This window comes from Schistocerca piceifrons, chromosome 7, assembly GCF_021461385.2.
Source record: "Schistocerca piceifrons isolate TAMUIC-IGC-003096 chromosome 7, iqSchPice1.1, whole genome shotgun sequence".
NCBI lineage: Eukaryota > Metazoa > Arthropoda > Insecta > Orthoptera > Acrididae > Schistocerca > Schistocerca piceifrons.
The window spans coordinates 469956712-470028800 of NC_060144.1; positions in this window are offsets into that span (position 1 = coordinate 469956712).

Consider the following 72089-nt stretch of genomic DNA (forward strand, 5'->3'; position numbering starts at 1 on the left):
TCTCTCCCTTTTCCCACTACCGAATTCCAGTCACCCATGACTATTAAATTTTCGTCTTCCTTCACTATCTGAATAATTCCTTTTATTTCATGATACATTTCTTCAATTTCTTCGTCATCTGCAGAGCTAGTTGGCATATAAACTTGTACTACCGTAGTACACGTGGGCTTCATGTCTATCTTGGCCACAATAATGCTTTCACTATGATGTGTTTGTTAGTAGCGTACCCGCACTCCTATTTTTTTATTCATAATAAACCCGACTCCTGCATTACCCCTATTTGATTTTGTATTCATAACCCTGTATTCGCCTGACCAAAAGTCTTGGTCCTCCTGCCAGCGAACTGCAATAATTCCTACTACATCTAACTTTAACCTATCCATTTCCCTATTTAAATTTGTTAACCTTCCTGCTCGATTAAGGGATCTGACATTCCACGCTCCTATCCGTAGAAGGCCAGTTTTCTTTCTCCTGATAACGACGTGCTCTTGAGTAGTCCCCGTCCGGAGATCCGAATGGGTGACTATTTTACCCCGGAATATTTTACCCAAGAGGACGCCGTCATCATTAAACCATATAGTAAAGCTGCATGCTCTCGGGAAAAATTACGGCTGTAGTTTCCCCTTGCTTTCAGCCGTTCGCAGTACCAGCACAGCAAGGCCGTTTTGGTTAGTGTTTCAAGGCCAGATCAGTCAATTATCCAGACTGTTGCCCCTGCAACTACTGAAAAGGCTGCTGCCACTCTTCAGGAACCACACGTTTGTCTGGCCTCTCACCAGATACCCCTCCGTTGTGGTTGCACCTACGGTACAGCTATCTGTATCGCTGAGGCGCGCAAGGCTCCGCACCAAGGGCAAGGTCCATGATTCTTCGGGGGGAAAAATAACACGGTATGTTAATTAATTAAGAGGAACACCTCATGAATAATACCTGTTAATATCATCATTTTAAATAACATATTACATAAAAAATTAACTTCGCTTCCAGTATCTTCCCTGGCTGTTTTGGAAAAGATCTCTCACATTATGTTTCTAGGTGCACTTTTTACAAACAATGTAATCTCCACCTGGGTCTGGGCAGCAGATGTACACTCCCTTCAGAATCATCACCATTTAATCTTATAGTTTCCATTACATTGCCCAAATAATTCACCAACTTGCACTTACGTATCACTGTCCCTCAATTATTTTCAGCTGGAGACATTGGAACATCGTCGAGAACTTCTGATTTTCCTCTTCTCTGTTGTATTCCACTTTTTTCCCTTACTGTACCAAAATTCATTGTTACTAGCGGGACCCCGATTTCTCATACATAGATTATTACCCTTTTGTTTACCACCACTATTGTCAATAGCATCTGTGTGGTTGTTATAAAACGCGTTTGACGCTATTAGGGCGCTCATTCATCCGAAACTGGTCCAGTGAATATCCGCTACCAAATGGTTTCCCTCCATAATTTTCGCTAGCTGACCCATTTCATTCCAACCCATCCAACTGATTTAAATAGTCTATAAATGCTCGTACGTCACTAAGATCTCTACCAATAACCTTTTCTCCTACTGAACAGCTTTATCTGTTTATGGACTAGATGTTTAGAGCTTAGATGATCATCCATGTTCTTACCCAAATTCATTTTGAGTTTCATTTCAGAATAAGGTCTGAGCCCTTCATATTTAGTAGTATAATCTCCCGAATCAACAATTTCTATGCTTAATTTACACTGAGAATTCTTTGCCCAAAATCGGTTTTTAGCCCTTATTGAAATTCCTCAGATATCTTATAGCTGCCTTGAAACGTATCTCCTCTTTGATACCAACGACAAATCTGATTTTCTGCATATCTATCCTGCCTTTGTGGAATAATCACTGAAATAATAAAAAAAAAACAAAAAAAAAACTATAGCAGGATATAGCTCCCCAGCTGGAATGCAAAGAGCAATGTTGTGTATTTTAATTCCTCTCAATATTGTGTAATTTTAATTCCTCAGCTACTCTGAACTTTCTCATCTCCCAAATCACAGCAGCTCATCCTGGGCTCCTTATCATTATTTTCCGCTAATGCCTTGTCACCTTCAGCTTCATCACCTTCATTATCTCAAAAACGAATCACACTAATTTATTTCGTTAGCTTCCTCACCTTCCACGGTATCTCAAGTTACAATTTTCACTGCCCCGCCAGAGACCTGCAAGATGTAGTTGGTGAAGCTGTTCCACCACCAGTTATGAAACAGGTCGGCGAGAGATTCGATGACCTCAAGCACATGTGAGAGCAATTCCACTGATAGCACTGCTGTTCTCTATGATGTGTTGTCTGCACCTCGGACTGATGATTGCTAGAGACACTATAGCACTCCCTCCTGTTAGGTTATAGGCCTACCAGAGACAACATGAAACCTTTCATGATGCCATTGTGTAGTGCATGAGCCAATGTCCACACAGCCCACCTCAAATTAAGCATAGTCTAACACTGGTCCTCTTCCTCGTGGGTCCACTGGAACCATCAGGCACCACAGCAGGTGTTGTGATAGATGAGCTGCTATCCCATGTCTTACGTACACCTCTTTAATCAGGCCAAAAGGTATATTACAATTTCACCTAATCCCATACAGTCTGGAAAATTTGTGATTTTTAGATTTAAAATTGAAAACATGGGTTGCATGTGATAAATAATAGTAAGGAGGGGAACTATTCATGCAAGAAGTTGTGCAATGTTAAGAAGGCAAACCAATAATGTATCAGTTATGTGTTGCATGTGTCCCACGCTTTTGTTTTAAATCTTATGAGCTCTTTCATAGATGATAAAAATTCAGAATCACAAATTTTCAGGAGTATCTGTATGGTGTTATGAATCCGTATGGGGCTGGCAGAAACTCTTTCCTACTGTTTAGTCTGATTTAAAAATATGATTTATTAGAAAAATTCATTTCTATTCAAATAATTATTCTCTATTTTCATTCTTGAGTGAGTTTGAAATTTTTCAGTGGGTTTCATTCTGATGAGATTGCATCATAAGCATACGAAAAATTTCAGGTTTATTTCAGTTTCTCTTCACCTGAATCAATCAGTATAATTATTTTTCCTACCTGTGTCTAGCAACAAGACGGTGAACGTAAAAATATGAGAGATTCGAGATCATAAACGGGCTTACCTGCTGTAATCGTTATTCCCGCAAACAGGAAAGGTAGGAAATTTCAGTGGTACATAAACTTCCCTGTACCATACTATAGACAAGAAAGCGAGTTAATATTGCAACTCGCAGAAATCAAAACAGAAGAGAGGAAAATCATTAGGAATATTTTAGGAACAAGACCTGCCCAAGGCGGTTACAGGCTACAGTCAATCAAAACAACAGAAAAATTTTCAAACACTGGCAAAGGCAAATGAAACACTTTGGTCGTCTCAACAGACTACCAGAAAGGTGACTGACAAAGGTAATAGTACACATCACTTAAGAGCTCAATGCCCTGGCTGAACGAAACACTAAGGAACCTCAGCAACGCAAACACAAGACCAGCCGACATTTTAGAAAGCCGCACCTTCAGATCCATTGTACACAAATGGGAAGTTACATCACAGCAAGCAAAACAAAAGCAGTGCAGACCAAAGTTGTCGGAAGAACATAAACAAGCCTTCTCGGAAAGAATGAAACCCTATTGCAACAACAAGAAAAACTTATATGAATGTTGACTGAGTTATTTGCTTACCGTCTTCCACTTATTGGGAAAATTCGCTAATAATAAAGTAATAATAATAATAACGATAATAATAATGATTAAGTAATGGTAAAAAGGAACTCTATCCATATTTACAAATTTTTTATTGATCAGTAAAAATAATAGGTGAGAGCTTATATGGACATGTATTGACTAAAAGGGGACAAAATTAAAATTTGGAAATAATGATGAATACTAGCAGAGAATATTTGATGTTAGAACTCATTTTACACTGAGAGAAACAGAGTTAATTCTATCATCTCACGAAGATATGAGTGCATTTGTATATACAAGAGGTATCCAGAAAACTAAGGTTAGAAGTTCCGTAGTTCTACTAAGGAAATGAGTTTCTCACAGTTGGTACCATTGCTGTACGCTCTGGAACTGCGTCAGAACGCGTTTGCGTTCTACTTCTACCAACTGTGTTGCTTGTTTACGTTTGAAAGCAGTATCGGAAAAGCACTGGAACGGTTTACGACCTTGTATTACACTTCTTGTGCTATGCACCTCTCCCCGACTGGCATATCTTCATCAGCATCGCTGATGTGGAATAGGGGCTGACGTGAGGCTGAAGTGGTCATACGATTTCTGCCACGTATAGTGCTGTGATCTTGGATGCACACGCATATTCTGTACCGCAACATCCACATCCACTCCTTTCACAACACTGTATATTTTGTCAAACACATTTACACTCACACAGTGACGGTGTGTTGGATGGGAGGGATTTTGTAACTGCTGTATCCTTGCAAATTTCTCTTCTTCATTCCGAAAAATGCTGATAACAAACATTGTCCATTAATGTCCATCATACGGAAAGTGTTAAAAGTTCGTACAGTGACAGGCTAGTTTTATTGGTCCCCTAGTTTCATTATAGCTGTCACAGTTAAGCATAATGTGGTCGAGACTTTCCTTATGACCACACTGTCAGATGTCATTGTTTTTCTTGTTGAATTTGTTCAGGAAAACTAGATATGGTCCGCATCCTGTCAGCTACCATACCACGCTCTGACTGGGGATAGTTAATGATGCACTTCCATTGCAATGTAGTTTATGGAGAAAGGATGGCAAAATCGCTGAACAGGAGGCAAGAATCTGTGTCTTTAAAGCTGAATTATAAAACGTGAATTGGGAATTATGTTGGCTACAAGAGAAAAAGAGACGGGGTACTGGGAAGAGGTAACAAGCAAAAGGCAAAATAAGGGAAACTATTGAAAAAACTTTAGAAATTCTGTTAGTAAATCAATTTGGCTTGCTATCTGAAACAGTGGAGGAAGGGTCTCATCAAGATGTAGTTGAATGTATGTTGAAGCTGAATATTAGCTTAAAGAAGAAAGACAGGTCGCGATGAAATCATAATAAGAAAAGAAGAATTCTGCTTCTAGGCAGCAGTCAAGGGAGCGGTGTAGACCAGCAGCTTCAGGAGAGATTAGGTGCGGGGCGCTAGGTCACAAGTTTTGTGAAACCAAGTGCTAGCTTTAGCCAGGTGACAGAAAGCTTAGGTCAGCTACGCAGGGACTTTGAGAAGGACGATCAGGTAATTATAGTTGGAGAAGCAGGAAGCAGCGTGGCTTTGAATCCAACATATAGTATTAGGAATGACAGGGACAAAATAGAAGTAGAAACTGTGTACACCAATGTTCAAATGTGTGTAAATTCCTATGGGACCAAACTGTTGAGGTCATCGGTCCCTAGACTTACACACTACTTACACTAACTTAAACTAACTTATACAAAGAACAAAACACACCCATGCGCGAGGAAGAACTCGAACCTCCGGCAGGAGGCAAACCACGCAGGCACTCTGCCCGGTAGGCATACAAATGTGGGATTTGGGGAGGTCCTTCAGCATCATCATCGGCCCTGGGTAAACACTGCTGTAAGGCCTGTTAACACCGAGCTGGACAGGATGTTCCAGACACCGGCAAAATCTCACATAAGTGTTGTTCCCATTGATACTATTGGTAGGTGAGGATACACTACACATGGCCTGCACCTAAATAGGAAGAGGAAACACAAGTTAGATTCTCTACTAGCAGATACTGTAAGGGGGATGATCCCTGTGGTTAATGGGACCAGGAAAAATATTTTTTCGGTTAAGATAGACAGACAACAATCAAGAAAAATAGAATAAATGAGCTTCATGTACACTAAATATTTATAAAGTTAAGGGTAATATCAATTCACTTCATAAAAATATCAGGGGAATAAAATAAAATAAAGTAGATGAGCTATTAGTGTGTTTAGATGATCTCAAAAATAAGAATGAGGTTGATATACTTTGTCCTTCTGAACATGATGAAACTGTGGGGACGAGAAATGTCAGTATGTTGTTGTTGTGGTCTTCAGTCCTCAGACTGGTTTGATGCAGCTCTCCATGCTACCCTATCCTGTACAAGTTTCTTCATCTCCCAGTACTAACTGCAACCTACATCGTTCTGAATCTGCTTAGTGTATTCATCTCTTGGTCTCCCTCTACGATTTTTACCCTCCACGCTGCCCTCCAATGCCAAATTTGTGATCCCTTGATGCCACAGAATACGCCCTACCAACCGATCCCTTCTTCTAGTCAACTTGTGCCACAAATTTCTCTTCTCTCCAGTTCCATTCAATACCTCCTCATTAGTTATGTCATTTACCCATCTAATCATCAGAATTCTTCTGTAGCACCACATTTCGAAAGCTTCTATTCTCTTCTTGTCTAAACTATTTATCGTCCACATTTCACTTCCATACATGGCTACACTCCATACAAATACTTTCAGAAACGACTTCCTGACACTTAAATCTATACTCAATGTTAACAAATTTCTCTTCTTCAGAAACGCTTTCCTTGCCATTGCCAGTCTACAATTTATATCCTCTCTACTTCGACCATCATCAGTTATTTTGCTCCCCAAACAGCAAAACTGATTTACTACTTTAAGCATCTCACTTCCTAATCTAATTCCCGCAGCATTACCTGATGCAGATATCGTATGACCACTTCAGCCTCATGTCAGCCCCTATTCCACATCAACCATAATAATGCGCTCACTATGCTGTTTGTAGTAGCTTACCCACATTCCTATTTTCCTATTCATTATTAAACATACTCCTGCATTACCCCTATTTGATTTTGTATTTATAACCTGTATTCACCGGACCAGAAGTCTTGTTCCTCCTGCCACCTAATGTCAGTATAAATGGGTATGAACTGGCATCTTACACTTGCAGATCTAGCATGGATAAAGAAGGATCTGCCATTTACACAAATCAAGGGTATAAGTACAAAACTGTAGAAGTAAGTAAATTTTGTGTTGATCAGCACTTTGAAGTTTCTGCATGTGAACTACAGCTAGATAATGTATTGTTGATACTAGCAACAGTGTACAGATCCCCATTAGGAGATTAGGAGTTATTCATAAAAAATTTGACTCACTGTTATGCTGTCTGTCAGACAAAAAAGGAGAAGTTATTTACCTGTGATGATTTCAAATTAAACTTTCTATGCAGTTCTGCTAGGAAAAGTAAACTAGAAGTGTGACATACAACCTAGAACTAGTGATCAACTTCCCTGCACATATAGTTCAGGACAGTAGATTCCAATAGATAATGTATTTGTACAACAAGAGGATGTAAAACCTACACATGCTTTTCCTGTGATAAGTGTATTGTCAGACCACGATGCACAATTGATTAACGTACCAAACCTAGCAGGGTGTACCATTCAGGAACCACACTCCTTGGAGTATGGGACCTCATTATCATATAATGAGCCAAATGCTAACGATAAATGATATATATTTCTTGATAATGTTTTATCCCTTTTTGAATCTTGTTGCCCCAAAAGAATTACTAAATGTAACACCAAAGAGCTTTCAAAGAAACCTTGGGTTGCTACAGGTATTAAAGTGTCTTCAGAAAGAAAAAGAAAACTGTATGTGACAGCAAAAATTAGTAAAGACCCAGTAGTAATTTTACACTAAAAGTTTATTGCAACATACTGAAAAAAGTTGTCAGAAAATCAAAAAAATATGTATATTAAAAACGAAATTAACAACTCAGTCAATAAAATCAAATCAGTATGGAATGTTGTTAGAAGAGAGACACGAAAAGTAACTGCTGGGGTAGGTAGTATTACTATTAAAGATAATAATAACATTATACATTAGCTAATGTATTTAATAACAATTTCTTACGTGTAATTATAACAAAATCAGTGAGAATAGCTCAAAAGAAAAAGCCAAGCAGTACACGGAAAAGTCAGTTTTGAGAAATACTTTTCAGATTAATTATCATCTGACAACCTCTTGTGAAATAAGTAAAATCATTAATTCGTGGAAAAATAAATGTTCTGTTGGGGTGTATGACATCTGTAACAAGATATTAAAACAATGTGGAGCAGTTACAGCTGATGTTCTGAATCACATCTTTAATGCATCACTAACGTAAGGTGTATTACCAGACAAGCTAAATATGGCATTGTCAAGTCTCTTTACAAAAAGTAAACACCACAGACGTCAATAATTACTGGCCAGTATTCTTGCTTACAGCATTTTGAAAAGTCGGCGAGAAAGTAATTTACTCAAGAGTGGTTAGCCATCTCAACTGTTATGGGATACTTAGTAAATCACAGTTTGTACTTCAAAAGTGCTGTACTACTGAAACAGCAATATACCATTTCCCTGCCCACATAATAGAGCCTTTAAATAGTGAAATGTCACCAATATGTTCTGATACTTATCCAAAGCATTTGATTGTGTGAACCACGACATTGTGTAACAGAAATTGCAATTCTATGGTGTAAATGGAACAGCATATGAGTTGTTTAAGCCATGTCTACAGAACAGGTAACTAAAAGTTCCTTTATATGGAATATGTGGTCTAAGGAAGTTTCCCACTTCATCTAACTAGGGTGAAATTACATTGGGTATTCCACAGGTTTAAATCATGTGTTTCCTTCTGTTCTTGATGTGTGTGAGTGACATCTCTTCCATCTGAAACAAGAAACTAAACTGGCACTATTTGCTAATGATACAAGCATCATTATTAATCCGGTAAAAGAAACTCCAATAGAAAATGATACAAATAAAGTCTTTAGGAAAAGTTATTGATTAGTTTTCTGCGAATGACCTTGCTCTGAACTTCGAAAAAACACAGTACATCCAATTTTCTACTGCAAGGAGTACGGTTCCTTCAATAAATATAACACATCAATAGACGTCAGTAGCCAGGGTAGAGCATATTAAGTTTTTTGGGTGCACAGCAGATGAGAATCTTAATTGGAAATTCATATTTTTGATCTCCTAAAGTGACTACGTTTGGCAACTTTAATTGCTAATTTTGAGGAGGTATAAATTAGCAAGCTAACATATGTTGCATACTTTCTCAATCTGATGTCATACGGAAATAATATTTTGGGGTATCTCAACATATTGGAAAAAAGTATTCACTTCTCAAAAGAAAGTGATTAGAATAATGTGTGGGGTTTATAGTCACATATCTTGTAGGCATCTGTTAAAAAGGTTAGGAATTCTTACAACATCCTCATGGTACTTTAACTCTGTAATGAAATTTGTTCTCACCAACATGGACCAGTTTAAAAACAACAGTGAGATTCATGATTATGATACCAGAAGAAAGAAAGAGTTACACTATCCACTACTTAACCTATCTTTGGCACAGAAAGGGGTAAAATATGTTGGTGTAAAACTTTTCGATAAATTACCATATGAAATAAAATGCCTGACAGGTAGCAGTAATAGTTTCAATAATAAACTGAAATCATATATCCTTGACAACTCCTTCTATACCATAGGTGAATTTTTGAATAGGAACAAATAAACCTATGGATATAATTTATTCATTTGTGCCATTTAAGTGAATGGGATAGGCAATAAAAGTTTTCAATTTTTATTTAAAAAAGCCTTGACTCATGCACTTAACGCATTCCACATCATAACAGTTTCCGTAAGATTGATCAATGGAACATGTAACTAACTAGCTAAAGGAGTTGGCCGGCTTAGAAACTGATGAGGCTCCTATGAAGGTAGGCGGAGAGAAGGGATTCTTAGCCTTGTATCATACAGAGGAAACAGCTTTCCAAAATTTCTGTCTTATCTGTGATACAATATTTGGTCAGTGACCACAGCAAAGATAATTCACGACAAAGCTGGTACATAAATACACACGTTTATTAACACAAAACACAAAGCAAAACTTCCGTATACAGGGTGAGTTACCTAACATTACCGCTGGATATATTTCGTAAACCACATCAAATACTGACGAATCGATTCCACAGACCGAACGTGAGGAGAGGGGCTAGTGTAATTGGTTAATACAAACCATAAAAAAATGCACGGAAGTATGTTTTTTAACACAAACCTACGTTTTTTTTAAATGGAACCCCGTTAGTTTTGTTAGCACATCTGAACATATAAACAAATACATAATCAGTGCCGTTTGTTGCATTGTAAAATGTTAATTACATCCAGAGATATTGTAACCTTATGTACAGAAGAGACTGGAACAGCACATTACGTCCACATGCTAACACCTTTTTATTGGTCTTTTTCACTGGCGCACATGTACATCACCATGAGGGGTGAGGTACACGTACACACGTGGTTTCCGTTTTCAATTACGGAGTGGAATAGAGTGTGTCCCGACATTTCAGGCCAATAGATGTTCAATGTGGTGGCCATCATTTGCTGCACACAGTTGCAATCTCTGGCGTAATGAATGTCATACACGCCGCAGTACATCTGGTGTAATGTCACCGCAGGCTGCCACAATACGTTGTTTCATATCCTCTGGGGTTGTAGGCACATTACGGTACACATTCTCCTTTCACGTACCCCACAGAAGGAAGTCCAGAGGTGTAAGATCAGGAGAACGGGCTGGCCAATTTATGCGTCCTCCACGTCCTATGAAACGCCCGTCCAACATCCTGTCAGGGTCAGCCTAGTGTTAATTGCGGAATGTGAAGGTGCACCATCATGCTGATACCACATACGTCGACTCGTTTCCAGTGGGACATTTTCGAGCAACGTTGGCAGATCATTCCGTAGAAACGCGATGTATGTTGCAGCTGTTTGGGCCCCTGCAATGAAGTGAGGACCAATGATGTCGTCGCCAATGATTCGGCACCATACATTTACAGTCCACGGTCGCTGTCGCTCTACCTGTCTGAGCCAGCGAGGATTGTCCACGGACCAGTAATGCATGTTCGGTAGATTCACTGCCTCGTTGTTTGTGAAACCCGCTTCATCGGTAAACAGGTAGAACTGCAACGCATTCTCTGTTAATGTCCATTGACAGAATTGCACTCGATGATTAAAGTCATCACCATGTAATTGCTGATGTAGCGACACATGAAACGAGTGAAAGCGGTGACGATGCAGTATGCGCATGACACTACTTTGACTCAGTCCACCGGCTCTCGCAATGTCCCGTGTACTCATGTGTGGGTTCATGGCAACAGCAACTAACACACCAACTGCACCCGCTTCTCCTGTGACTGGCCTGTTACGGACCCGTTTGCGTGCTACGACCATACCTGTTGCATAAAGTTGGCGGTAGATGTTTTGCAATATGCGGCACATTGGATGCTCTCTGTCCGGGTACCGTTCTGCTTACACCCTGCAGGCTTCAGCTGCATTTTGTCGACACTCGCCATAGATGAGTATCATCTCCGCCTTCTCAGAGCTCGAATACACCATGGTCACAGTTCCTACAACACTACACTATCACAGACGTCTGGTAACACGGTGTACAACAGTTGGTCTGCGTGCAGAGACGAATGCAGAATAACAATAGCAGCGAGCGCTACATGCGGACACAGCGACAGCTAGACCAAACCACAACAGTGCACTACAGCCACACTCGTAAACAAGGTCGTTATCGTAAACATTCCCTGCAGATGCTGCTCGCCGACTGTGGCCCGTGTTTGTTACAACACGCAACTGAACGTCGGAGGTTTCAAGCGTCAACTTTAGGTTACAATATCTCCGGATGTAATTAACATTTTACAATGCAACAAACGGCACTGTTTACGTATTTGTTTATATGTTCAGATGTGCTAACAAAACTAACGTGGTTCCATTTAAAAAAACGTAGGTTTGTGTTAAAAACATACTTCTGTGCGTTTTCGTATGGTTTGTATTAAACAATTACACTAGCGCCTCTCCTCACGTTCGGTCTGTGGAATCGGTTCGTCAGTATTTGATGTGATTTACGAAATACACTCCTGGAAATGGAAAAAAGAACACATTGACACCTGTGTGTCAGACCCACCATACTTGCTCCGGACACTGCGAGAGGGCTGTACAAGCAATGATCACACGCACGGCACAGCGGACACACCAGGAACCGCGATGTTGGCCATCGAATGGCGCTAGCTGCGCAGAATTTGTGCACCGCCGCCGTCAGTGTCAGCCAGTTTGCCGTGGCATACGGAGCTCCATCGCAGTCTTTAACACTGGTAGCATGCCGCGACAGCGTGGACGTGAACCGTATGTGCAGTTGACGGACTTTGAGCGAGGGCGTATAGTGGGCATGCGGGAGGCCGGATGGACGTACCGCCGAATTGCTCAACACGTGGGGCGTGAGGTCTCCACAGTACATCGATGTTGTCGCCAGTGGTCGGCGGAACGTGCACGTGCCCGTCGACCTGGGACCGGACCGCAGCGACGCACGGATGCACGCCAAGACCGTAGGATCCTACGCAGTGCCGTAGGGGACCGCACCGCCACTTCCCAGCAAATTAGGGACACTGTTGCTCCTGGGGTATCGGCGAGGACCATTCGCAACCGTCTCCATGAAGCTGGGCTACGGTCCCGCACACCGTTAGGCCGTCTTCCGCTCACGCCCCAACATCGTGCAGCCCGCCTCCAGTGGTGTCGCGACAGGCGTGTATGGAGGGACGAATGGAGACGTGTCGTCTTCAGCGATGAGAGTCGCTTCTGCCTTGGTGCCAATGATGGTCGTATGCGTGTTTGGCGCCGTGCAGGTGAGCGCCACAATCAGGACTGCATACGACCGAGGCACACAGGGCCAACACCCGACATCATGGTGTGGGGAGCGATCTTCTACACTGGCCGTACACCACTGGTGATCGTCGAGGGGACACTGAATAGTGCACGGTACATCCAAACCGTCATCGAACCCATCGTTCTACCATTCCTAGACCGGCAAGGGAACTTGCTGTTCCAACAGGACAATGCACGTCCGCATGTATCCCGTGCCACCCAACGTGCTCTAGAAGGTGTAAGTCAACTACTCTGGCCAGCAAGATCTCCGGATCTGTCCCCCATTGAGCATGTTTGGGACTGGATGAAGCGTCGTCTCACGCGGTCTGCACGTCCAGCACGAACGCTGGTCCAACTGAGGCGCCAGGTGGAAATGGCATGGCAAGCCGTTCCACAGGACTACATCCAGCATCTCTACGATCGTCTCCATGGGAGAATAGCAGCCTGCATTGCTGCGAAAGGTGGATATACACTGTACTAGTGCCGACATTGTGCATGCTCTGTTGCCTGTGTCTATGTGCCTGTGGTTCTGTCAGTGTGATCATGTGATGTATCTGACCCCAGGAATGTGTCAATAAAGTTTCCCCTTCCTGGGACAATGAATTCACGGTGTTCTTATTTCAGTTTCCAGGAGTGTATATCCAGCGGTAACGTTAGGTGACACCCTGTAGTGTAGCGAACCAAATTCCTAAGAATCATTGTTTATCTTCCTAAGTTCAGTAGATGTCCCCTCAATCTGTGTATATGCTAGTTCAGTTCCTGAAGTAGCTGGAGATCTATTCTCATCCTTTTCTACCGCTGCTTCAGGAGACAGTGATCCAGTTTAACCCTGTTCTACTGATAATTCAAGAGGCACTATTTTTCAATATTGCGTATTTGGTGAGTTGGTTTTGATGCCTTTTGACAATTCCATAATGCAGTATTACGATGTGCAGTACATTTTACAAACTGTTTGGTAACAGGGCCAATGATCCATGTTGATCGACTTGACAAATTATTTGATTCATTTTCGGCATACTCTCTGTCACCAACCAGAAACTTTAATCCATCCGACGAATTTACCTCCTCTTTTGATGGAACGACCAGTGACAATGTGATCCTTGACTGTCATTCATGCAGTAATTCAGCAGATGATTTTTCAGTCATTGGATTCAGAGTGGTGAGGTAAGTAATCAACATTTCCTGCAGAGTGTCTTACTTTTTCTCTCCTCCCCAGACAGCTTTTCTCGTCGCTTCCATAAAACCGTCGACCATAAAACCGTCGACAAAACGTCCTGCTTCGCCATCTGAAGAAGGGTGAAATAGAGCTTTAGCCACATGTTGTAAGCCGTTCCTGCCACAGAAATCTGGAAATTATTTCGGTACAAGTTGTGTACCATTGTCAGAAATTACAGTCTTGGGGAATCCGTCGATGGCAAAGATTTGTTTTAGCAACTTTATTGCAGCTTCTGCAGTTGAGCGTTCTGGCCCAAGCTGCCAGAGTCAGTGGTGACTTGTGGATGAAGTGTGTTTCTTGTGTGAATGAGTGGTGCGTGTTTCTCCTTTTCCAACGAAGGCTGTTTAGTTGTCTCTTAATTGTTCCTGTCTAAAACTTAGCATCGTATCTGTATGACAAATAGAAATCTTATGCATCCACATATAAAGAACCAGGATGCATTTCAAAATAGTCCACATAAACAGGGTGAATTCTTTCCTGTGGTTCTGTTGCTTAGAGTCAGTTTTGAAAATTCTTCTTGAGATCTAGCTTTGCCATTTGACAAGGTTCACAATGTGGAACCATTTCTTCAACTACCTTGTTCACTTTTGGACGTCTACAATATCCTGTTGCTATTTGTTTCATTCTGACGATGCCCAGTGTCCATCATGACGTGTCTTCAGAACTTTATTTTGGCTTACTTCAGGTATAATAACACTTGTGAAATCTGTTTGAAGAAGGAACAAGCTCTAAAAATATTTGGCATTTTATTCTTAAAGAAAGATACTAATTTTGTCCAGTTTGGTCTCAAAGTGAAAGAAATGTTCGTCATACACATCTGCCTGAGGTTCTTAAAAAGGAAATACAAAAACAGACTGATGAAGGAACACTTGGATAACTGCTAAAATGGCAGTCACTATCTACTCTCCCAGCGTTAAGAACTTGATGATGACAAAAAGACTGCCATCCTTCTCACTAAAGATAATTAGTCTGATAAAAAAATCTCTTATACTCGCAATTTATTACTAACTACACTTCAGTTTCTTTCTTATGTACTCTTAAATTTCACTTACTTTTTCGTGTATATACACTTCAATAACCTTTCATTTTATGTATATTGGAAATGTACGCTTGTAGACAGTAAGTTCTTGTCTCTGTCCTACTTTCTTTTGATAGGACTTAAAAACTGTGCAGTACTTTAGAAGCTTCAAAGTTTGGTTACCACTACTTAAGAATTTGTTGTCCTGTTGTCAGATCTCCTGTATGTAATCAGAAGGAGGCTGTACGACATCTTCCTTTAATGTCTGTTTGATAGATTCCGAGCATCACCTGTAAAGCATTCGTTGGAGCAGTGCCAAAGGCCCATGTAAGCCTGAGGAGCACAACCCTATTTGCACCTCGCATGCTTTGCTAGTTCCATGCACACCGTGCACTTGACACTTGCTGAAGACCTTTGTTGCTGTTGTTGATGTCATTTTCTTCAATCCAAAGCCTAGTTTCAAGACGCTCTCAATCCTACTCTATCCTGTACACGCCTCTACTGCAGCATACATCCTTCTGAATCTGCATACCGTACTGATCTCTAGATCTCACTCTACAATCCCCCCTCCCCTCCCCCATCCAGTACTAAACTGATGATTCCTTGATTTCTCAGAATGTGCCCTATCAATAATCCCTTCTTGTAGTCAGTTTGTGCCACAGATTTCTTTTTCCTCCAATTCTACAAATTTTTCTTCCTCAGAAACGCTTTTCTTGCCACTGCCGAAGTACATTTTATATCCTCTCTACTTTGACCATAATCGGTTATTTCGCTGCCCAAATAACAAAAGGTGTCTACTACTTGAGTAACCTGGAATCAAATCGCACTCTGTCCAAAAACATGATTTTTCAGTAGAGATAAAAAACTGATTCCTGCCGAACTCGGAAACAGTACAAAGAATTGATACACGCACATTAAAGTGCGAACCTGTAGATTACATTGTCAATCAATAAAAACAGATCTAGTTGATATACTTAAGAATTTAAGGAGAATAAACCTTGGAGAAGGTTCATTTTGACCCTTGGTCATAGATGAAGTGCAGTTTGAACCTATCTCATGTACTAGCAACAACACTATTTGTCAATAAAACATTTAATTTCAATCATAAATTATACTTTTAGGTTAAAATACGGCATCCACGTCAATCTGGCTTACTGTAAAACACGGAACATTATAGAAGTGATACGATTTTCGTTTGTAAATAATTGAATTACAGAAGGCAAAAAGTTCTTAAGAAGCAGTGTACTCATTCACCGATCACTGAACAAATTATTTATATAAAGCCATTTTCTTCTTCCTCCCGTAGCTGAAAGCACTGCATATCAACAGACTGCCGCATGGTAAAGAGCGTCTTGTCACGGTACGCGCGGCTCCCCCCGTCGGAGGTTCGAGTCCTCCCTCGGGCATGGGTGTGTGTGTCGTCCTTAGCGTAAGTTAGTTTAAGTTAGATTCAGTAGTGTGTAAGCTTAGGGACCGATGACCTCAGCAGTTTGGTCCCATAGTCCTTACCACAGATTTCCAAATAATCGAAAGATCCTTCTTCTTGCTCACTTTCATCATTAACATTTCCGTAGAATTTTAGTTACTCGATGTTTCTCGGTTCGTCTCCATGATGTTTCTTTTGCAAGTTCTCCATATTCTTCTTCTTTTCTTGCGTTGTTTAATTTTCTTTTGGAATTTTTATGGGTTGAATGTCTGTTCAGAAAGTTGTGAACAGATTCTTCTAATTACCTATATTTATTTTGAAATGAGGCTCCCCGCATACAAGAATATTACTGGTTTTGGATTTCTTGAAGAGAATTCTTTTCACCTTTGAAATCTGGAAGCGCCACGATGCGTTTCACAGAATCTTTAAAATCATACATGTTGATGTCTCTACCAACTTTCATGACAGTTGAGTACCGTGACATCATTTCTTTCAGTTCTTCAAAATTTGTATGAATTCACGTTTCCTGATTTCTTTCTCACTGAATCGAAATACTTAGTCTGGTGGAATGTAACTATGCCCTGTAAACGGAAAGACAATTTCCACGCTTTGAATGTTACATGGTGCATTCCCAAACTCTTTCATTAACATATAAATCATAATAGAATTTTGATTCTGTCTACCACACCCTTCCGATACTAGGCGAAGTGCGGTGTATTCCACCATATTACTGGAATTCAAATAATCAAACACACGTGACGCCACTGTGTTAGCATCTTTCAGGAACTCATTTTTTGCCCTTGTATAGAGGTCACATTTTACTCTTCCCTCAAACGGATGTGAAGCTGAACATATAGAACTGCGTCGAAAAACAGACACATTAATCTGGTAGTCGGGGCACAGGTATCTTTTCTACGCAGTCAAATGACGCTATTAATTTTGATAGATATTCCATCTTGTAGAAGTTCAAAACATGCTTTAGCATGAGTTTTATGTATACGCAGACCTTCCACTAAAGCTGCCTGTTCAGTGACATTTATGGCTGAAGAGATTCTTCCTCGAAGTTGTAGGCACAAGTAGCACATGTCTGATCAAGGAGATCCAAAACCCAAGTTACTGAAAATCGTTCGGAAATAGCTTTCATTTACTGTCAGATTCACCGCACTCTCTGAATACATCTTCGACAGTGTTGTGGTGTTTAATTCCGAAGTTAAATATTTTCGGGTTCTCTTAACACTGCTGTACTGTGATTCCATAAACTTGATGAACTGAATCACACTTTGTTTCTTATCTTCAAATTCAACCTTCCTTCTAAAACCAGCCCTCTTTTCACTGACATTTCCACTGTGGTAATATTTCTGTAGCACAGTATTTACTCGCCTGGCAGTTTCACCAAAAACGCAGGGAAATGTCGCTCTGCACATTCGAACGTCACTTTGTGTTTTGGTTTTAACAAAGTACTTGGCTCTTACATCCTTTTCCGAATAAGTTCCTTTTACTACTCTTGTTCGTTTTCCTTTGATCATATCAGTATGTTTTACTATTTAGTGGTATTGAACACGTTTTAGAGGCTCTTAATACGACATTCCAAGGAAGTGTATATCATCGAGCATTTTTAGTGTTTTACGTTTGTACTGTTTATGGTTTTCATGTGTACATTGTGGATAAACAGGCATACTCTTTGCTTGATACTAAAAAACTGTAAGAGAGAAAAAATGCCCATATGAATGTTTTCTAACACAACCATGCAGATCTACTTACTCTCCTCAAGCTTTATACACAATAATATTCTCGCTAAGAAACTTTGTAGGCCTAACGTCATTTGGATGCACATTAATTTTTTGAGTTAGTATAATTTTCCCTGACAGTTTAATATATTTTTGTCTATCAACACCACATTTTAAAAATTTTTAGTTGAGTTTCAGTAATACGATTAAAACACTCAATAACCTCTTAGCTTTCAGAACATTATCTTCTAAGTTCCACGTCGTGGAATAACTTTCTTGCACTTATTACCCGCTGAAGTAATACGAAGGTCCGTTTCGTTATAGAAACATTTTAAGTGTAATAATAAAATCGCTTAATAATTGCAACTTACCACTATCAGTATTAAAAATAACTTTCTCTGCAAACAGTTGATACCAAACAGTCAAGCAACATGGCCGCTATTGAGAGGTTTCCATTGGCTGACGATGTCTTTGAGTCATTCTGCACTTTAACCGGGGGAGAAAGCGCTCTGTGCCCCAAAACTGTGATTTTTTCGTCTCTTTCTATAGGGGTGAAGTGCAACAAGATACCAACCCATCAGTGCACCATGTTCTATGGAAAAAAAACGCATTGAAACACCAAGCAATACCATCATGTTAATTTTGGAGAAAGTGCTATTTGATTCCAGGTTTCTGACTTTATATGTCTTATTTCCTAATCCAATTCGCTCAGCCTCACCACATTCCATTATCCTTGTTTTTCTTTTCTTGATGTTCATCATATAGTCTTCTTTCAAGATATTGTCCATATCGTTCAACTGCTCTTCTAAGTCCTCTGCTGTCTCAGATACAATTACAATGTCGTGGGTAAACTCCACAGTTTTTATTTCTTCTCCCTCACTTTAATTATAAACTTTTCTTTGATTTGCTTTACTGCTTGCTCAATGTACAAATTGATACGGTATAACCCTGTCTCTTTCCCTTCTCAACCACTGCTTGCTTTTCACGCCACTCGACTCTTATATCAGCTGTCTGGTTTCTGCGAACATTATAAATAGCTTTTCGTTCCTGTATTGTACCCTTGATTCCTTCACAATGCCAGTAACCTTACAAGCAGTTCAGTTAAAGAGGAACGGACACCTCTTGAAGGGGCAGTCACAGAAGCTGGAAACAAAAGTATATGCCCAAAGAACGCAACTGCGAAAAAATTGTTGATAATACATATATCAAAAAAGTTTTGCATCACCTCAGTTCCTAGAGTTCCGGAAACTCTACAGTTAATTGGAATACGAATCACCATAAACATCATATCCGCCCTTTTTATTGCTCATGAAAACATATAACGTTGTACCACCATACAGCGAGACCTTCGGAGGTGGTTGTACAGATTGCTGTACACAGATACCTCTGATACCCAGTAGTCCGTCCTATTGCATTGATGCATATTATCCACAAGTTCATCAAGGCTCTGTTGGTCCAGATTGTCCCACTCATCAACGGCGATTCGGCATAGATCCCTCAGAGTGGTTGGTGGGTCACGTCGTCCATAAACAGAACTTTTCAATCTATCCTAGGCTTGTCGACAGGGTTAATGTCTGGGGAACATTCTGGCCACTCTAATTGAGCGATATCGGTATCCTGAAGGAAGTCATTCACAAGATGTGCACAATGGGAGCGTCATTGTCGTCCATGAAGACAAATGCCTCCCCATTAGCCTACCAATATGGTAGTACTATAGTTCGGAGGATGGCATTCACGTATCCTACAGCCATTACGGCGCCTTCCATGACCACCAGCGGCGTACGTCAGCCCCACATAATGCCACCGCAAAACAGCAGGGAATCTCCACCTTACTGCACTCACTGTACAGTGTGTCTAAGGCTTTCAGCATGACCGGCTTGCCTCCAAACATATCTCTGACGATTGTCTGGTTGAAGGCATATGCGACACTCACCGGGTGAAGAGAACGTGATGCCAACACTGAGCGGTCCATTCGGCATGATGTTGGGCCCATCTGTACCGCGCGGCATGGTGTCGTGGTTGGAAAGATGGACCACGCCATGAACGTCGGTAGTAAAGCTACACATCACTCAGCCCGTTGCACACAAATTGTGTCGTAACACGACGTCCTGTGGCTGAACGAAAAGCATTATTCAACATGGTGGCGTTGCTGTCAGGGTTCCTCCGAGCCATATACCGTAGGTAGCGGTCATCCACTGCAGCAGTAGCCCTTGGGCGGCCTTAGCGAGGCATGTCATCGACAGTTGCTGTCTCTCTGTATCTCCTACATGTCCTAACAACATCGCTTTGGTTCACTCTGAGACGCATGAAAATTTTCCTTGTTGAGAGTCCTTCCTGGCACAAAGTAACAATGCGGACGTGATCGAACTGCGGTATTGAGAGTCTAGGCATGGTTGAACTACAGACAGAACGAGCCGTGTACCTCCTTCCTGGTGGAATGACTGTAACTGATCGGCTGTTGGACTCCCTCCGTCTAATAGGCGCTGCTCATGCTTAGTTGTTTTCGTCTTTGGGCGAGTTTAGTGACATCTCTGAACAGTTAAAGGGACCGTGTGTGTGATGCAATATCCACAGTCACCGTCTGTCTTCAGGATTTCTGGGAACCGGGGCAATGAAAAGCTTTTTTTGATGTGTGTAAAAGAGATACTTCAGCTAGTCAACGAAAGAAGGAAGTACGAAAATCTTTCGCGGAATTCAGGAATATAGAAATACAAGTAACTCAGGAATTAAATAAACAGGCAGTGCAGGGAAGCTAAGGCGAAAAGGCGGCAGACAGAATGTGAAGATATCGAAAAAGAAATTATTGTCAGAATAATGGAATCAGAATATCGAAAATCGAAACAACCTTCGGTGAAATTAAATACAGGGGTGCAATGGGAATTTCGCTGCTAAATGCAGAGGAGAGAGCGGATAGGTGGGAAGAGTACATCATAGGTCTCTATGAGGGAGAGAACTTGTCTGATGACGTGATAGAAGAAGAAACAGGAGTCGACATACAAGAGATAGGGGATTCTGTATTACAAACAGAATTTAAAAGAGTAAGATCAAAGAATGTGCAAAGGATAGATAATATTCAATCAGAATTTCAAAAACCATTGCGGGAAGTGGCAACAAATGACTGTTCACGTTGGTTGTAGAATGTATGAGTCTGGCGATATACAATCTGACTGTCGGGAAAACATCACTCACACAATTCTCACGATTTCAAGGACGGACAAATGCAACAGTTGTCGCACAATCACCTTAACAGCTAATGCATCCAAGTTGCTGACAACAATAATATACAGAAGAATGGGAAGGAAAATTGAGGGTCTGTTAGATGATCATGAGTTTGGCTGTAGGGAAGATTAAGGCAACAGAGAAGCACGTCTAACGTTGCGGTTGGTAATGGAAGTAAAATTAAAGAAAAATGAAGACAATGTTCAAATTATTTGACGGACAGGAAAAAGCGTTCGGAACTATGGAATGGTGCAAGATGTTAGAAATTCTGGGAAAAATATGGGTAAGCTATAGGGAAAGACGGGTAATATACAACATGTACAAGAGCCAAGAGGGAACAATAAACGTGGAAGACCAAGAACGAAGTTGTCAGATTAAAGAGGGAGTAAAACAGGATGCCGTCTTTCGACCCCATTGTTCAATCTACACATCAGAGAAGCAATGACGGAAATATAAGAAAAGTGCAAGAATGAAATTAAAATTGAAGTTGAAAGGACATCAGTGATAGATTCGCTGATAACGCTGCTGTCCTCAGTGAATGCGAAGGAGAATTATAAGATATGGTGATTGGTCTGTAAAATATAACGGGTACAAAATACGGAGTGAGAGTAAATCGAAGAAAGACGGAAGAAATGAGAAGAAGCATAAATGAAAACAGCAAGGTACTTAACATTCGGGTTGGTGATCACGACACAGATGAAGTTAAGGAATTCTTCTGTCTAGGCAGCAAAACAAGCCATGACGCAGGAACCAAGGAGGACACCAAAACGAGGTTAGCACTGGGAAAAACAGCATTCCTGGCCAAGAGAAGTCTATTGATATCAAACATAGGACTGAGTATTGTGAAGAAATTCCTGAGGCTATACGTTTCGAGCATAGCAGTGTATCGTAGTGAAACATGGACTGTGGGTAAGCTGGAAATAGGAGAATGGAAGGATTTGAACTGTTGTGCTACGGAAGAACGTTGAATGATAGGCGGGCTAATAAGGTAAAGAATGAAGAGGTTCTCCGCAGAAACGGAGAGAAGAGGGATATGTGGAAAACACTGACAAGAAGAAGGGGCAGGATGATAGGGCTTCTATTAAGACATCAGGGACTTTCTTCTATGATAACCAGAGGAAGACATAGACTAAGACACGTCCAGCAAATAATTGAGGATGTAAGTTGCAAGTGCTACTCTGAGATGAAAATTTGGAACAGAAAAGAATTCATGGTGAGTCACATCAAACTATCAGAGGACTTACTACTGCTACTAAAAAAGAATCTGTTTAATGTACAATACAGACTGTGAGTAGAGCATCTAACGAATAAACAAAATAATTTATTAAACATTTTTCCTTGTTTTATTTATAAGGAAAGAAACCATTCTCTGAATTCCAAACGCTGACACAATAACTTACAGACTTAAATAAACATCAATGATGTAGGGATGTAATAGTTCCACCACATACATTTACAATGTATGCCTGCAGTTCATATGCTGCACCTTGACACTAGAAGTGGCGGTGGTGGCAGAGGTGAAAGGGGATGTACAAGGCGAAAATAAATGAAAGTAAACTTCAGGATTTCAGAGACAATACTCCAGGTAAGATGGACGTGAAAATGGCATAATGGGATCGTTATAGGTTCTCCACACATGCATCGGTAGCCTGGAGTTAGCTGTTGAGCTAGAGCAGTTTTGTTTACAATGCTGCTTGCTTTGAGTACGATTGTCTGAATGTGTTGAAAATCTTCTTCCAAATTGTACAGGAGTCTTTCAATTGCCATATCTAAAAATGCTGACCCGGAAATAGACTCCTATGTTCCCTTCAGTAGTTCTTTTTATTACGCTGTGTGTGGCTGCTGATCATTCCACAACTACAGCTACAGTAATCGATGAGCATGTAGTGTACACATTGGGATAGCTGCACTGTATTGCAATTGCGTATTTTTTGTTATATGTGTCTAGAGATTTGACAGCTTTCTTAAACGCATCTTTATAAAGCCAAACTGTTACTGATTAAACCCGTAAAGCTCGCTATGTGCGTGTAACCGGTCACGGACTATCATTTCTGAACCTTTGCAAATGTGTTCATCAAACAGATTGGTCTATAGCTCCTAAGATTAGTTGGATCTTCGTCTTAGGGTAGACGCGTTAGGAATGGAAGAATCTTTGCTTTATTTTCGTCAGAGCTTGGGCGTGGATTTATCTGGTCCTGGAGCCTTCCGGGTTTTTAATTTCTATACGGCTAGAGCTACTTCTTCTTCACCGATTGGTGTCGCTATTAAGTTGCCCGTGGAGTTGATTATCATCTTGATCGTCGTCCTGGAGCAGTCGCCAGGCAGATATTCTGCTGACTGTCTCCATCTACGCGCAACCGGTCCATCTCCAGTTTGTATTCTGGGTAGAACGATTGGCGCTTTGACTTTTTCTGTCAGTGTTTTTCACGGTTCAACCCATACATCGGCCATTGGTTAGTTGCTCAGGTAGCCGTCCCAGCGCATTGTCTGTGTTGATAGAGAAATTCTCGGTATTGGCACTCTAGATTTCTGTATTTGCCTGCTCGGGCTACTTTGATGTTTGCAGTGGATGACTTCTGATTTTTGGAAAACATTCGAATAGCGCATTTGTATGGTTGAACCTTAGCTCTATACTGCCTGATATTTTGTTGATTTGGATACTATTTTGTACAGTCTCTTCCAATATGCTTTCTTAAATTTAAATCTTTCTGCTGTATTTATGTTTTTGTCGGTTTTTCTTTCCACTGTTAATCATGAATGTAATTATGTTGTGATCACAGCTGTTAATTCCAGAATGGACTGTCCACTCGGATGCTTTGTGTACAGCCCTTCTGTTTGTTAGTGTGATGTCTGTTTTGGTAGCTGCGCATTCTTTGCTGTGTATATCTTTGCCTATCGGTTCGCCGCTGACAGATCAAATACTTGAATGATGTCTAAAACATTGTAGCCTCTTTCATCTTTGTGTCTGCTGAATCAGAGAGAGTTTCTCGGATTTCTGTTGCTGAGTTTCAACATATGGCTAAATGTGGTCATAGTACTGTGCGTATATGGCCTATTTGTGAGAAGCTGTTCACTGTTTTGTGTCGAAATGCAGTAGAAACCGAATGTTCGTTACACATTTACGAGATTTTTTCAGTTCCATTCCTTAGCTTATAACCTTATTTACTGCTTTCGCGTTTTGCTGGTCGATGGACGTAACTGCAATCTGGGGACCGAAGAGGGGGAGGGGTGGCGAGGGGTTAAATAAGTGGGATTCCAGTTTTTTCAGGTGTGACTCCTGGATACATAACAGATCAACTCCCATGCATTCTAGCTTTTGTCTAAGCGCAGCCATTACTTCTTAGTGCACAAATCTTTATAAAGGCCACTATGGGAAGCGTGTTCGAATAAAAACTGAAAGGGTGGGGGCGATGTGTCGGGAACAGAATTAATTTTGCCCTTAGACTCTTAAACGGTTTCTGTTAACGTTTTGTGGATTCAGATGAAGACGTAGGAGGTCAAACAGATCATTTCTTTAAAATCTGTGCTCAGATTGTTTGTCTTCTCTATTAGTCTGTCTGCTGACTTTGTTATGGGGAAGGAGATTTATTCCCTCGTTTAATGCCCTATTCTTGCCTACGCATCGAAGGGTGATATGAGTAAATTTTTCGTCCTCTAGTTTATTGAGTGTCGCGTTGAATTCTGAGTAGGGTCCACTGTTTTTAGGTATTGTCTAGTGTCTGTGCTTATTAATGTGGTCAAGTTGTTTCGTATTTTTGACGATTCCCCTACATCCTTGTCGTCTGGTCGTGATGTACGTCGACTACGCTAGTTGGTAGATCGTCTGTTTGATGACTCTTCTCCATAATTGTAGTGCGTGCGGCTTATGCACTGCTAACGTAAGTTATTCCTCCTGATTCAAACTTCACGGGTTTAATATATTTGCCTCTTTTGCTTGTACCATAAGCCGCCATTGGTTGTTTCCTTTATTATTTTTCGTCGTTGTTAGTGTAGGAGATTATGCAACGTATGCTTCCGTATCTTCATGTCAGTTATCTGCATGGTATTTCCTATGGCCAGTTCCCTATTGGAGTATGTTTGATGGTCGCTATTCAGTATTTCATCTCTGGCCATTTGGGTTTCCAGCATCGCACTTTGAAAAACCTATTCTCTGATTTGTATGGATGGTGCGGTTGACATATAAAAGAGCTACAAATGTATTATGATACACTTAGTAAATTGTCATTGACGTCCTGGAAAAAACTGTTCGTACAGAAAGGATATTTTACCCTATCCATTTCATTTGTCTATAATATTTATAGGAAGTGTCATTTCCTAAGTACTGCAGACGGCTGTTTCTTTCCGCTTTGGTTGTGGATGATCTGAAGTCTGATTCGGCATCAGCAGAAGAGTTTGCAGTTTTATATTTATATAATTATCTTTACTATCCATAGTCTATCCTAGCAAACAGCCATCGCAGAAACATTCAGTATGTCCCACATTCTTTGCTGTCTTTGTCGCTATTTTTTCTTACGTTGAAGACACAGTATGCATCCAACTGATTTGTTCTTGCATTCATTTTTTTCATGCCCATGTTAGGTACAATTACCACATTTATGATGTTGCGATGTTTCAGTGTTTAAGTGTGTTGTTAAGATCATGACTTCTAAAACAATGGAACTGAAGTGTAGTCTTTAATGTTAAGTACTTGATATCCTATGTGTACTTCTCCTTTTTCTAGCAGTACGTTCAAAAGTCATTGGTTACTTCAGTAGCTCGATGCAATCTATTTTTCAGCTTACGCCTCATACTGAAGCAGAGTTTGATCTCTTACAAGAATTCAGGTTTCTCTATCTTTTGCATTCAATTTGTAAAGTTTTTCCAGTATATCCTCATCAATTGTTTCTTTTGGTATTTCATATAATGTCAGCCGAGGTCTTTTTTTTCGGTAGTTTGCATTTTAAATGCACTCATTTAAACATTGTCGAGCATTTTATCGTGGACTTACTAACATTTGCGACTGAAACGAGAAAGGAGAAAGTGACAGACGTATGCAAAATACCCAGTGTAACACGCCTTAAGGTGACTTGACGAAGATGTGTGTAGATACAGAGAGGAGTAGCGCGGTCGTTAGGCCACTGCGCTCGTACTCGCGAGGATGGTGGTTCAAACCCTGTTTGGATACCAAAACTGTGATTCCCCGTGATTTCCCTCAATTGCTTCAGGTAAATGCATGGTTTTTCTTTCAAAAAGGACATCAATGATTTTCTTTCACATCATTTCTTATTTCGAAGTTGTGCTGTGTCGCTAGTGAAGTCAGCGAAGACATTCCTTTTCATTACTAACGACAGCGACACCTCAAAACCCGTCAAACGTTATCCGGCTTTGTGATCTTCATTGTAAATATCCTACTGTAGCAACGCCTGCGTCCGGGTCGTCATATTTATCAGAAGCCACTCTGCAAATACGGTTTACTTGAATGGGGCTTCTTTATCGACCACGCCAACTAAATGCCTTTCGAACTAAGGTACGGCTGTTCCATGTGACCTTTGAAATTCCATCCCTCACATTTCGGGATGGACATAGTCTTCAGGTCGTCTAGAACAAATGGAGCGTGAACATACCCACACGCGGTTCTCGTTCAATTGATCTTCCCTCACTGTGGCGACGTATCGACACCAGAGAAGGGCGTTACACAACTTTTTTAATATTTTTTTTTAACCTCAAGCATCTCGCAAGCGTAAAAACCCATCGACCGGCCGCTCACATGAAAAATTCGCGTCTGTAATTGCCTTCTCGCACAGCCACGTGCCTTTGACAACCCGCTCCATTAATCTTCAGCTGGTGTCGCTTGTGTCTCGCTTGCAGAATTCAATAAAATCTTCTTCCTGCCTTCGCTTGAGCGGTAGCACGTCACGTACAAAGCTAATTGCTTTTCCGCTGTGTCTTAGACTGTTTACACCAAATTTAAATTTGTCATCAATCGCATGAAAATTGCAAACTAACTTCCTCCTTTTTTTTCCTTTTTGGAAAGTAGTATTTTCGATTATTTCCTTCTGAGAAAACATATCAGGATTTTCCCTGTTGGAGTAGTCAAGAGCTTGTGTCCACAAAATACAAAAGTAGAAAGAATGAAACACTTAAATGGTAGAATGACAAAAACGTATTCTAGGCCCGTCTTCTTCTTCTTCTTCATTTCTGTCTTGCCCTGTGTCTGTGTGGGGTCAGCATGTTATAAATGGTTTGGCAATGTTAGTCATAGCTGGTGGCCAGATGTCCTTCCTGACGCCATCCTATCGCTAGAATATTGTTTGAATTTTTGTCGGAAATGTGACACTCTACCCATATTTTTGCGTGACATTGGCAGAGTCTAACCTGGTTACGGCAAAAAGGTATTGCTTCCCGTAGCATACTCACCAAATGGACTTTCGTATGACAACAACGTCGGCGGCGAATCAGGTAAGTCACTTCCTTTGTAATTACAACTATTTGAGTAACGCTTTTCCTTTTTCGTTGCTGTTGTGACCACTATAAACGTGCTCATAACGCCCGTCACCACAGTCGTGTGATCAATTTAGAATTGCACGTTCGATATCTATCGTCTGGAGCCCGCGCCTTCGATAGGCAAATACTCCTGGAAATTACCGAGAGAGCGAATACAAACAGTCGAGCTTCCTTCTATACTTGAAAAATTAAAATCACACTGCTGATACGATCGAAAATGCACTGCAGATTCTACACAGAACGTCAAATGGTTTTAGAACGAACATTCTTGGAGCATTAGAAATTTATATGTACACGAGAAAATACCCTCAAGAAATATTAAACGAACGTACAGAATTTAGACACAAGTACCACTACCTCAAAAATTTTATTGATCTTTTAGACACAAAAATGATTATGACGGAAATAACATATGCAACAACCAAAGACAATCTTAACGAAATTTAGTTAGTAAAATAATATCGCTGCTCATCTCCACAATCTTTGTAAAAACACAGCGTCGTAAGAGTAGAACTGTCAAACTACTGTCACATCGTAGTTAACACCTTATTTTCAACATACTAACATCATTTACCGTCTTATTAAAACAGTGACGGTTATAAGACTGCCCACTAACGACGCAAAATCGATGTCACATCAATCTAGTGGACATGACTACAATACACCTACTTTAATATAAATGACATTCACAGTCATATATGTTTCCCACCAAAATTGTAATCGCAGGTGCTTGAAAATGGCGATAAAGCCGAAATAGTCTGTCGTAAATAAAGATATTATAAGCAGCTATCTGGTGCATCTACTCTGGGTGTTCAAAAAGTCTCTCCGCAGCGCCGTATGATTGTTAGCCGCTCGTGCCGTGTGATTGCTCGCCTGCCTAGGTTACTTTCCTTCATGTGGACTCTCCCAACATTCCTCTGTTTCGTTTATCTCAGCCAGCGTCAGTAGTAGCGTTGGCGTGTGTCGTTACGTGTTGACGTGAACGTTTTAGTTCCTTTGTTCGTTTGTTTAAATGCTATCCATTGAAGAACGTGTGTTTTTCGTCGAACAAGTGTTCAAAGCTGGCGGTAAATACACAGTTTCAGTTCGTCAACCATTTAATTCGGTTTTCCCGGAAACAACACTCCCACATCGCGATACTGTGCGAGATTTTACTAACAAACTTCGAAGTACGGGTTCAGTGACAGCTGCACCGAGAAGTGGTCGTCCTAGCTTTTTTTCTGAGTATAAACTACTCAATATTTCCGATAAAATGTCCAGGAGTCCGAACAAGTCAGTAAGAAAACTCGTCCAGGAAATCGATGTTAGTGTCGGGACGGCCCACACAGCTGTAAGGAAAAAATTAGAACTTTTCCCATACAAAGTGACAGTCGTGCAAGAACTGAAAAATACTGATCATGGCAAGAGACTAACTACATTATTGTCAATGGTTGAAAAATTTCGTTCAACAAAATGGAAGGAATATTCTTAATTAAACATTTTTTACTGATGAGGCGTCGTTTCTTTTATCCGGGCACATGAACTCGCAAAATTCTCGTATGAAAAGTACTGCAGATCCATTGTGTATTCATGAGGAACTACATAATTCTGTGAAAGTAGGAGATTTGACTGCAATTTCTAGACGTCGGATTGTGGGTCCCATATTTTTCAACGAAACAATAAACGCACAACGATACTGCAGTGATATTCTGTACCCATTCATAGGATAACTTGTATTAAGTGAATTACTAAACGGTTATTTTCATCAAGATGGTGCCACCGAGCATACAGCTCGCGTTTCAATTTCAGTGCTTGCTGATGTTTTTGGTGATAGCATAAATTCACAGGGTCTTTGGCCTGCACGATCGCCTGACCTCACGCCACCTGACTTTTTCTTCTGGTGTGCAGCGAAAGCAACTGTCTATAAAAACCGTCCAAAATCCATCGATGAAACGAAAACTGCAATATCCACTTTCACAGCTTCTGTTACAGAAGAAATGTTACACCTTGTGTTTGTAAACATGATTAGACTAATTGCATTGTGTATTCAACAACAGGGGGGACACTTTCAACATGTAATGTGAAAATTTATAAGTAAAAATGAATATTCAATAAGTTAATAACTTGTATTTCACTGAGTTTCATTTCGGTATATTCACTGTGGGTTACGTCACGCACGGCTAACAATAATACGGCACTGGGAAGGGATTTTTTTTAACACCCCGTACAACGTTAATAACGCTTGTTTTATTAAAAAGCCTTAAGAGTTTGCACATAAAAATTCGGAGGTATTACTTTTCAGTATGATCTCGTAATAACAGTTGTGTGATTCAGATAAAAATTCGGAGGCATTACCTTTTAGTGCGACCTCGTAATAACAGATATTTGAAAGAACACGAAACATTCTAATGAAGCTAAAAGTAGTGGCCTGCTCAAGAGATTGAAGGTTCTTGCACATAACCAGATATTAAAATCTCTTTACCTAATGAATAGACTGAACTTGGAAGTTAAAATTTCATTCGATACTTTCAGTTTAGAATCGTGGAATACATTTTACGGTCACGTATTACGACGTTTTTGGAGAACAAAAATCTCCTCTATAAAAGTGGTTTAAGCAAACAGAGGTCGTGCGAAATTTGAGATCGCTCTATTCTTCCAAGCGATCCGTAGTGCTGTAGACAATGGCGCCCAGGCTGATGTGTTCGTTGACTTCAGGAAAGCATTTGACACCGTCCTCCACAGCCATCTAGTGAAAAAAAAGAGGTTACTGAGTATCTAACCAGATTTGTGACCGGATTCAAGGCTTCCTTAAAAATATAGCTCAACTCGTCGCTTTTAACGGAACAAAATCAGTAAATGTTAATTTAATTTAAGTAATTTCCCTAGGAAATGTGATAAGTGTTTGCAATATATACACGGTGTCCCGGGAGGAATAGTTAATATTCACGGATATGACAAGAACGACCATTCGAAGGAAAAACGCCCACTAAACATGGGCTGTAAAATGCGTGCCTTAAGAGCTCTAAACACTTCTTCAAACTCGGTACTGTGAGACAGATCTCTCTTACTGCAAGCTACTTGGTTTCCTTATTTTGGTAGGAGGTAGTATGGTCCAAACTAGAAAAAAAATGGTCTAGTAAACCTAAGCTTTAAAATGTATACCTTAAGAGCTATGAGTACCTATTCATTAGAAAAGATGTGTTTCACAGCAGCAAAGATGAAGAAGTGCTCATACATCTTAAGGTATGGACTTCGAAACCCATGTTTTCTGGACATTTCTTTTTATTATTTTAGTCTATATATCTCCTCTCAAAATATGTAAATCATAGAGCTTGCAATACGAGAGATTTGCTTCACAGCATTAAAGATGAAATGCTCATAGCTATGAGATAATCGTTTATTAACTAGACCTTTCTCCTTCGAGTGGTCGTTCCTGTAATATCCCTGATATTGAACATTTCTCCTGGAACGCCTTCCATAGATGATTTAGTGATAATGTCTTATGCTGTTTACAGTTGATGTGGTTGTATGTGAGAAGTTGGCGAACTGGAGGAATACCTGCAAAGGATTCATGAATAGTACAGGGATTGACAGTTGACCTTGAACGTAAATCAATGTAACATATTGCTCATACATAGAAGAAGATATGCACTACTTTGCAATGACACGATTGATGCCAAACTGTTGGAACAGTAGCTACTGTGAAACACAGAGAAGTAACCAACTAGAGCTACCCAAGTGGAATGACAACATAAAACAAATAGCAATCTTAAGGAAATGTAACTCATCGACACAAGGGGTGGCTTACGAAACACTTGTGGACCGATGCTTGAGTGTTGCTGATCAGTGTGAGACTCTTGCCAAGCTTGATTAATAGAAGAGACAGACAAGATCCGACGAAGAGAGGAGCGTTTCCTCACACGATCATTTAACAGGTGCAAGAGCCTTACGGAGATGCTCAACAAATTCCGTTGGAAGACGCTAGAACATAAGCGTTGTGGAAAACGGAGTGGTTTACAATTGAACTTCCGAGAGACTAGATTCCGGGAGGTGTGCCACAGCATTTTACTTCCTGCGACATACGTCTAGCGAAATGACGACAACGAGGAATTAGAGCTGATACGGAGATTTACCGGCAATCATTCTTCTATTCGCGAATGGATCTGAGAAGGTAGGATCACGGTTTGGTACGAGAAGCACGCACCGTCACACACCGTCAGGTGGCTTGTGGAGTACATATGTAGATGTAGAATAATATAATTTAAAGACACTACAGTGGCTAGCACAATATTTTGCTTGTAAAGCATACACATTTACAACTGTGTTTCATGAACCGTCGCAAAATATGTGATAATCTCTTGAGGTAGGTGGAACTTATTTGGAGCAGTCGTTGCAGTTTGGCTAGTGCTACTTAAGCTGATTCATAAACAATTTCAATGTCTTTATCAAAATTTTGCTTTTCATCATCATGCAACGCTAAGTCCCATTATTAGAAGAGTGTAACGTAGGATCTGATGAGGGTTACGGTGGTCAGGAGTCCTAGTCTCATTCTACTGCTGAAGATAATACCTTGATAGTAGTTCAGTATTGACAGAAAATTTTAATTTTGCGGCTATATCCGATGACTGTTAGACATCACAACGAATTTCGACAAGTATACATGTGTTCTGAACCCGCCAGGGTAGCCGAGAGCACTAATGTGCTGCTTTCGGGACCCGGGTAGGCGCGCCGAACCCCGAACAAATCTGCCCGGCGGATTAATGACGAGGGCCGGTATGCCAACCAGCCTGGATGTGGTTTTTAGGCGGTTTTCCACACCCCGCTAGGTGAATATCGGGCTGTTCCTCATGCTACGCCTCAATTACACGACTCGCAGACATTTGAAAACGTTCGGACTATTCCATATTCCATGGCTTACAATAGACACAGACAGATGAGATACACTCATTCTGTCCTGGGGGCTTGGTGTGGCGGCAAGAAGGGCATTCTTCCACCCTCTGCAACTAACATTGCCAAATCAACAGTAATACGCGTTGCAGCGGGAAAAAGGCCCCAAGACAGAAACGTGTTTTGAATATGGCTGCGCTTCAGCAACGATTAGAAATTAGTAAATGAATCAAAAGCAGCTTATAAAACTACCTGTCATTTTATTTGATAGTTTTTGTTCCTAGATTTTAAGCACTCTTACTTGAAATCCCTGAGCATAGAGACAAGCATATTTATGATGTATAGAATGATGTGCGATGGAAGCCTATTTTCATGGAACATACGTCACATTTCTTCATTATTTTGTGTTTTCCAAATTAAATTTTATTTACATGTACTTCTGAAGAAGAAGGGTTTAAATCCACCCAAAATATGGTCAAAGGTTCATTTCCTAGTATACATGTGTTACCGAGCACTTCTATAAGATTCGACTAGGATATCACTATTGTATACATCCATTCCTTGAATCACTTTCACAAACTCTGTTAATTATCTCACGCTACACTTCTCACACGAAGGAAAATTCAAATCGTAGTGCCCGCCCAACCTCTGCGACTAAGAGTCGAGAACGTCAGGTCATCGTCTTCGTTTCTTGGCTATCCTCTACTAAATAGTCGTGACACCGACAGTCAATTTAAGGTCACACGACATTTGCAGCAAATGACTCACTGAGTGACTCCAGTTGCATTACGAACAGCAATAATCTCTAATCAGCACAGGAGTTATACATGATTTAATTTTTCATGGGTCTAGATGGAATGACTCACTCACACAGCACAGTTCACAGATAAAGAAAAGTGTTTTACTCAGAGCTTTTTGGAAAGAATGGACGAATATGTGAGTGAAATTCAACAAGAAGAAGCATTGCCTGCAGGGACAGCAACTGTTAAAACTAAGTTTTTGAATAACTGCCGTATTATCCTAACATAAATATTTTTAGAAACAATGATTTTTAATGCGCATTTGTAAAGACATTTTAAATATGTAATTTTGATAGTGCATTTTGAAATATACTGTAATTTTTACAAATGTATTTCAAAAGCTAATCGGATATGTACAGCTATGAGATATCTATGTATACAGATTTGAAGAACGAAACAGGTCAATAAAAATACTAATTACGTCTTGTGGTTGTTTTAAAAAAAATTGAATGAAATCCGTTTGTGCCTAAGGCTATGTCATTATCAAACACTTCCATGTTTTCATCGTTACCTGGACAACGTTGTAATAGGTCTAAGCAAATTTGGGAGGAGACAAGAAACCTATTTTATGTTTATAGGAGACAGGAATGATTCAAACTTTCAAAACCGAGAAAAAGAGAGAGTCACTGTAGTTAGTTATACCTTGTGGGAAGAAATTTCCGTTTTTTTATTATTAAAAAGCGAAATAAGTAAAATGCGAAATGAATGCTAGTTGTGAACAGCCAGGTAATGCTGAAAGACTGCTAAAAATGTAGAAAACAAACTACGTGTGAGAAAGAAACGAGATGTAATGATACGTACACAATACATGCCGTTTTATGTAATACAGTTTTGCAGTTTAGTAAGGCATCTTAGCTTATTTAATTCGCAGAAGCCACAAATACAATTTTCCTTTTCTGCGCCACCATAAAAGAGAAGAACCGGAAGCATTTGTAAGTAGGCTGTTTAGGTTTTTATGTTGGTAACGCCACGTAGCGCTCTATATGAAATTCACTGACTGTTCTGTGTGCAGTCTGTGGCTGGTTTGCATTATTGGAACATTGTTATTGTAGTGTTGGGCAGTTGGCTGTTAACAGCGCGTAGCGTTGCGCGGTTGGAGGTGAGCCGCCAGCAGTGGTGGATGTGGGGAGAGAGATGGCGGAGTTTTGAGAGCGGATGATCAGGACGTGTGTCCATCAGAGACAGTAAATTTGTAAGACTGGATGTCATGAACTGCTATATATATATTATGACTTTTAAACACTATTAAGGTAAATACATTGTTTGTTCTCTATCAAAATCTTTCATTTGCTAACTATGCCTATCAGTAGTTAGTGCCTTCAGTAGTTTGAACCTTTCATTTAGCTGGCAGTAGTGGCGCTCGCTGTATTGCAGTAGTTCGAGTAACGTAGATTTTTGTGAGGTAAGTGATTTGTGAAAGGTATACGTTAATGTTAGTCAGGGCCATTCTTTTGTAGGGGTTATTGAAAGTCAGATTGCGTTGCGCTAAAAATATTGTGTGTCAGTTTAGTGTTGATCAGAATAGGTAAAGAGCGAAATGTCTGAGTACGTTCAGTTTTGCTCAGCTGTTTGAAAATCAAATAGCGTAAGAGTTTTATCAGCACAGTAATTCATAAATTTTTCTAAGGGGACGTTTCATATGTCGACGCTTAGCCGAGGATGTCTCCCTGGAATCTTCTGATTTTTTCTTGTAGTTTCTGTAATTAGTGTAGCTATTGATAGCGCGTAATTATAGAGAGAATTTCCTTTGTAGTTGTAGTGTTTCATTGTTGTACAGTAAAACAGTTGTGGCATGCATGTAGATTTGCACCAAGTATTTCGCAGCTGCTCTTGCAATTAACTAGATATTATTTTCAGTGCTATGTTAATGTGTTTTCTTATTTTTGCTCTTCAGATTGTGCTTTTCTTGTTATCGTGTGAAATACGTGATAATTATGACGTGAGAAAAACGTAACATTAGGCTCCAAAGTAAACTGAGAAATGACAGTGAAAACGAAAGCAGTGTGTTAGCGCCACCGTGTAATGAATTAATTAATGTTCAAAGTAGTTATTTGGTAATTGTGCATAGGGAAATGGAGCGGGCTGCAAATAATGGTGTAGACAGTGAAACAATTAGTGAACAGGGAAGCATTATCGATCGATCGATCGGCAACAGCTCGCCTCAGGAATCCGAAATGACAGGACACAATCTTGCAAATACTGTAGATTCAGGGTTTGCGTCCTCGCCGTTTTCTCAAATAAGTCAAGACACATTTTGTGCTTTTCAAAATGCGAATATTGCCGATTCAAATGCAGTGCCGAATAGCACTGAGGAACATGTTTCAGACACCAGCCCATTGTTATTACAGTTAATGCAACAAATGGGACAAAGGCCACAAAAGTTAGACACAACGCTTGAACAAAAGCAGAAACAAGTGGGACAAAATCTTCAAAAGTTCGACACAATCGAACAAAATCTTCAAAAGTTAGACATAATGGAACAACCCCAGAGACAAACGCAGCAGCAGTTAGACGCAATGGAACAAAATCTTCAAAAGTTAGACACCGCGCTTGAACAAATACGTGAAGATTTAACTACTGAGTTACATAAAATCGAATCGAAATGTCAAAATACCTGTAATGACGTAAAAACACAAATTTGTGAACATTTTCAACCTATTTTTTCGCGGCATGAAAATGCATTACAGAAACAAGAATCAGCCGTAAAAGAACTGCAAACTATTGTTCATGAAAATCACGAGACCTTGCGGGCTAAAATTGACTCAGTTGCATCTACCGATTCGGTTACGCAACTTACAAAAACTCAGGAAAACTTAAAGGACACAGTAGATACGATTTCAACACAAATGGACACTCTGAAACTTGTTTCAGGAAAACACACTCAGGAAATAAGTTCACTATCGGAGAAACTAGCCGAACTTTCGGATCAGTTCACTAACTTATCTACAAAGGTAGATGATGATCTGAATGACACAAGACCTGTAGCCATCACTGACACAGAAGAGTATGAACAAATTAAGAAATTCAAACAAAATCAGAATCACATTAATACGCAACACATATGAGAAATCTGGGACGTACAAGATCACTTGGCCCAAGTAATACAAGAATTACGTATTCAAGAGGACATTCGCGCTCCAACACGGGAAGAGGGACTTGGAAATACGGAAAAGCCACAAAATAATAACAAAGGGCATTTCGGAAGTTATGAAAGAAATTGGCAAGGTGCACCGAATTTTGAGATGGAACTGCCGAAAAGAAGTAACAATGACCGATATGCGAATCGCCGACATGATGATTTTGACTATAATCTCTTCATTACCACAGGTAAATGCAACATATTTAAGAATTCTGGCAACGACATTCATCCACAAGCGTGGCTCCATCAATTCTCTCATTGTTTTCCTCCCTACTGGTCACTGGAGCACAGGTTAGAATTTATGTGTGGCTACTTAGAGAATGAACCAGCTGTAAGACTGTGATCGCTCGTTCACGATTGTCACAGTGAAGGAGAATTTTATCATGTCTTCCTCTCAGCATATTGGTCTCTAGCTACGCAAGACCGAGTAAAACATAGCATCATAATGATGAATCATTTCGAACAATCTGAAGTTTCCAGTCTTGTCAAATATTTCGAAGACATGTTACATAAGAATCAGTATCTCTCAAACCCATACAGCCCCTCAGAACTCATCCGCATTTGCTTAATCAAATTGCCTGAACATTTACGACATATTATTTTGGCACGACGTTGCAAAGGCGACATTGAAGCTTTTCAGGGACTGTTACAAGAACTGGAAATTGACACTGATGATAGCGGAACGCGAAAACAGGAGCACAACAATACAGGTCACATCCGTCGCAATTCCGGTATGAAGAAATAATAACTGCACACGACAATGCAATTCTTACAACGTAAATCGTGACTAAAACAGACACCACTCATATGACAACCGTTGGCAGAGTAGTAATAATTACAGGGAAAGATCACCTCTCTGCGGTAATGACTATCACAGAGACAATCAGAGAATCAGACAATATGGGAACCAAAACAATTATTATCATGGGAGACAGAATAACTTAAGACGCAATGGTCCACCGTGCAGTTACCATTCAGGGAGACATTCTCAACCATGTGACCAACAAGAAAGAAATTATGGAATCTTCCGACATGACGACAGACGATATAATCGTAACGACAGGCCTGAATTGCATCAGAACTGGCAGGTTTCAAACAGGGCAGGGCCCTCTCGACAAGGTGAATTTGTAGAAGTTAGATCTACAAATCCCAATAACGACGCGCGCCAGCAAAGAAACAGTCAATGACTCGCACCGCAGGCAGCCACGTACGCCGGCTGGCTCAGGGAAAAGTAACATAGACGCTAACCTTGCGAAAATTCCAGTATTCTTTACCAACGTATACCACATGATAATTGCGTTGAAGTTGAAACTCTGCGTACTAGAAAGGGTAAAAAGATTGCACCACATTTCACATGTAAAACTGTTTATTGAAAGATAATCTGCTTTTTAATTTAGTCTTTGCTATAAAATTTTTCACTTCACGATATTAGTATGCTTTGTCAGACTTCGAAACTGTTAACATGCAACAATGTTTGAAGTTAAATATCCAATCAAGAACCAAGCGAACATATTTCGACAGTAATTACGAATGCATTGTTATAGTGAACAGACAACACAGTGTTGTTATTTGTACATTCTAGCTTGTTAGTTGCACGATTACGTAACGAATATACAGCTCACATAATTAGAACATATATCGGTACTGCTAATGAGATTTTAATGCAACATTTTGGTTTACTTGAAAATACATCCTGGAGTTAAAGTACTTTCTGAGAGACACCAGGTGACACAGTGGTTAGTTTATGTGACAGCTACACGATTATATCATGACGCTACTAATGAGTGACAATTTACATTGTTGCTTTTTCGGTGTATGTGTTTTATCTGCCCGGTTTTTCTGTATTATTCTGGAAAGTAAAACATGTTTTAGTAGTAACTTTTGTGGTATAGCTTCAATGAGACAGCCTTTTCCGTAGCACAACAATACGTTACAGTACAGTACTTTCTTCATCACGGCAATAAGCGTAATAACTACGATATCTATATGCAAAGCATTTCACTTTTGTTTATGATGAGGTGAGTATATTTGACTTCAGCAAAACTTTGCTTACAGAGGACGATAACTACGACACTTCCACAGAATTATCTTACAGCAAGATGCACATTTAGCGCTACACGACACGCTTTTGAGTGATTAAATTTGTACTTAAAACATTTATTTTTAAAGATTTTTTTAATTACAAAGAAAGTTTTCCATGATACATTTCATTCCATTGCTGTAATCTGTAACACCTGAGGGTATAATTACATTAATCCTCAAGGGGGTACACGCTTACTTTGTGTACCATGTGTTTGGCAAGCACAAGGAGCCCTAGCCAATATGGTATTTGCTTATACAACTTTATACATCGGTACCATATTTCTCTAACACATTAATTACACAGCTCTCTGATCATTTAACTGAGAGAGACAAACATTTATTTTACTACATCAGTGACAGATGTTTATGTAGTTGCACAGTTGGATAACTTCACACTTATGAAATTGTACTTTGTTTGTATTCTGTGAACTGTTCATATATTTTTTGGAACCAATGTGATACAATGAGAGCTTTGAATGTCGCATTTCGTATGGGATCATGATTTTTAAAGTATGTTTGAGGTAGATGACACTACTGAAATGAGCAGAGAATTTTTTTAGGTTTTGAAATTATTGGAGGAAGCTACGACGATTTTGAGATTTGACTGAGGTGTTATCATGTTATAATTACGACGGCATTGTGTATTATGCTGTTGAGGTATGTTTATGATCAATAAGCTGATGCTATATGAGGAATTTTATTATGCTACGTATTTATTATGATGAAATATTGAAAAGGTGTCGACGAATATGTATATGTGTAATAAGGTAAGGAGTAATAGGTAGTGGTTAGGGACTCTGATTTGTGAAAAAGGATGTTGGAAACCAAGAATCGTACTTTAAGAGTTATGAAATGTGTGTAAATGCCTGAATGTATCACAAAGCCGACGAAAATTTTTTGGACACTGTTATATTTATAGGATTTTGTTTCTATACATTTGTAATGCAAATTCTCGACCTGTGAAATTTTTTTATATGAGAATGTCACTGTAGCGCAAACTGCTGTCGTAAATATTTCGGTAAGAAAGCTAAGTGACCTTGATGTAATGCGTTGTGGACGCCCAGCTGTGCCACGCCTGGAGAAAAAGCCATTAGGTGGAGAAAAAAAGAGGCCATTAGCTTCGATATTGACATTCCTTTGCAGAAAGCATCGCAAATACGACACTTTCTGATATTTACTGAAATGAGTAATGAAACGATGAGAAACATTTCACAGCTATTGTCTTGCTAGTTGAGAGATTTTATACTGCCTTTGGAGACGCCATTTGCCTACTGAATGATGTTTCATGCCTTCCTGCATATATATTTGCCTAATTTGTTTAATATCTAGTTTCTAGTTGCACTGCAGTATTGGTTAAAATAAAATTTAATAGATGTACTAATATCACCATTTTCTGTCTACAGACCCAGTAAAGAATAATATTATGATGTACTTTCTTAGAAAAGAGAGCACAAATAGACATTTCCCTCCACAGGAATTGCAAACATAATTTTTTCAACGATTTGGTAACTTGTTTCGTAGAGTAAGTCAAGGTGATGCATCACTCTAGTGTTAAGATGTGACATATTAATTAGACATTTCCTATCTTTACTGTCATATTTTTGCTGTTTGAGCTTTGTCACGTTTAGGTATAAGTTATTGCATTTGCTGCTGCTGTGTGCCAGGCATACTGCTACTGAATTTCACTTTGTATTACTCTGTTAAGCCAGTTTTACTACTGATTTATTTTTCTTGTTGCTCCACATTGGCTCATATTAGTTGTAATGTTGCATTTGCTTTGCTAATTTAGAAATGCTGCTGCTTGCTTTGCCAAATTCCATTTTTTTTTGTCATTGCTGTTTTTCTTAATTTGTTATGTGCTGCTGCATTGCCTCGCCCCTTAGTATGTATATCTGAGCTCAGTAGATTTAAGTTAGCTTAAGAGGGGGTAGACTATATAAGAACCTAACTGCGATGAATTGGAAGAAATGCATTGAGAAGTTATATGAAAAATATTTGGAAAAAATGAGTATTGTACAGTGAGAAAAATTTATTTAGAAAGAGGATATGAACAAAACAGTAGGGTTTAGGGACAACAGGTATAGATAGAACTTTTTGGGAATAATGATGAATGAAGGGATATCTCCAAGAAGTAAAGAAAGTTTTGTTTGCGAAATACTGCAGTAAAACAAACCCTGTCCTTTCCTTTTGTGTTATTCCGCTAGGTGTTTGCGTACCCTTGTGTATTTGTGTTCTTCTTGTCTTTATATGTTTATCTGATAAGAGATATGTTGTAAAATTTTTCTAATATTATGTTATTTACTTTGTAAAGATGTTTAGACATCATTTATTCTATTCTATTTCAATGCTCATATGTGAAATTAATGTTGCGAAAACTATTCTCACTATTTTATTTATTTACTTATGTCATAATTCCTGTAACACTGATGTACATGTTTATTTCTATTCTTTTGTAAAGCCTGTATTACTACAAATGTTATCTGTACTGCTAAGTTCTTTAATGATGTATTTTGTACCGTTGTAATTGTATTCTTATGTTGCAAATTTATAATTGTATAGACACCAGTTCTTCAAATTAAGCTTCATTACAGTGCACACGTTTCTGTTGGTCATAGTATATGCCCAACATGTGAAAAAAGGGACTTTTAGTGCTTGCACATGTGTTAATAATCCAGCAAGGCACTCGTTATCAGCATTGCTGGTTCTAAGGACAATTCCAAAAACTTTGTGAGTGCACAAGTGGTGGTCATGGACTTGCTATATTGTCTGCAAGACTCTTCGATGGTGATTGGGCACTTGCACAGTCGCAACAGGTGGCTGCTGGCCATCTCTACAAGGACTGCAGTGGGTCTGCACCTTTGATGACCATCAATACCATTATTTCTACAAGGACTGCAGTGGGTCTGCACCTCTGGTGGCCCACCAGGACTACAGTGCGTCTGCTCTGTGATGACCTACCTACCAATATTCTTCAAAACTTTGACTGACTCTGCGGTGGGTTTGCTCTGTTGTGGCCCATTACCTGTCTGCATGTCAAGAGTCAGCACTGTCTTTCCGTTGGAAGGACAACACTACTTCTTCAAGACTGCATGGAAATCCACTACTTCCATGTGCATTTTCTTTTACTGCTCAGACTTTGTGCATAAAATTGTAATTACTACTGTGATGAATGATCAGGACTGTCTTTATGGACTGTGAGAAAATCTTTGCTTTTGACCAGAAGTGTATCAATAAGTGTGTGCATTTGATATCTTTGTTATTGTAATTATGTAAATTTTTTTCAAATCTGTATTGGCCACTGCCCAAAACAATTTGTAAAATTTTTTGTGGGGAGCACGGGGGCTATGTAAGTAGGCTGTTTAGGTTCTTATGTTGGTAACGCCATGTAGCGCTCTATATGAAAATCACTGACTGTGCTGTGTGCAGTCTGTGGCTGGTTTGCATTGATGGAACATTGTTATTGTAGTGTTGGGCAGTTGGCTGTTAACAGTGCGTAGCGTGGCGCGGTTTGAGTTGAGCCACCAGCAGTGGTGGATGTGGGGAGAGAGACGGTGGAGTTTTGAGAGTGGATTATCAGGACGTGAGTCAATCAGAGACAGTAAATTTGTAATATTGGATATCATGGACTGATATATATATATATATTATGACTTTTAAACACTATTAAGGTAAATACATTGTTCGTTCTCTATCAAAATCTTTCATTTGTTAACTATGCCTATCAGTAGTTAGTGCCTTCAGTAGTTTGAACCTTTTATTTAGCTGGCAGTAGTGGCGCTCGCTGTACTGCAGTAGTTCGAGTAACGAAGATTTTTGTGAGGTAAGTGATTTGTGAAAGGTATACGTTAATGTTAGTCAGGACCATCCTTTTGTAGGGATTATTGAAAGTCAGACTGCGTTGCGCTAAAAGTATTGTGTGTCAGTTTAGTGTTGATCAGAATAGGTAAAGAGCGAAATGTCTGAATACGTTCAGTTTTGCTCAGATGTTTGACAATCAAATAGCGTAAGAGCTTCATCAGCACAGTAATTCATAAATTTGTCTAAGGGGACGTTTCACATTGAACGTCGCCATTAAAATCGCCATTCGAAGTAAATTGTAAGTTGTTACAATGTTGGGAAGTTTCTGATTTTTCTGTTTTATGTTATCACCCAGAGAACATTTGTTGCCTTCGTACAGTTGCTTAGCTTTCAGATCTTCCTCTAATTTACTTTTGTATGGAGAATAGATGGAGTATGGAGTATAGATGATGCTCAAACTATTCTACCTCTATTAGATGTCTCGTTTTTCAGTGGCGTTGATATTTGCAAGTATATAAACAAAGTTTTCGAAGAAAAACGAAGGATGTATAAGAATTACCTAGAAGAGGAAGGAACACTTGCACCAGAGATTTCAGATATTCCATGCAACCATGTACGTCACCTTGGAAAAATATCCTTTCCATCATCAAAGAAAAACTGACAGAATAAGACCAGTGTGTAATAAACTACTACTCTTCGAACCTGTATGACCCTTAATCTCATTGCATAAGACGCACATAATACAGCTGACACAAATTTTTGAAAACTTACCTATAGAAATTTCGCGAAATTGTAACAACCTTTCTTGAAAAACGAAGAAAGCAATGATCGTAATCGGTCGACAATCACTGTAGAGTATCATGCGAGTCCTCAGAGATAGGGTATAATATTCCCACAAAGAAACACCTTCCAACAAAAGAGGACGCCAATGTGGCAAAATTACCCATGTATTCTGTGACATATTAATATCTCTATTTATTCGGGATTCTTCGATGCAGACAGTAAACATGAAAACAATAACTTTACAACGTCCCACAGTGCGGCAGGGGAAGACGAGACGGGCAGTTTGATATGAAAGACGAATTTGCGAAACTAATTTAGTCGACATGTCCATGGTTTTGAGTCATGAGTAGAGCAATGTTCAGGTGCCTAAGTTGCATCGTTTAATATCAAAATGACTTCAGTCCGCGTTTCCTGTACAATATTTCCAGAAACAAATGACTGGAAAAACAGCCTTAGTCCAGGACCTAAGTTGTTTGGCTTGTCAGGTTTGCAATTTTTTCCTTAGTTATATCAATATTAGTTTTTCACCTAGTGTTAAAGAACTCTGACCGTCTTTGTGACGGATGTAAAGGCCAGAATAAAAACCAGACTCTCATAAGGTTTTTAATGGCTGTTATTTTAAATTGCGGGCAACCGCAGCGAGATTTCCACATTTTGAAAGAAATACTCTCCACTGGCTGTAGAAAACTTTTTTTAGTAAAAGTCACGAACGGTTTCGTGTCACAAGAAGATGCACCGTCAGGTTATAAACGTTCTTTTTAAAAAGTCATCGCAGAAAAATAACTACACTCCTGGAAATTGAAATAAGAACACCGTGAATTCATTGTCCCAGGAAGGGGAAACTTTATTGACACATTCCTGGGGTCAGATACATCACATGATCACACTGACAGAACCACAGGCACATAGACACAGGCAACAGAGCATGCACAATGTCGGCACTAGTACAGTGTATATCCGCCTTTCGCAGCAATGCAGGCTGCTATTCTTCCATGGAGACGATCGTAGTGATGCTGGATGTAGTCCTGTGGAACGGCGTGCCATGCCATTTCCACCTGGTGCCTCAGTTGGACCAGCGTTCGTGCTGGACGTGCAGACCGCGTGAGACGACGCTTCGTCCAGTCCCAAACATGCTCAATGGGGGACAGATCCGGAGATCTTGCTGGCCAGGGTAGTTGACTTACACCTTCTAGAGCACGTTGGGTGGCACGGGATACATGCGGACGTGCATTGTCCTGTTGGAACAGCAAGTTCCCTTGCCGGTCTAGGAATGGTAGAACGATGGGTTCGATGACGGTATGGATGTACCGTGCACTATTCAGTGTCCCCTCGACGATCACCAGTGGTGTACGGCCAGTGTAGGAGATCGCTCCGCACACCATGATGCCGGGTGTTGGCCCTGTGTGCCTCGGTCGTATGCAGTCCTGATTGTGGCGCTCACCTGCACGGCGCCAAACACGCATACGACCATCATTGGCACCAAGGCAGAAGCGACTCTCATCGCTGAAGACGACACGTCTCCATTCGTCCCTCCATACACGCCTGTCGCGACACCACTGGAGGCGGGCTGCACGATGTTGGGGCGTGAGCGGAAGACGGCCTAACGGTGTGCGGGACCGTAGCCCAGCTTCATGGAGACGGTTGCGAATGGTCCTCGCCGATACCCCAGGAGCAACAGTGTCCCTAATTTGCTGGGAAGTGGCGGTGCGGTCCCCTACGGCACTGCGTAGGATCCTACGGTCTTGGCGTGCATCCGTGCGTCGCTGCGGTCCGGTCCCAGGTCGACGGGCCCGTGCACCTTCCACCGACCACTGGCGACTACATCGATGTACTGTGGACACCTCACGCCCCACGTGTTGAACAATTCGGCGGTACGTCCACCCGGCCTCCCGCATGCCCACTATACGCCCTCGCTCAAAGTCCGTCAACTGCACATACGGTTCACGTCCACGCTGTCGCGGCATGCTACCGGTGTTAAAGACTGCGATGGAGCTCCGTATGCCACGGCAAACTGGCTGACACTGACGGCGGCGGTGCACAAATGCTGCGCAGCTAGCGCCATTCGACGGCCAACACCGCGGTTCCTGGTGTGTCCGCTGTGCCGTGCGTGTGATCATTGCTTGTACAGCCCTCTCGCAGTGTCCGGAGCAAGTATGGTGGGTCTGACACACCGGTGTCAATGTGTTCTTTTTTCCATTTCCAGGAGTGTATCTTACAGCCACTCCCCATCATTCCCGTCAAGCTGTGAACAAAGAGCGCCGAAAACGGTAGTCCATATTTAAAAAGCAGAGGATAGCAGAACCGTGACACAAGCACGAAGGCGCTTGAGCGGCGCCAGGCAAGGCAGTACCTACCGATATGCAATGGGGAAGTTGGCTCATAGACGTTTCCTGAACCTCACGCTTCTTTCCGGTATCAGAGCACACTCCTTTCTGCCATCAGATATGGATTTTCTGGTAGACTCAGACTTGTGGACAGAACAGGGAATCAGCGATCATAAAGCGGTTACGGCATCGATGATTTCAGCAGTAAATAGAAATATTAAAAAAGGTAGGAAGATTTTTCTGTTTAGCAAAAGTGACAAAAAGCAGATTGCAGAGTACCTGACGGCTCAACACAAAAGTATTGTCTCAAGTACAGATATTGTTGAGGATCAGTGGACAAAGTTCAAAACCATCGTACAATATGCGTTAGATGAGTATGTCCCAAGCAAGATCGTAAGAGATGGAAAAGAGCCACCGTGGTACAACAACCGAGTTAGAAAACTGCTGCGGAAGCAAAGGGAACTTCACAGCAAACATAAACATAGCCAAAGCCTTGCAGACAAACAAAAATTACGCGAAGCGAAATGTAGTGTGAGGAGGGCTATGCGAGAGGCCTTCAATGAATTCGAAAGTAAAGTTCTGTGTACTGACTTGGCAGCAAATCCTAAGAAATTTTGGTCTTATGTCAAAGCGGTAGGTGGATCAAAATAAAATGTCCAGACACTCTGTGACCAAAATGGTACTGAAACAGAGGATGACAGACTAAGGCCGAAATACTAAATGTCGTTTTCCAAAGCTGTATCACAGAGGAAGACTGCACTGTAGTTCCTTCTCTAGATTGTCGAACAGATGACAAAATGGTAGATATCGAAATAGACGACAGAGGGATAGAGAAACAATTAAAATCGCTCAAAAGAGCAAAGGCCGTTGGACCTGATGGGATACCTGTTCAATTTTACACAGAGTACGCGAAGGAACTTGCCCCCCTTCTTGCAGCGGTGTACCGTACGTCTCTAGAAGAGCGAAGCGTCTCAAAGGATTGGAAAAGGGCACACGTCATCCCCGTTTTCAAGAAGGGACGTCGAACAGATGTGCAGAACTATAGACCTGTAACTCTAACGTCGATCAGTTGTAGAATTTTGGAACACGTATTATGTTCGAGTGCAATGACTTTCCTGGAGACTACAAATCTACTCTGTAGGAATCAGCATGGGTTTCGAAAAAGACGGTCGTGTGAAACCCAGCTCGCGCTATTCGTCCACGAGACTCAGAGGGCCATAGACACGGGTTCACAGGTATATGCCGTGTTTCTTGACTTCCGCAAGGCGTTCGATACAGTTCCCCACTGTCTTTTAATGAACAAAGTAAGAGCATATGGACTATCAGACCAATTGTGTGATTGGATTGAGGAGTTCCTAGATAACAGAACGCAGCATGTCATTCTCAATGGAAAGAAGTCTTCCGAAGTAAGAGTGATTTCAGGTGTGCCACAGGGGAGTGTCGCAGGACCGTTGCTGTTCACAATATACATAAATGACCTGGTGGATGACATCGGAAGTTCACTGAGGCTTTTTGCAGATGGTGCTGTGGTGTATCGAGCGGTTGTACCAATGGAAAATTGTACTGAAGTGCAGGAGGATCTGCAGCGAATTGACGCATGGTGCAGGGAATGGCAATTGAATCTCAATGTAGATAAGTGTAATGTGCTGCGAATACATAGAAAGATAGATCCCTTATCATTTAGCTACAAAATAGCAGGTCAGCAACTGGAAGCTGGGAGTACGCATTAGGAGTGATTTAAAATGGAATGATCATATAAAGTTGATCGTCGGTAAAGCAGATGCCAGGCTGAGATTTATTGGAAGAATCCTAAGGAAATGCAATCCGAAAACAAAGGAAGTAGGTTACAGTACGCTTGTTCGCCCACTGCTTGAATACTGCTCAGATAGGGTTGATAGAACAGATAGAGAAGATCCAACGAAGAGCAGCGCGCTTCGTTACAGGATCATTTAGTAATCGCGAAAGCGTTACGGAGATGATAAAAAAACTCCAGTGGAAGACTCTGCAGGAGAGACGCTCAGTAGCTAGGTACGGGCTTTTGTTAAAGTTTCGAGAACATACCTTCACCGAAGAGTCAAGGAGTATATTGCTCCCTCCTACGTATATCTCGCGAAGAGACCATGAGGATAAAATCAGAGAGAGCCCACACAGAAGCATACAGACAATCCGTCTTTCCACGAACAACACGCGATTGGAATAGAAGGGAGAACCGATAGAGGAACTCAGGGTACCCTCCGCCACACACCGTCAGGTTGCTTGCGTAGTATGGATGTAGATGTAGATGAAGACACTACTCATAGAATGAAGTATGTAAACACTTAGTTAACTCTAGTGACGAAGAAAATCTTGCTTTCGTTGCAAGAGGAGATGTTCATGATAACAACTGTGGCGCCATTATTAGAAAAGAAATTTCAGTTCTATAGAGACATCTGCCCCCATGAACCGTGGACCTTGCCGTTGGTGGGGAGGCTTGCGTGCCTCAACGATGAAGGTAGCCGTACCGTAGGTGCAACCACAACGGAGGGGTATCTGTTGAGAGGCCAGACAAAGGTGTGGTTCCTGAAGAGGGGCAGCAGCCTTTTCAGTAGTTGCAAGGGCAACAGTCTGGATGATTGACTGATCTGGCCCTGTAACACTAACTGAAACGGCCTTGCTGTTTTGGTACTGCGAACGGCTGAAAGGAAGGGGAAACTACAGCAGTAATTTTTCCCGAGGGCATGCAGCTTTACTGTATGATTAAATGATGATGACGTCCTCTTGGGTAAAATATTCCGGAGGTAAAATAGTCCCCCACTCGGATCTCCGGGTGGGGACTGCTCAAGAGGACATCGTTATCAGGAGAAAGAACACTGGTATTCTACGGATCGGAGCGTGGAATGTCAGATCCCTTAATCGGGCAGGTAGGTTAGAAAATTTAAAAAGGGAAATGGATAGGTTAAAGTTAGATATATTGGGATTTAGTGAAGTTCGGTGGCAGGAGGAACAAGACTTTTGGTCAGGTGAATACAGGTTTATAAATACAAAATCAAATAGGGGTAATGCAGGAGTAGGTTTAATAATGAATTAAAAAAATAGGAATGCGGGTAAGCTACTACAAACAGCATAGTGAACGCATTACTGTGGCCAAGATAGACACGAAGCCCACGCCTACTACAGTAGTACAAGTTTATATGCCAACTAGCTCTGCAGTTGATGAAGACGATGATGAAATGTATGATGAGATAAAATAAATTATTCGGGTAGTGAAGGGAGAAGAAAATTTAATAGTCGTCGGTGACTGGAATTTGAGAGTAGGAAAAGGGAGAGAAGGAAACATAGTAGGTGAATATGGATTTGGTGTAAGAGATAAAAGAGGAAGCCGTCTGGTAGAATTTTGCTCAGAGCATAACTTGATCGTGATTAAAAATTTGATTCAAGATTCATGAAAGAGGGTTGTATACATGGAAGAAACCTGGAGATACTAAAAGGTATCAGACAGATTATATAATGTTAAGACAGAGCTTTTGGAACCAGGTTTTAAATTGTAAGACATTTCCAGGGGCAGATGTGGACTCTGACCACAATCTATTGGTTATGAACTGTAGATTAAAACTGAAGAAACTGCAAAAAGGTGGGAATTTAAGGAGATGGGACCTTGATAAACTGACTAAACCAGAGGTTGTAGAGAGTTCCAGGGAGAGCATAAGAGAACAATTGACAGGAATCTGGGAAAGAAATACAGTATAAGAAGAATGGGTAGCTCTGAGGGATGAAGTAGTGAAGGCAGCAGAGGATCAAGTAGGTAAAAAGAAATCCTTGGGTAACAGAAGAAATATTGAATTTAATTGATGAAAGGAGAAAATATAAAAATGCAGTAAATGAAGCAGGCAAAAAGGAACACAAATGTCTCAAAAATGAAATCAACAGGAAGTGCAAAATGGCTAAGCAGGGATGGCTAGAGGACATATGTAAGGATGTAGAGGCTTATCTTACTAGGGGTAAGATAGATACTGCCTACAGGAAAATTAAAGAGACCTTTGGAAAAAAAGAGAACCACATGTATGAATATCAATAGCTCAGATGGAAACCCAGTTCTAAGCGAAGGAGGGAAAGCAGAAAGGTGGAAGGAGTATATAGAGGGTCTATACAAGAGCGATGTACCTGAGAACAATATCATGGAAATGGAAGAGGATGTAGATGAAGATGAAATGGAAGATATGATACTGCGGGAAGAGTTTGACAGAGCAGTGAAAGATCTGAGTCGAAACAAGGCAATGGGAGAAGATAACGTTACATTAGAACTACTGACAGCCTTGGGAGAGCCAGTCCTGACAAAACTCTACCATCTGGTGAGCAAAATGTATGACACAGGCGACATACCCTCAGACCTCAAGAGGAATATAATAATTTCAATCCCAAAGAATGCAAGTGTTGACAGATGTGAAAATTGCCGAACTATCAATTTAATAAGTCACACCTGTAAAATACTAAAGCGAATTCTTTACAGACAAATGGAAAAACTGGTAGATGTCGACATCAGAGAAGATCAGTTTGGATTCCGTAGAAATGTTGGAACACGTGAGGCAATACTAACCTTACGCCTTATCTGAGAAGAAAGATTAAGGTAAGGCAAACCTACGTTTCTAGCATTTGTAGACTTAGAGAAATCTTTTGACAATGTTTACTGGAACACTCTCTTTCAAATTCTGAAGGTGGCAGGAGTAAAATACAGTGAGCGAAAAGCTATTTACAATTTGTACAGAAACCAGATGGCAGTTATAAGAGTCGAGGGACATGAAAGGGAAGCAGTGGTTGGGAAGGGAGTAAGACAGGGTTGTAGCCTCTCCCCGATGTTGTTCAATCTGTATATTGAGCAAGCAGTAAAGGAAACAAAAGAAAAATTCGGGGTAGGTATTAAAATTCATGGAGAAGAAATAAAAACTTTGAGGTTCGCCGATGACATTGTAATTCTGTCAGAGACAGCAAAGGACTTGGAAGAGTAGTTGAACGCAATGGACAGTGTCTTGAAAGGAAGATATAAGATGAACATCAACAAAAGCAAAACGAGCATAATGGAGTGTAGTCGAATTAAGTCGGGTGATGCTGAGGGAATTAGATTAGGAAATGAGACACTTAAAGTAGTAAAGGAGTTTTGCTATTTGGGGAGCAAAATAACTGATGATGGTCGAAGTAGCGAGGATATAAAGTGTAGAATGACAATGGCAAGGAAAGCGTTTCTCAAGAAGAGAAATTTGTTAACATCGAGTATAGATTTAAGTGTCAGGAAGTCGTTTCTGAAAGTATTTGTATGGAGTGTAGCCATGTGTGGAAGTGAAACATGGACGATAAATAGTTTGGACAAGAAGAGAATAGAAGCTTTCGAAATGTTGTGCTACAGAAGAATGCTGAAGATTAGATGGGTAGATCACGTAAGTAATGAGGAGGTATTGAATAGAATAGGGGAGAAGAGGACTTTGTGGCACAACTTGACAAGAAGAAGGGACCGGTTGGTAGGACATGTTCTGAGGCATCAAGGGATCACAAATTTAGCATTGGATGGCAGCGTGGAGGGCAAAAATCGTAGAGGGAGACCAAGAGATGAATACACTAAGCAGGTTCAGAAGGACGTAGGCTGCAGTATGTACTGGGAGATGAAGAAGCTTGCACAGGATAGAGTAGCATGGAGAGCTGTATCAAACCAGTCTCAGGACTGAAGACCACAACAACATATGAGGGCATGCGCTATTCCTCTGTGCCTTGCGTATATTTTGCTTCCACTCAGATACGTTCATTTTCTCTCCCCTTATTCATGTGCTTTTGCGCTGCGCTCGCTACCAAAGCATTCGGTTGTCAGTCATGTTGCCTGTAGTTGCAACATCGTTCATCGAACTATAATTTTGTGGTTGATTACTGGTACATAAAAAAACTTGAGGTGGAAATAATTTAAAAAGCAGATTCGTGATGTCAGATATAACGACATTTCAACTAAAATACGCTTTGGACAGAAATGTTGGTTACAACGTTATTAGGGAGAACGATTCGATTATAACTGTTGCGACCATCCTTGTAGCTGGCATCTGCAGGATAACTGAACTAAGTTTAATCATCCTGAAGAGAGTTGCTGCAAAGCGGCTGTAACGTCATCCTTATAGTTAATTTAATGTTTCATAGCCGGCCGGAGTGGCCAAGCGGTTCTAGGCGCTACAGTCCGGAACTGCGCGACCGCTACGATCGCAGGTTCGAATCCTGCCTCGGGCATGGATGTGTGTGATGTCCTTAGGTTAGTTAGGTTTAAGTAGTTCTAAGTTCTAGGGGACTTATGACCTCAGCAGTTGAGTCCCATAGTGCTCAGAGCCATTTGAACCATTTTTTTTTTATATTTCATAATAACGCCGCGCAGCATCATTCAAATTGAAACTGGCTGTGGATACTTCTACATTGTAGTAAAGATAGTTCTGAAACTCATTCTGTGGTATGTATGCCTGTTGAAACTAGTATGTCAACATGCACTGAAGAGCCAAAAAAGGAGGTATATCTATCTAATATAGTACAGGGCCCCCGCGAGCACACACAAGTGCCGGAACAGGACGTGGCGTGGACTCAACTAATGTCTGAAGTATTGCTGGAGGGAATTGACACTATGAATCCTGCAGAGCTGTCCATAAATCCGTAGATTACGATGGGGTAGAGATCTCTTCTGAACAGCATGTTACAAGGCATCCCAGATATGCTGAATAATGTTCATGTCTGGGGAGTCTGGTGGCCAGTGGAAGTATATAACTCAGAAGAGTGTTTCTGGAGCCACTCTGTAGTAATTCTGGACATGTGAGGTGTCACATTGTCCTGTTGGACAAGTCCGTCGGAATGCCAGTGCACATGAATGGATGCAGGTGATCAGACACGATGCTTAGGTACGTGTCACCTGTCAGAGTCGTAATTGGACGTATCAGGGGTCTCATATCACTCCTACTGCACAGGTCCCACACCATTACAGAGCCTCCACCAGCTTCAACAGTCCCTTGCTGACATGCAGGGTCCATGGGTTCATGAAGTTGTCTCCATACCCGTACACATCCATCCGCTCGATACAATTTGAAACGAGACTCGTCCGCGCACTTAACGTGTTTCCAGTCATCAATAGCACAATGTCAGTCATGACGGGCCCAGGCAAGGCGTAGAGCTTTGTGTCGTGCTGACATCAAGGGTACACGAGTGGGCACCCGGCTCCGAAAGCCCATATCCATGATGTTTCGTTGAATGTCTCGCACGCTGACACTTGTTGATGGCCCAGCCGTTGAAATCTGCAACAATTTGTCGAAGGGTTGCACTTAAGCCACGTTGAACGATTCTCTTCAGTCGTCGATTGTCTATTCTTGCAGGATCATCTTCGTCCGGCCACACTACGTCGGAGGTTTGATGTTTTACCGTATTCCTGATATTCACGATACACTCGACAAATGGTCGTGCGGGAAAATCCCCACTTCATCACTACCGTGGAGATGCTGTGTCCCATCGCTCGTGCGCCGACTGTAACACCACGTTCAGACTCACTTAAATCTTGATAACCTACCATTGTAGCAGCAGTAACCGATCTAATAACTGTGTCAACCACTTGTCGTCTTGTATATATTATACCTGGTTGCATATCTCTGTATTTAATTACACTTGCCTGTACCAGTTTCTTTGGCGCTTCAGTTTATATGTATAGGACCATATACCGATGTGAGTTCTTTAAACTGACTGCTGTTCAAAAAACAGTTAAGCTAGTAGTGATGTGTGGGAAGCCGTTTTACGTCGCTAAATGATTAGCTTTTTTCGCCAAAGTCCGTCACGAGCTATTTCTAATTATTTTTATATCCTTCAGCTTATTGACAAATGACAACCGTGAGAAGCCTGATGGAAAATACAGGTGCTGATACCAGCAACGGTATTTTAACAAAGGCTTAACGCGCAGCATTCTTGAATAAATGCTCACGGTATTCGAGACGGAATGCGCACGAAAGCTTTGAAGGATTATCACCTTCTCTTCGCCGAAATTGAAGCAAATGAGCTCTGGAATTGCAACAACGCTCTGTTTTCTGCTCTTCTTGATCCTCTTGTCGCCAGTTAAAATGCCGGCACCTAGAAAGGAAGGTCGGTGTGTCAGCTAGTGATCGTGACACTGAAATGTAGAGGAAAATAACGCACTGTGTTATCCGCTGGAAGTAAATGTCACGAATGAGTCAACGTGAAATGCAAAACTTGCTAACGTTTCTTCAATACCTCTATTGTGCGGGATTGTATTAATAAAACTGTTCGCATTCAAGACAGGACAAGAACCGGTTTAAAGATCCCTGTCAGTCTATAGGACATAGTATTGATGTCAGAATACTTATTTCCAGGTGGAAACGTTTTAAAACTGCTAGGGGAGTACACCTAATGCACCCGCCATTCATCTCACACGTCAAACACGATATTTCGTTCAATTTACCCTTGAAAACCGTGTATTCGAACCAACTAACAGGCATAAAGCAAGCAGTCGGTTCTTAATTTGATGATGTGGATAAGGGCCATACAACAGCCATAGCATAAGGAAGAACTCATATTTTAGTCGACAACTGTAATAATATTGTACACTACAGATTTAGATTTTTTTTCAAGCAGGCAAATATTAGTCACTGAAATCAGGGGAATAAAATGTGCTGACGTTGATCATCACGTTTTGCAACTTAGAAAGGACATCAATCTCCTGAAGGGTACGATCTGGTTATCTTTCGATCCTTAAAAATGATTAAGTGAAAAAAGGCGGTGTGTGAAAGGTAACTTATACTTCGCCAACGATAAACATTGCCTCTCTATTCTTACTACTCCTAAGGATGAGTGATTGCAAGTATTTCCTTTAACAGAGGCTCAATTCTGTTGGACTTGACTACCTGGTGCAGACGTTGTGTTTCGGCTGGCTGCTTCAGAAAACTGACGGATGTGAGGATGAGTAATACTATTTTAACATTCGTTCCCAGAAAACAGCTCAGGGCCATACCGCACTGCGACGCCACGGCAGATCTGGTGGCCGCTCCGCTGACAGTGCTCAGGTCTGGCAGCAGATGACGCCAGCAGAGACGCCAGAGAAACGTCTGCAGCCTCTGCTCGGTAGATAAGCTACAAGCTTTGTGTGCAAGTTCGAAATAGCAAGGGAATGCAGATAAAGAATTTTTTGGCACATCGTTTCATTGCTGATCGTGACATTAATAGGTTATAACCTACTGTTCTACAAAAAAAACCTTTTTTTCTATTTCTGATAAAAAAATATTGTGATCCTAGTTGTATTTTGAGTGCTGAATTGAAAACTGTTTTTGGTTTTTTTCTGTCAGGGATAGTTTATGGGTAATCGCAATTTTATTTCTCTTTTCAGTTTCTGATATAGTGCAGCAAACGTGAGGTGAAATTCGACAAACAAATGCACATCTTTATGATGTTATAAGTTCATCACATTAATGGAGGGTGGGATCTAACATATAACACAGTAACCTTTGTGTGTACACTTTGAAGCATTTGTTTGTCATGAGAAATTACAGAAAATTGACAAACAATGAGCCACTGCCTTGTAATGCACATCACTTTTTTCTCTTGTATTGTGAATCTTTCTTCTGTCGAATGATATTGCAGCAATTATCTGCTAACATAGAAGGTACCCACTTCCCTTCATAGCGCCTTTCTATGGTAGAAATGTCTTTATGGAATCTTTCCTCGTGTTAATCCGATACGTCATTACAACTCTCTGTGAAGTAGTCCAGATGAGAGTCCATCATATGTACCTTCAAAGACATATTGCACCTCAAATCCTGATATGCTTTGATCATATGCTTCACCATTGCTTTGTAGTTAGTAGCTCTTCTTCTTCCGAGGAAGTTTTCCGACACCATCTTGAAACAGTCCCATGCGGTTTTTTCTTTATCAGTTAAACATGCTTCAAAATTTGCGTCTTTCTGCAGCTCCCTGATTTGTGGGCCCAAAAATACACCTTCCTCTATTTTTGCAGCTGAAAGACGGGGGGATTTGGTAGCTAAATATGCAAACCCACAGCCTGTTGGATCCATGGCCTTCACGAATTGTTTCATAAGGCCAAGTTTGATGTGAAGCGGTGGAAGTAGTATATATTCAGGAGCTACCAGACTTTCACGTTGTACATTCTTTTCGCCAACTTTCCATCTTCGCCGAGGCCATTTCTTTTTCACGTAGTGAGAATTTCGGTCTCGACTATCCCACTCGCAAAGAAAACAGGCATAATTTGTGTAGTCTTGTTGCATTCCCAGTACCATAGCAATTACCTTGAAATCTGCACATACTTTCCATTCTCGATGAAGGCAGGTCTGGGTAAACAATGTGCCTCTTCGACTCTTTGTTTGTAAAATCCTGAATTTTTGTTAGACAGAAATAACAATCAGTAACATGGTGCTTAGGCTCCCTCCACGCCATGGGAGCAGCAAACAACGCCACATTCTCTTTACCTTTCCACCACTGAATTAGTTTGCAGTAACATGTAGCACAACAGAAATGTGGTGTCCATTCTTTATATTGGTCTCCTACCTCTACCCCAAAAAAATGTTTGTATGCTTTCTTTATAACTGAAGAAATTTTCTTCCTATTTCTGGCAAAAGTGAACTTCCCACAGATGTAGCAGAAGTTGTCCGGCTTATATCGACATCCACGATGACGCGGCATTTCTGCAAATTTAAAAATACCACTTTGGTAATACACCTGTATTAAATTAATAGCAGGGAACTAGAGGAACGTTGATGTGTAAAAACAATCAGTCGTTTTACCTTCAGCGCCAGGCTCAATCAGTTTACACACAGGAACTAAAAAATTCAACCGTACTAGGAAATATGACAGACAGTAATTTGTCAGCCAAAACACCCACTCGTTAAGACTGACACAAATTGGGGCTAACACCACTGTTGTAAACTCGATGCACCTGCCCCTAGGAGGCGTGAAGCTTTACTGCCGAGGCAGCGACCGGCTGTCGCCGTTCGAGTTAATGAGATGTTTCAGGTGGTCTTAATGACATAGGTGTGGCGGGGGATAACCTAATGATGTCTGATTCTTCCCACCCGCTGTTGCACAAGAAATTATCACGTTCTATCACTACTGGATGCGGCAACATACCCGTATTTGTCTATAACGTCTCTGTGTTTGCCATGAATTGTGAATATATATATATATATATATATATATATATATATATATTACATAAAAAGTATCCCTGACAACGATATTTTGTTTACATATTTGAATTTCCCACGGTAAAATGGTCTAGAAGCACATACTTTAATATCAGAAATAGAACCCACGTCGAACAGTGTTATTTGACACGCTTTATAATGACTTAAAAGTATTACAGTGCCAGAGTTTCCAGTACCTTGAGAATGTCATTCTGTTCATTTGACGAGACAGTGGAGAGCCACCGAGAGTAACTGACGAAAGAAGTCACTGTTCAAAGGAAAGTAATCTCACCAGAGGAAAAGCTTTTCGTGACCTGTGTAGTCAGTAGCTAATTGTTTGTTGTCTTCCGTGATATTTATAGTTCTAGTTCTATCTGCAAAGTATTGGGTGTTTAAAAAAGGACTTTACAATTTTAAAAATTCACGTAAATTAATTGAAAGAATATATACAGCTGGGTTCAATGTCTTTTTATAGAGAAACGCATCACGTTTTTTTTTACCTTAAACTAAAGATGTTGTATGTGGCTTCCGTTGGTTATCCTACACCCATCCCATCGGAAGTCAATTTCTTCCCAAACTCGCTGTAGCACTGCAAGTGTAACTTGATCAGTGGCGGCGTAAACTGTTGCTCTAAGTTCAGGTAGAGTATCCGGAACAAGAGGTACAAACACGATATCCTTGATGAAGCCTCATTAACAATCGGGTGGGGTCAGATCTGTGGAAGATAGGGGGCCATGGAATTGGCGCAGCACGGCCAATCCATTGAGCTGCAAAGCGATCCTGAGAAATCCCGGACGTCAGCTAGGTAGTGGGGTGGTGCACCCTCTTGCATGAAGTAAACATTTCGTTCATGGTCATCCTCATCGATCCGTGGTATCACAAATTTTTGTAACGTATCTAGGTACACTATCCCGTTGACAGTTCTCTCACGGAAAAGAAAGGGGCCGTACACTTCGTTCTTGCTCACTGCACAAAAAACGTTGAGTTTAGGGCCATCACTAACGTGTTGCAATGTTTGATGCGAATTTTCACTGCCCCGAATTCTACAGTTGTGTGTGTTAAAATTGCCACTTAAGTGAAACGTAGACTCGTCAGAAAAGATGATTTTGTCCAAGAAAAGTTCATTCTCGTGTAATCGATTTAACATATCTGCACAGAACTTCTTGCGATCATTTTTATCAGTGTCTTTTATTGCTTGTACAATCGTCAGTCTTCACGGTTTCAAATGGAAACGGTTTCTCAACACATGCCAAATAGTCTATGTGGGATTTGCAGTTCGCGAGATGCACGCGGTGTCGATTTCGTAGGGCTATTGACAAAATTTTGTCCCACTCGCTCAGCGACGTCGTCAGATGTACTTGAACGACCTGATGTTTTCTCATGTCTTACTGAGCATCCTGCTTCTACAAAACATTTATGCCACTCATAAATTGTAGGTCTACTGGGAGGATGTTTAGTGCATTGGTACGGATATTAGGCTGAACCGTTGTCACCGACTTCGATTCTTCAAACCAAAACACACAACAAGCAAGTTCGGGTCCAGTGAAGGCAGCCATCTTTAATGCATCTGCCGTTAACGCTCATTACGGTGAGATTCGGCACTAGCGAACTATGGGAGAAAGAATTTGACGTATTTCGATACACATTGACAGTACAATCATTTCTGTAGATACTGTGAATTAATTTATATGAATTTTCAAAGTAGTAAAGTCCTTTTCGAAACACCCTGTATACATAGAAATGATCTCCAATTTTTATTTAAAAAGTACGATATTATAAACCGAAATTAAATTTACAAATGTTTTAGACAAGAAGTAGGAAACCTGTCTCCCTTGCTTACATATTTATTCTTTTAAATAATTCTAGTGTGTCTGATGAATCTGTCCCATTAGCACCACCTGCTGCGACAGGAGATATAGCTGTGCTGTTTCCGACAGGAAGTAGGTCTCGAGGAAAACTTACATAGCCGACATAAGTAAAAGGGCTTTTTGTCTGTGGAGCATCAGCAACAGGCTGTGAGGAAATTGAAGATCGATAATTGCCACGATCTCCAGACAGCCAGAATCCAGAAAGTGCGTTAATGTAAAGAATTTGAACGCGACTGCAATGTGGAGAGGCTTATTCTCCGAACTGAGCTTCATTTATAACTTGTAATTCCCAACACTTTTTTCCCAGTTCGCGTTTAGAGTAGTTCTGAGAGGAGTGTTCCAAGTTGCTGATCTCACTTGAATCCTGCAGATAAAAGATTCTGTTTCAAAACTGTCCATAGCGCTCACGTAGACGAATATAACTAGGTTCGGGTGAGCGGCAGGTAGTACTTGGCAGTTCCGTTGGCGTCCTGGTGCGGGTGCATCCGTAAGCCGCCGTGTGCTCCATTGGCAGCGGCGCCAGGCTGGCAGATCCTCTTGGAGGCCACTCTGCCGGCAGAGCCGCCCCATTCTTCTGTCTGGCGTCCCTGCCAGAAGACCTGCCGTGGCATCCCAGTGCGGTAGGGCCGTTACTGCCACAAGTGGCCTCCTAGCGAAAGTAACCTTGCGTTCACAGCATCGTCTGCCATACGAAGAAACCTATCTAACGTTCACTGCCATTTTGTAAAAATTATAAATCGGAATAACTTACTTAAAAATTTGAAACATCCAAAACCGGACTGCTTGATGAAGACAGTGAAGCACCCAGAAGTGGATGGGGAAACGAAGTGACACTCTACTTCTTGAGAGGGTATGTGACATTAATGCAGTGATTACAAAAACAAGTCAAATTTACAAAGAGGTTGGTTGCATGAGCCCACTGGCCCGTATGACGCTGCATGCCCTTTGATGTGGATAACTGCACAGCTGTATCCTCTTCTGAAGCACCCTGAACGAGAACTGTTGTTACTAGTCTTTGATATCCTGGATGCTGGTACTGGGACAGGTGGGCGTCCGATCTGGTCCCACAAATGCTCAATTGGGAGGTGAGATCAGGGAGTGCCTCAACGTCACGCAGATAGGCTATAGAGATACGTGTTATGTGTGGATAAGAACTGGCCTATTGAAAAATGGCACCATGACACTGTTGCCTGTGAAGTACCACTTGAGGACGCAGGGTGTCTGCGATGTACCTTTTACCACGGTTTCTCAAGCACTGTCATCCGCGACCTGAAGACATACCTAATGGCTCCCTACACCATTATTCCAGAAGTAGTAGGTTAGTTTCATGTTCCATTGATCTTTTGCGCGATAAAAACAATGATGTAAATGAGTCATTCTACACTAAGAAAAATTAATGTCTAAATATGGTTACATACTGACCTTCTTTTTTAGTATACAGAGCTAGTAATTCCTACTGACCACCTTTACGCTTTACAATAATAGAGAGTCTTCTACGGAATAGAAGGCTTTTTCATGGAAAAACTTTTTTCAGTTTTTTTTTTTTAATTTTACTTTGCTGTCTGGCAGACATTTTACATCACATTCAATTTAGTGTTTATTATATGATGTTAAGTGTGATGATACTTGTTTAGGGCATCAAGACATCCATAGACATATCACTAACGAATGTGAGCATCTCTGCCTGTTAGTCGACCGATGCCTTAACTTGATACACTTCTGTTGCCGATCTGGAGACCCTTCACATTTGTACCAATGTGACAAAATTTCTGTAGTATGGAATGCTCATTCTTCGCCCAGAAAATAATAACAAATGGCGCCGTGGCTTTGTTAACAGAAGCAGTAATTTCAAAGCATATCAAAGGGCGAAGTCAGTGTCGATGTGCATGAATACCTTCTCTCAAGCGACTTCCTCCAAATCAAATAAATATAAAACACGTGTTGTGGCCCTAACGCCAGAATGAAAGAAAAATAAGTTGTCTTTGACAATCTGTCACGTTATTGCATCGAATACCAGTTGTGCTCCCACGCTCCGCCTACAACTTCATGCATCGCATCACTAAAGTGTCCGCTTCTGCACGTTAGAGACGCGTGGCTGCTTAACAACGGCTCCTCCTACGACTATTGAGGATTACACGACGAAAATACACTACGGTAAAAATTTCTGCAAGCGTTCTGCAGCGACAGCCTCTACAGTAGTACTTCCATCACTCTCAAGCACACTTCCTCTTTACTGGTCAGCTACACGGAACTAGTCTAAATAGAACTTCTGTAAACCGCTTTAAAATGAAATGGAGGCCTGATGCTAACATTTCTGGATTTCTACCTTAATGTACGTCATAATCCGTTTCTTTCTTTCTACTGATGAGGGAAGGATGGCCTTCTACATCTACATCTACATACATACTCCGCAATCCACCATACGGTGCGTGGCGGAGGGTACCTCTTACCACAACTAGCATATTCTCTCCCTGTTCCACTCCCAAACAGAACGAGGCAAAAATGACTGCCTATACGCCTCTGGACGAGCCCTAATCTCTCTTATCTTATCTTTGTGGTCTTTCCGCTAAACATAAGTTGGCGGCAGTAAAATTGTACTGCAGTTAGCCTCAAATGCTGGTTCTCTAGATTTCCTCAGTAGCGATTCACGAAAAGAACACCTCCTTACCTCCAGAGACTCCCACCCGAGTTCCTGAAACATTTCCGTAACACTCGCATGATGATCAAACCTACCAGTAACAAATCTAGCAGCCCGCCTCTGAATTGCTTCTATGTCCTCCCTCAATCCGACCTGATAGGGATCCCAAACGCTCGAGCAGTACTCAAGAATAGGTCGTATTAGTGTTTTATAAGCGGTCTCCTTTACAGAAGAACCACAGCTTCCCAAAATTCTACCAATGAACCGAAGACGAGTATCCGCCTTCCCCCAACTGCCATTACATGCTTGTCTCACTTCATATCACTCTGCAATGTTACGCCCAAATATTTAATCGACGTGACTGTGTCAAGCGCTACACTACTAATGGAGTGTTCAAACATTACGGGAATCTTTTTCCTATTCATCTGCATTAATTTGAATTTATCTGTATTTAGAGTTAGCTGCCATTCTTTACACCAATCACAAATCCTGTCCAAGTCATCTTGTATGCTCCTAGAGTCACTCAATGATCTATAGAGCATAGATCTTTTTAGGACAATATCCCAGCAAACTGGGAGCCAAGGGTCTCCCAGCTGGGAATAATTCGACGATATTTCCAGACTCGGCCTTCACCTGATAACCGAGGATAACTGTAGCAAAACCTTGGTCCGAACAGACAATGGTAGCACTTCTGAGGTTGGACAAAGACAGCTTAGAACTGTGCAAGACAGGTGCGAGTACGACAAATCGCACAGTGGATGGGCAAAAACATGGAAATACCGAAACACACCACTCTACCATGCCTAATATGGTGCTGCTTTCAGTCACCTCGTAATGGGTAAATACAGGTTCGGTATGGTTTTCAAGAGAATATTGTAGCGTTGTTCCTGCAAAATTGTGGCAAGTTCAGGTAATGATGAAGGAAGTAAATAGCGTTCACGCATCCTCCGCTCTAAAGCAGACCACAGAGGAACAATAACATTGAAAGGTGACTGTGGTGGCAATGGGAGATGCGACAGTTCATCCTGTGCTCAGAAAAAATGTCCTGGAGGATGCGAGCTGTGTGAACAGCGACCCTGTCGCTTTGAAACGCAGCATCACCGTTAGCGAACAACCATTGTACTATAGCGTTAACCTGATCCGCCAAAATAGTCACATACCCTTTTCACTAATGCGACCTTGCAGAGGAACCATGGGGCCCATGGAATACTACCATGTGGCTGCCCAAATAATCTCCGACCACTGTCGTCTTTCACTCTTTGGACGTAAACTCAGTAAGACGTTTGATACAGTGAGAAACAAGACTCATCTGATTAAACAACGTTCTTTTCATTGCTCCACAGTAGACGTAATGTGGCAACGGTACTTTGGAACTCCATTATGAATGAATCACAGGAAACACGACTGTCTGAGGCCATTATCCATCGGAGTGGCTGTTTCCAACTAGATAAAGCTTGGAATGCAGTTATTGAAAGACTTCGTGCTCTGTACAGCAGGTGCCGTTCTGTGATTTTACCGTGTGTTCGATGTGATATCGATGAGACTAGTTTTCACCACGGAAAGCGCTCTTAGCGGCGCATACGTTTGCATCAGAAACGCAAAGCTCTCAAGTTACGCAGGTGCGGCGACAATTAAACACACAAAACAATGCGTCTGCGGGGTCTTGGGTAGTGGAGATCAGTGCACTTTCGCCAGATGACCGGAGGTCTCTGTGCAGAAAGATCGTGACAGAAAGCTACAGACATCCGACAGTTTGCCCCATGAAACTAGTGTGTGTGTGTGTGTGTGTGTGTGTGTGTTGTGTGAGTGTGTGTGTGTGTGTGTGTGTGTGTGTGTGTGTGTGTGCGTGTGCGTGTGCGAGGAGCACGGGGTAGTACAATATCGGTGTATATGTGTAAGACCTATATTAGTAGTCAGGAAGTCTAGAACTGGATCTATTCTAACTATTGAGGTGAATCAAAGTCGGATTGTGTGTGGTAAAGAGCGAAACTGACCCGCTAGGCGCACTGGTGTCGTTACCTGTAAAGTGCAACGTTGCCTAGAGAAGATAGCGTCTTTGACTACTAATCAAAACGTATCGAGTCGTGACCTAAAACTTAATCACTTCTTAAATTTTGTATAACGTCGTCAGGGATGGCGGCCAAAGACTTCGGGAATAAGAAGTCACCCTCGTCTTCAAATGAGGAATAATCAGTAATGCTCAACGATATGAGGATACAGAAGTCAATGAAAACCACTACATTAACGATACATAATGTATGTCCACAGGACATGTGAGATTTTACTTCAAAAACAGTCAAGATGATCTCTCGATTGCCAAAAGATTCTGGGTTGATTCCTCATTCGGGACTCCGGTAGGGGGCTGCATTAAGTAACATACGGCCCGAAAATTAGGAGCGAAGACCTTGGGTGCCATTCCCTTTGGTTATAATAGGTGGCACCCTTACAGAGCAGAGGAACGTCGACGGTAGTCTAAGCCCCAAATGTTGACCATCATGAAAAGCTATCTGGGCTTACATTTCGTCAAGGAAATGCCTGCCCGCACACGGAGAGAGTTTCTATGCTTGCCCTCGTGCTTGAAGAAACCCTACTTTTCCCAGAGAGATCGCCGGATCTCTTCCCAATTGAGGACGTTTGGAGCTTCATGAGCAGGGCCCTCTAACGATCTCGGAATTCTGAGGATCTAACACTCCAGTTGGACCAAATTTAATACATTATGCATCAGCGGAACATCCAACAACTCTATCAGTGCCAAACTGAAAACTGCTTACATATGAGCCAGAGGTGGATCAACGCGTTATTGTTTTGTTCAACTTTTGAAGCTCATCCTTTAACTAAATCATTTTTTCTGAAATTGTAATCATTTGTTTTTTTGCACATGTTCATCACATTTACTGATTTCCTTCCCAATCGCATAGTTCCGTTGCGGTGCGTCGATTTCTTTGTCTTAGAGTGTACTTAGACACATGGGAAGACTGCAGCTGGTTGCACCATGGTCAGACACAAGGTGTACCCACGTGCAGGTATAGACTCAGATCACAACTTAATAATCATGGAGACTACCCTGAAGTGTATGAGAATCGTCCGAAAGAATCAATGAGGAAGGAAGTGGGATACTGAAGTACTGAGGAATTAGGAGACGCATTTGAAGTACGCTAAGGATGTGAATAACGCTATAAGGAACGTCAGAATACGCAGTCCATCTCTGTAAAGGGCAATCACAGATGCTGAACAGATAGACAGATACGAGGGTGACAACTATGAAGAAACCTGTGGTAACATATGAAGTACTTCAACCGATGGGTAAAAGGAGGAAGTACAAAAATGTTCACGAAAAGACAAGAACACTGCTATATAAATGTCTCAGAAATGAAATAAATTGGAAGTCAGGGCAGCCAAAGCGTAATGGCTGCAAGAAAGACGTGAAGAAATCGATAAGTAAATGATCGTCGGGAAGGCTGACCCATTATATAGAGAGTTCAAAACAGGTTTCAGTTAAATTAAGACCAAAGAAAGTAATATTAAGAGCGCAAAGAGAATTCCACAGTTAAATGCGCAAAGGAAAGAGGATAGGTGGAAAGAGTACATGGAAGGCCTATATGAGGAGGATGACTTGTCTGATGACGTACTAGAAGAAACAGGAGACGACAGGGAAAAGATGGGGTATGGAAATCAGAATTTAAAGAGCTGTGAAGTACTTGATACTAAACGAAGGAGAAAGGTAGATAAAATTCCATCGTAATTTCTAAAATCATTCGGGTAAGTGGCAACCAAACGACCAAGCTGGTTTATAGAATCAGTCAGACAGGCGATGTACTTTCAGGAATATATCATCCATACAATTTCGAAGATTTCAGGAGCAGGTAAGTGCGATAACGACAACATAGTCAGCTTAACAACACATGCAGCCATGTTGCAACAGATTACAGTAGAACTGAAAAGAAAACTGAGGATTTGTTGGATGACGATTAGTTTGGCTTTAGGAAAGGTAAAGGCGCAGGCACCACAGAGGCAGTTCTGACGTTGCGATTAATCATGGGAGCAAAGCTGAAAAAAATTCAAGGCACGCTCGTCTACCTAGGAAATGCATTCGACAATATAATATAGCGGGAGACATTCGATATTCTGAGAAGAATAGGAGTAAGCTATCGGGAAAGACGGGTAACATACAATATGTAGAAGGACCAAGAAAGAACAATAAAACTGGAAAACCAAGAACGAACTGGTGTAACGGTGTAAGACAGGAACACAGCCTTCCGCCCCTACTCTTCAATCTACGCGTCAAAGAAGCAACAGAACTAAAATGAAGGTTCAAGAGTGGGATTATTATTCAGAGTGAAACGATATCAATGATAAGATTCACTGATGACTTTGCTATGAGACACAGAATTACAGCATCTTTAGAAACAGCCTAATATGTACAGAATATGGATTGAGAGTAAACTGGAAAAACACAAAGGTCACGAGACGTAGCAGAAACGAAAACAGCGATATACTTAACATCAGAATTGATGGAAACGAAGTAGACAAAGTTTAGGAATTCTGTTAACTCGGGAAAAGGAATTCTGTTAACCTGGAAACAAAGTTACCCTTGATGGACGAAGCAAGAAAGAGTTAAAAGCAAACTAGCACGGGCAAAGTGGGCATACAGAGCCACGAGAAGTCCATTGGTGTCAAACAATGGTCCTAATTTTAGGAAGAAATTTCTAAGAACATACCTGTGGTGCACAGCGTTGTATTGTAGTGAGTCACGAACACTCGAAAAAACAGAACAGAAGAAAATCGCTGGTTTGGCATGTGATGCTACATAAGAATGTGGAAACCAGGTGAAGGAAGGAACATGTGGAGAATACAGAAAAGAAGGAGGAACAGGATGATACGATATGTGTTGAGGCATTAAAGAATAATCTACACGGTTGTTGTTGTTGTGGTCTTTAGTCCTGAGACTGGTTTGATGCAACTCTCCATGTTACTCTATCCTGTGCAAGCTTCTTCATCTCCCAGTACCTACTGCAACCTACATCCTTCTGAATCTGGTTAGTGTATTCTTCTCTTGGTCTCCCCCTACGATTTTTACCCTCCACGCTGCCCTCCAATGCTAAATTTGCGATCCCCTGATGCCTCAGACATGTCGTACCAACCGGTCCCTTCTTCTTGTCAAGTTGTGCCACAAACTCCTCTTCTTCCCAATTCTATTCAATACCACCTCATTAATTATGTGATCTACACATCTAATCTTCAGCATTCTTCTGTAGCACAACATTTCGAAAGCTTCTATTCTCTTCTTGTCCAAACTATTTATCGTCCATGTTTCACTTCCATACATGGCTACACTCCATACAAATACTTTCAGAAACGACTTCCTGACACTTAAATCTATGCTCGATGTTAACAAATTTCTCTTCTTCAGAAACGCTTTCCTTGCCATTGCCAATCTACATTTTATATCCTCTCTAGTTCGACCATCATCAGTTATTTTGCTCCCCAAATAGCAAAACTCCTTTACTACTTTAAGTGTCTCATTTCCTAATCTAATTCCCTCAGCTACAGCAGACTTACTTCGACTACATTCCATTATCCTAGTTTTACTTTTGTTGATGTTCATCTTATATCCTCCTTTCAAGACACTGTCCATTCCATTCAACTGCTCTTCCAAGTCCTTTGCTGTCTCTGACAGAATTACAATGTCATCGGCGAACCTCAAAGTTTTTATTTCTTCTCCCTGGATTTTAATGCCTACTCCGAATTTTTCTTTTGTTTCCTTTACTGCTTGTTCAATATACAGATTGAATAACATCGGGGAGAAGCTACAACCCTGTCTCACTCACTTCCCAACCCCTGCTTCCCTTTAGTTCCCTTGACCCTTATAACTGCCATCTGGTTTCTGTACAAATTATAAATAGCCTTTCGCTCCCTGTATTTTACCCCTGCCACCTTTAGAATTCGAAAGAGAGTATTCCAGTCAACATTTTCAAAAGCTTTCTCTAAGTCTACAAATGCTACAAACGTAGGTTTGCCTTAATTTAATCTTTCTTCTAAGATAAGTCAGTATTGCCTCACGTGTTCCTACATTTCTGCGGAATCCAAACTGTTCTTCCCCGAGGTCGGCTTCTACCAGTTTTCCATTCGTCTGTAAAGAATTCGCGTTAGTATTTTGCAGCTGTGACTTATTAAACTGATAGTTCGGTAATTTTCACATCTGTCAACACCTACTTTCTTTGGGATTGGATTATTATATTCTTCTTGAAGTCTGAGGGTATTTCGCCTGTCTCATACATCTTATTCACCAGATGGTAGAGTTTTTTCAGGGCTGGCTCTCCCATGGCTGTCAATAGTTCTAATGGAATGTTGTCTACTCCCAGGGCCTTTTTTCGACTCAGGTCTTTCAGTGCTCTGTCAAAGTTTTCACGCAGTATCGTATCTCCCATTTCATCTTCATCTACAACCTCTTCCATTTCCGTAATATTCTCCACAAATACATCGTCCTTGTATAGACCCTCTATATACTCCTTCCACCTTTCTGCTTTCCCTTCTTTGCTTAGAACTGGGTTTCCGTCTGAGCTCTTGATATTCATACAAGTGGCTCGCTTTTCTCCAAAGGTCTCTTTAATTTTCCTGTAGGCAGTATCTATCTTACCCCTAGTGAGGTAAGCCTCTACATCCTTACATTTGTCCTATAGTCATCCCTGCTTAGCCATTATGTACTTCCTGTCGATTTCATTTTTGAGACATTTGTATTCCTTTTTGCCTGCTTCATTTACTCCATTTTTATAATTTCTCCTTTCATCAATTAAGTTCAGTATATCTTCTGTTACCCAAGGATTTCTACTAACCCTCGTGTTTTTACTTACTTGATCCTCTGCTGCCTTCACTATTTCATCCCTCAAAGCTACCCATTCTTCTTCTACTGTATTTCTATCCCCCATTCCTGACAATTGTTTCCTTATGCTCTCCCTGAAACTCTGTACAACCTCTGGTTCTTTCACTTTATCCAGGTCCCATCTCCTTAAATTCCCGCCTTTTTGCAGTTTCTTCAGTTTTAATCTACAGTTCATAACCAATAGATTGTGGTCAGAGTCCACATCTGCCCCTGGAAATGTCTTACAATTTCAAACCTGGTTCCTAAATCTCTGTCTTACCATTATATAATCTATCTGATACCTTTTAGTATCTCCAGGTTTCTTCCATGTATAAAACCTTCTTTCAAGATTCTTGAACCAAATTTTTAATCGTGATCAAGTTATGCTCTGAGCAAAATTCTACCAGACGGCTTCCTCTTTCATTTCTTACCCCCAATCCCTATTCACCTACTATGTTGCCTTTTCTCCCTTTTCCTACTCTCAAATTCCAGTCACCCATGACTATTAAATTTTCGTCTCCCTTCACTAGCTGAATATTTTTCTTTTCTCATCACACATTTCATCAATTTCTTCATCATTTGCAGAGCTAAGAAGCTTACCCGTACTCCTATTTTTTTATTCTTTATTAAACCTATTCCTGCATTACCCCTATTTGATTTTGTATTTATAACCCTATATTCACCTGACCAAAAGTCTTGTTCCTCCTGCCACCGAACTTCACTAAATCCCAATATATCTAACTTTAACCTATCCATTTCCCTTTTTAAATTTTCTAACCTACCTGCCCGATTAAGGGATCTGACATTCCACGCTCCGATCCGTAGAATACTAGTTTTCTTTCACCTGATAACGATGTCCTCTTGAGTAGTCCCATGCCCGCGGGAAAAATAACGGATGTAGTTTCCCCTTGCTTTCAACCGTTCGCAGTAGCAGCACAGCAAGGCCGTTTCGGTTAGTGTTACAGGGCCAGATCAGTCAGACTGTTGCCCCTGCAACTACTTAAAAGGTTACTGCCCCTCTTCAGGAACCACACGTTTGTCTAGCCTCTCAACAGATACCCCTCCGTTGTGGTTGCACCTACGGTACGGCCATCTGTATCGCTGAGGCACGCAAGCCTCCCCACCAACGGCAATGTCCATGGTTCATGGGGGGGGATCTACATGGTACTAGAGGGGAACGTAGAGGTTAAAAACTTTAGCAGTAGGCAGAGATTTGAATATATCCAACAAATAATTGAGGAAGAATGACAACCTAAACAAACGAAATTTTCTGAAGTTAACAGCCAAATAAAACGTCGTTTTAACGTTAACGGAGAAACTGATATTGTTGTTGTTGTGGTCTTCAGTCCTGAGACTGGTTTGATGCAGCTCTCCATGCTACTCTATCCTGTGCAAGCTTCTTCATCTCCCAGTACTTACTGCTACCTACATCCTTCTGAATCTGCTTAGTGTATTCATCTCTTGGTCTTCCTCTACGATTTTTACCCTCCACGCTGTCCTCCAATGCTAAATTTGTGATCCCTTGATGCCTCAAAACATGTCCTACCAACCGATCCCTTCTTCTAGTCAAGTTGTGCCACAAACTTCCCTTCTCCCCAATCCTATTCAATACCTCCTCATTAGTTACGTGATCTACCCACCTTATCTTCAGCATTCTTCTGAAAGAAAACTGGCGTTCTACGGATCGGAGAAACTGATAATACGAGAAAAATTGATGAGGACGAATGGCCCAAGTGCTGCTCTGAAACGAAGAGGTTAGCGGAGTTGAGTAAATTGTGAAGGGCGAATTCTGTATTCTCATAGAGGGCTACACTAAACAAATTTCTAGAATCGTGTCTCTAACTCGTCACAATCTTGCATAACAATAATGTTGCTTTAGAGAATGACAAACTTAGTTGTCAGCAGCAGAATATCTGTTGTGAAGATGACCAGTTAGCAGCCGAAACCCAAAATTCAGGATATATTAATGAGGTTAGGTCTGCCAATTGATTTTATATAATTTTTCAAGATGTGAGTGCTTTCCTTGTGTATTAGGCAATAGACACACCGTCGACTTCCATGAAACAAGCTGAAATCCAGTTGTGCCACAGAAAAAGCCACGCAACTACTTTCTGATGTTTTATTCCTTCTTTCTATGCAATAATGAATGGCTTTTATGAACTTTAGAGCACCACTCTCTCAAGCAGAAACGGGAATAGGTAAGTACATTGAAGATTTTGAAGTACAGATATTATTTTGTCGATTGAAAAATAATTCATGAATCGGACGTTTACCGTATTTCATATAACAGTGTGAGGTAGCTTCATTAACTGCAGCTTCTCGTATATAACATCGTTATATTGCTTTGAACATTTCAGAGGTTAAGAAACTTCCTGGCAGATTGAAAATGTGTGCCGGACCGAGACTCGAACTCGGGACCTTTGCCTTCCGAGGGCAAGTGCTCTGCAAGGTTCGCAGGAGAGCTTCTGTTACGTTTGGAAGGTAGGAGGCGAGGTACTGGCGGTAGTAAAGCTGTGAGGACGGGGCGTGAGTCGTGCTTGGGTAGGTCAGCCGGTAGATCACTTGCCCGCGAAAGGCAAAGGTCCTGAGTTCGAGTTTCGGTCCGGCACACAGTTTTAATCTGCCAGGAAGTTTCATATCAGCGCACACTCCACTGCAGAGTGAAAATCTCATGCTGGAAACATCCCCCAGGCTGTGGCTAAGCCATGTCTCCGCAATATCCTTTCTTTCAGGAGTGCTAGTTCTGCAAGGTTCGCAGGAGAGCTTCTGTTTGGAAGGCAGGAGGCGAGGTACTGGCAGAAGTAAAGCTGTGAGGGCGGGGCGTGAGTCGTGCTTGGGTAGTTCAGTCGGTAGAGCACTTGCCCGCGAAAGGTAAAGGTCCCGAGTTCGACTCTCGGTCCGGCACACAGTTTTAATCTGCTAGGAAGTTTCATATCAGCGCACACTCCGCTGCAGAGTGAAAATCTCATTTCAGAGGTTCTTCCTAACAATATGGGCAAGACGTCGATAATGTTTCACTCATTTCTTATGATTCCTTCTTGCAGGAGAAACTTTCACATTCGTGTATATGGACTGAACAGTGTAGTACAATTTGCTGAAAGTACGTCCATGCCGCGGTCCACACGCTCTTTGTTCTCGATACTCAGGATGCTGCTATGAGATTTACGCTTCCTTACAGAGAAGTGCAACACCCAGAAGGAAATACGGAAATGAAAAAAACTTAACGAGTTGAGAGAGTATGTGATGTTATTTCAGTCATTACAAAATTGAGTCAGTTAACTTGGTAATGTAAGCCCATTTATCAGTTTGATGTTGCCCTCCTTCTGGCCTGGAAGCAAGCGCTGATTCAATTGGGATGGGTGTCATAATGCCATTCTTTCCTCTCCTGTCGCAAGATACCTCACAACTGTTGTAATTGATCGTTGATATACTGGATACTCGCACAGGGGCGGAATTTACGTTGGAACTGCTCCGACATGTGACCTGTCGGGGGCTGATTCACTGTGTGATCAAAAGTATCCTGACACTTAGGTGAAAATAACTTAAAAGTTCGTGACGCCCTCCATCGGTAATGCTGGAATTCAATATGGTGTTGGGGAATGGCAGCCTATTCTTCACGGAGTCCTACACTGAGGAGATGTATCGTTGTCGATCGGTGAGGCCTGTCACGAAGTCCGTGTTCCAAAACATCCCAAAGGTGTTCTATAGGATTCAGGCCAGTCCATTACAGGGCTGTTATAGTCGTGTAACCGCTCCGCCACAGGCCCTACATTATGAATAGGTGCTCGATCGTGTTGAAAGATGTAATCACCATTCCCGAATTGCTCTTCAACAGTGGGAAGCAATAAGGTGCTTAAAATATCAATGTACGATTGTGCTGTGATAGCGTGACGCAAACCTACAAGGGGTACAAGCCCCCTTCATGAAAAACACGACCA